Source organism: Amblyomma mixtum, chromosome 5 (assembly GCF_055824585.1).
Source record: "Amblyomma mixtum isolate Tamu chromosome 5, ASM5582458v1, whole genome shotgun sequence".
Taxonomy (NCBI): Eukaryota; Metazoa; Arthropoda; class Arachnida; order Ixodida; family Ixodidae; genus Amblyomma; species Amblyomma mixtum.
The window spans coordinates 166,219,159-166,291,247 of record NC_143016.1 but is presented as its reverse complement, the minus strand read 5'-3'; the positions used below and the strand labels follow the sequence as shown (position 1 = coordinate 166,291,247).

Sequence of the window (72,089 nt, the reverse complement as noted above, 5' to 3'; positions counted from 1 at the left end):
TGGATTCAGCCCTGAAAAGCTATAGTGATGAACACTTTGATGAAAGCTGTTGCCAGAAACCTGAATTAAGGTCTTCCCGGCTGCGGCGGCTGAATTTCGATGAAGGCGGAATTCTAGAGGCCCGTGTACTGTGCGATGTCAGTGCACGTTAAAGAACCCCAAGTGGTCGAAATTTCCGGAGCCCTTCACTACGGCGTCCCTCATAGCCTGAGTCGCTTTGGGACGTTAAACCGCAATAAACCAAACCTAAGGTCTTCTTTTAGAGTTTCTCTCTGTCTGTGAGGTGCCAAGTCGATGATCTTGCTTGTTTATATTAAGAGAAGGGAGAACAGTTTTCCCTCTTTGTTTCGACGGTCCTTTTGAGGCATAGCGTATCCGTGTGTGTATCCCTCGTGCATGTTTTTGTTTCTTTCTTAGGACTATATTGCCCCAATATCCCTGGAATTTCCAGCATATTTTGGTAGATAATTTGTGCTTAATATATTTTATACATTATATTTGCCATTCATAACGCGCTACATCTATTACTCTGAAGTGAATAGTCTTGTTGTGGTGTTTCATGGCCTTCGTGCGGTATTTGTACACCTTCTGCCTATCGTTGGCTTCCGGATTTTATGACATGATATTGAAACCAATATAAATATCAGGTAATCAGCCCCTCAGTCAAACGAAAAGTATTGAGGGCATGAATAAAACAGCGGATGAAAGCCACATTAAAACTGAGACTGACTCCTTAACGAGAAAGCGTCCATTCCAGATTTTGAAGCCACTACTTGAGAGCTGTAGTGGCTTAAAGCATTCCAGAGAAAAAAAAAACGGGAAGATGGAAGCTGTCAGCGACCACCGGTACGTAGAGTCTTGCCTTGTTTTCGGCTCATTATATCGGCACCAAGTGCTAGCGGTCCCCTCTCGTTTTGTGCTACTACGTGGCAGTATACGTACCGGTTCCATTTGTGCGCTTGAAGAAGCAGGCCACCTGAGAGCCGGGAAGCTGTGCAAAGGGTTTCGGGACGTATACGTTAGGAGAGCATGCTCGTACAGGAGCCGCTGTTCTCAGAAGAACGGCTGAACAACAAGGAAGGAAAGAAAAAAAGACGTAGACAATACAGACAAGAACACGGGTTCTCGGCTCACAGCTCCTTCAGTGGAGATTTTAGCCTGTAGTCGAACATCCGCACTGCGGCCTGTTTTGACTTGGCCTTTTTTGCACCTTCTTCCTGTGTTATAAGTGCACAGAACGTCCTTAATGCGATGCTGTCAAAGGCCGAAAAGAAGTTTACTGATGACAAAAGAACATGTGAGCGAAGATGCTTAAAGAGGCACGCACATAATTTCAACACTCTACGCCATAGGCCGAAGCTTAGTTAGGCGTAATTAGTTAACACGATTCGCCAGTTTGTTGACATCTGCCGACACTGATATTGCTATACCGCAAAGAGCTTACATTTACCTCGAAGAGAATATCAAAAAAATTTGGACTAAAAAAAAACATCCGGTATATGCAGAAACGCGGGCTGAAGTAAACGAAGCGTTCTATGGCCTTCTAGTGCTATTTACGCGTTGGGAATCGTAAATGCGAATAACCGACGCATTCAAGGAACAATTTCTCATGAGCACACCATTGTTGTCTATTTGTCCTACCACATCAGCCGTGAATGCACCGAGAGCAGACTAGACTGCTGCACTGACTCATGTATGCACCCATACGCTTATCATAAAAGTACTCCCGTGCGTATTATGAAAGAAAATAACAATTTTGTACACAAGTACGACTTTTTTGGCTATTTCTTCACTAAAGTAGAAAATGACTTTTTAATGTTATACGCTAATTGAAGAACAAGATACAAAACAAAAAAAAAACCGTGCCGTTCGCGCCTAACAATGGTTATATCTATAACTGAATGCTCTTACTCGGTTGCCTCTCATATTGTACACGGCAGTCTCCCGCAAAAAAGAAGTAAAAAACAAAAAAAAAACCGGCAGAGTAGATTGACTTACGCAGATGTCGGCCGCGGTGTACATGGGTCCCCAGATGGTGAAGTTGTCGTAGAAAAGGTCGCACACTTCCCAGCACTGCGGGGACAATGAAAGTGGTGAGAGGAACCGACGCTGTCCTGACGAACGCTCCTTGTCGGCTACCATATCACCGACGCGTACGCTGCATGTGCTTAGCCGACAAGCAACAGGCACGGCAACGACGTGCGCTCGGAACACAGCGCGCCTCCCCTCTTCGGTCTTTTGAGTCATTATAGAGCGCTATAAGTTTTCTAGAAGTATTTGTTCGGGGCAAGCAGGCACTGCTTGGCTATTAGTTGTGGTGCTTCTGGCAACGAATCGATGCCTCATGCACGCAGCTCGAACACCTGGTGAATATGCAAAGCCCATCCATGCGCTGAAAGAACTGCCAGTTTGAAGGTCCATATCCCGAGGCAAAACACATCAGAGCGGCTACGTGTCGCGTTCTTCAAGGAACTAACAATAAATTCCTCAATATACGCAACCGCCTGGTGAGATCTCCTTGTACTTTGTGCATGTTCCCACACGCATTAAAGGACTTGAGACCTACATGCAAGGCGACCTTTATAATAAAAATTAAAATATTATGACGAAGAGAGAACCCCTATTTCATCAAGTATAGACTGGATCTAGCCACCATGCTTTCTGCATCCACGAGAAGTAGAAAGTTCTTTTTGGAATGCGCGGCATGGATTTTCCGATGCAAGTGCACATTGCTTGTTTGAGGCAGTGATAGGACTTGTGATCATAATCAAGACAAAAGCTAAGATTCAAAAGGCACTATCATGCCTTAGGCTGGGCTATAAATGTGGCCGAACGAGAGCTAACAACCAAGTGCTTTCGGCCCGAAATTACCCACACGTTCTAGAGAGAGCAATTTTATGCAGGACACCGCCGTTGGTTTTACAGCGTAAAATCCTGCGTTGCACCAAAAATTGTTGTGTTGTGCAATATCACAGTTTTTCAAACCGCCTCCCTGTGAGCTGTACGTGAATTAGGTCCTGAACTAGTAGACTCACCATGTAACACTCCTTCTTACTGAAAACTGCGCAAAAAACGAAGACACAGAACGAAAAGGCACGACACGGGCGCAGACTATCAACTGAATTTTTATTCAATGAAGAGGCCTATATATGTATCCTCTACCCATAGTGAGACAGCACAAAAACACAACAACCGCGATAATCAACCCAAAACACAATCACCCACTATCCCTTCGCGTGCACCGTGATGCAACCGTCAATTACACTTCCAAAAAAATGTGCACAAACAAAATCACGACAACCTTAACGGTCACGCTGATGTCACGCCAAAGACCCATATCGCCTGCTCGCCTCAAGAAATCTGGCCAAAAAGGTTATCTCCCTGTCAAGCAAGGCCACATATGGTGATGCCACACAGGAATCTGAGTCTTTCTTGATTAGGTAAGCCTCCACCATCTCCCTGCATACCTGATCGCTATGTTTGAACAAGACGCTGGTCCTGTTCAAATGAGCGTAGCATTTTTCGCAACCCTTGCAATGCACGGCGAGATTGGAGGAAGCCGCGCCCTTCAACGACCTACGATGCTCCGCCATCCGCTCGTTCACACAACGACCCGTCTGGCCGATGTACTTTTTAACGCACGAGAGCGGCACTTCATAAACAACTCCAGTGTTACACTCTGTGAACCTAGTTTCCTTCCTGTGCGCTACCAAACAACCAGTTCCAGCACGACTGCCCTCAGACTCTAGCTTTTTACGCACAGCACTACAAATCCGCGCAAACTTATTTTTGGTCGTGAAAATCACGTCCACTCCGTACCTCGCCCCCACTTTCTTGAGCCGGTGTGAAATTCCATGGACGTACGGAATTCCCACCACACGTCTCCGTCCCTCGTCCTGCTTGTTACTGGAACCACTACTCCCCTTCTTGGCCAGGATCCTTTCGGAGATCTGAGCCAACAACTGCTCAAGAAACCCGGCTTCCTTCAGCCTCTCCACCTGTGCCAGGAAGCTAGCCTCAACTTTGTGGTTACAGGACTTCGCAAGGGACGCTTTTAAGCAGGACGTGGCTATACCAGCCTTAACTATTTTGGAATGCCCCGAGCTAAAGTTCAACAGTGGCTTCTTCGTTCTAGGGTGATATGCCCAACACACACCATTATCCAGGTGCTCGATACTGAGGTCTAGAAACTGTATGGTATCCAAGATGGGCATCTCGAAAGTGAATTTGAGGCCGCCACCAGCATCCTTGAACTTCTTTACGACGTCCGGAACCGCCCTGGGAGAGTTTGACTTCAAAATGATCAAAAAATCATCGACATAGCGGAAAACTCTTAGCGCTTGATCACCAAGATCCTCCGCCAGTTCCTGATCTATCCTGCTCAGATAAATATCGCTCAGTACAGGTGCAACCCGGGAGCCGATGCAAACGCCCGACTTCTGGACGTACACCTTACCGCCCCACCCAACAAAGGTCGATTCCAAGTAAAAAGGAAGCAGTTCTAGGAAACTCTCAGTCGAAACACCGCATTCCGCCATAAACACCAACTCGTCATTGTCTTTAACAATGCAGTCTTTCACTCTCTTCATCAGCTGAGGATGGGGCAGCGAATAAAACAAGTCTTCCACATCGATGCTGAAGGCGCAGTACTTTTTTCTGTCCAGCGCTGACAGGAACTCAACCACATTTTCAGAGTTGTTCACCAAGAAGGGGTCAAAAAGATTGAGTGATCTCAAGTGTCTCTGTAGAAAGCCCGACACAACATGCTGCCAAGTATCCCGCTCAGAAATGATTGCCCTGAAAGGGACGCCCGGCTTGTGAGTCTTTGCCGTAAAGAATAAGTCCAGAACTGTACCTTTACCATTCTTGACGGCCGTAGCCAGTCCTTCTGAGCGGGATACTTGGCAGCATGTTGTGTCGGGCTTTCTACAGAGACACTTGAGATCACTCAATATTTTGGACCCCTTCTTGGTGAACAACTCTGAAAATGTGGTTGAGTTCCTGTCAGCGCTGGACAGAAAAAAGTACTGCGCCTTCAGCATCGATGTGGAAGACTTCTTTTATTCGCTGCCCCATCCTCAGCTGATGAAGAGAGTGAAAGACTGTGTAGCGCCACCGCTTCGGCTCGCGGAAGACGACGAAGCGGTGGGCACGCGCAGGAGAACGCCGGCTCGCGCAGTAGAGAACGCTTGGGACTTCGGCCTGGCCAGACGCGGCCGCCGCTGCTCTGTCGCTACCTCTTCTAAGGCAGCCTCAAATAAACGTGGCCGTGGTCGCCTCCTGGGCGACCTCAACACTGGCCTCCACAACTGCATTGTTAAAGACAATGACGAGTTGGTGTTTATGGCGGAATGCGGTGTTTCGACTGAGAGTTTCCTAGAACTGCTTTCTTTTTACTTGGAATCGACCTTTGTTGGGTGGGGCGGTAAAGTGTACGTCCAGAAGTCGGGTGTTTGCATCGGCTCCCGGGTTGCACCTGTACTGAGCGATATTTATCTGAGCAGGATGGATCAGGAACTGGCGGAGGATCTTGGTGATCAAGCGCTAAGAGTTTTCCGCTATGTCGATGATTTTTTGATCATTTTGAAGTCAAACTCTCCCAGGGCGGTTCCGGACGTCGTAAAGAAGTTCAAGGATGCTGGTGGCGGCCTCAAATTCACTTTCGAGATGCCCAGCTCGGATACCCTACAGTTTCTAGACCTCAGTATCGAGTACCTGGATAATGGTGTGTGTTGGGAATATCACGCTAGAACGAAGAAGCCACGGTTGAACTTTAGCTCGGGGCATTCCAAAATAGTCAAGGCTGGTATAGCCCCGTCCTGCTTAAAAGCGTCCCTTGCGAAGTCCTGTAACCACAAAGTTGAGGCTAGCTTCCTGGCACAGGTGGAGAGGCTGAAGGAAGCCGGGTTTCCGGAGCAGTTGTTGGCTCAGATCTCCGAAAGGATCCTGGCCAAGAAGGCGAGTAGTGGTTCCAGTAACAAGCAGGACGAGGGACGGAGACGTGTGGTGGGAATTCCGTACGTCCATGGAATTTCACACCGGCTCAAGAAAGTGGGGGCGAGGTACGGAGTGGACGTGATTTTCACGACCAAAAATAAGTTTGCGCGGATTTGTAGTGCTGTGCGTAAAAAGCTAGAGTCTGAGGGCAGTCGTGCTGGAACTGCTTGTTTGGTAGCGCACAGGAAGGAAACTAGGTTCACAGAGTGTAACACTGGAGTTGTTTATGAAGTGCCGCTCTCGTGCGGAAAAAAGTACATCGGCCAGATGGGTCGTTGTGTGAACGAGCGGATGGCGGAGCATCGTAGGTCGTTGAAGGGCGCGGCTTCCTCCAATCTCCACGTGCATTGCAAGGGTTGCGAAAAATGCTACCCTCATTTGAACAGGACCAGCGTCTTGTTCAAACATAGCGATCAGGTATGCAGGGAGATGGTGGAGGCTCACCTAATCAAGAAAGACTCGGATTCCTGTGTGGCATCACCATCTGTGGCCTTGCGTGACTGGGAGATAACCTTTTTGGCCAGATTTCTTAAGGCGAGCAGGCGATATGGGTCTTTGGCGTGACATCAGCGTGACCGTTAAGGTTGTCGTGATTTTGTTTGTGCACAGTTTTTTGGAAGTGTAATTGACGGTTGCATCACGGTGCACGCGAAGGGATAGTGGGTGATTGTGTTTTGGGTTGATTATCGCGGTTGTTGTGTTTTTGTGCTGTCTCACTATGGGTAGAAGATACATATATAGGCCTCTTCATTGAATAAAAATTCAGTTGATAGTCTGCGCCCGTGTCGTGCCTTCTCGTTCTGTGTCTTCGTTTTTTGCGCAGTTTTCAGTATGAATTCCTACCAACTAGCCCAGTTTACCGTTCTTATTAACACTCCTTGTCTCCCTTGCATTCAATCTCTTGGGACCCGGTTTTCAGGCCAAGCTGAAAGTACAGACGTCACAAACAATCAGTCTTGACAGCAGTGTAGCAACCTTAAGGCCGCAAATCTATGCAGTATAGCTGGGCGCACGTTGTAGTTGTGCAGTCACGGAATAGTGAACATTATCGTGTATAACTCTCTACCACCATGCAGTGATGTAATCCGCATGACTAGAGCAGGCTTTCTTGAAAGCTACACGCTCAATAACTTCTAGTCTGACGGAGCCACATCACATGGAACTAATCAAATTGCACCTCATGCCGTTAGTTCAGAAATTAGCAAATAGAAAATAACGTTGCAGTGAAATGACTGAATCGAAACGTATGCGTACATCTGTTCTACTGTTATAGTTATACTGCTTTCTTTGTTGTGTCGTTCAATAAGGCGCCGCCACAACGTTGTTAGCGCTTGGTATCAGCCAGTCGGTGCAGCGGTTGATAACAATGGAATAAAATCTAGTGAAAAGACAGTGCATTAAACCGAATTTAAGTGTACCGGGCTTTCAGGGAAGTTCGTGACTAATTTTTGAAAGTCTTCTGGATAAAGGCGTGCTTTCTGTGGCATGCAATAGAAGCGGTGACCGACACTAAAAAAAAGACGAATCATGGTAACAAGGCATTCTAGCTCTTGGAATTAAGAGATTTGTAGCTGACCATTAGTAATAGCCATATTTTGTGGAATTTTTGAAAACACAATTTCTCTCGCGGCTGTAGCTGAACAAATTCTGCTCATTTCTCGCGCAGTTTCAAAAATTCTAAATTCTAAAAAATTGTACGGCTATTGCTAACGGTAAACTGCAATTCTCTACTTACAACTTGGCGCCCGTCTGTAACATTAAAGGGTGCCTATTAGAATTTAGTTAATCGCTTTGCTAGTGAACAGATTTGCCATTTTTCCGGCGAGCGTCAACACGCCGAAGAAAGCATCTACTGTAGCGAAGAATGCATCTGTTTTCCTCGAAAAACTTCCTTTTAAAGTTCAGTGGAGGGTTCTCTGGAAAACGTGGTTTGCTTTGTTAAGCGAGGTTTAACTGCACACGGGCTGTAATAGGCGCTATATCGGTGATGGCTACGGATTAATTTGGAGCACCTGGGGCTTTTCAACGTGCACTCACATCGTACAGCACACGGGCGTTATCACGTTTTGAATTCTTCAAATTGAGGCTGCCGCCGCCGAGATTCAGTCACGCGTACTTGAGCTTACAGCAGCCGAATCGCAAAGCCACTAAGCTACAGGGGCGGGTTATGTAGTTTTTAAATTATAAATTAACAGGCGTCAAAATAACGGGTAATATAGGAGGGTCATAGGAAAAGTATTTCATTTACTCAGAGCTGTGAGCGAAGCGTTAGAAACCTCCAATGCAGTCGACTGCGGTGATTGTGCCACGGATGCCTTAGTTAGTGCGGCCCACGGCCCGTAAAGTTAGCTGGCGTCTACACCGGAATGTTCACAGCCATGACTCCATTTTGTATCTTGCGGGCATCATTGACGAGGAAATCAGAATGGCTGTGGCTAGAGTTCCGTCCAGACGGAACTACTATTTGCGTTAGAGTTCCGTCTAGACGGAACTACAACTTGCGCTAAAGTTCCGTCCAGACGGAACTGCATGTAGCAATGGGGTTCCGTCCAGACGGAACTGTATCTGACACCATACAGTTCCGTCCAGCGTTATCTGCCATAAGAGCTATGTCAAGACGGAATTAAAGCTGGCGTTAATGATGTGCATGGAAACCAGTTTGCTTGCAGACTTTTGCATGTCCATTTAAAAAAGTGGCAATCCTGTTCCGCCTAATGTGTGACAGGATATCCTGTTGCATCATTTTATTTTTCAAGCAGTCAGTGAGAAATGGCAATAGATCGAGTTTTGGCTTGGGTTTGTTGGTGGGTTTGCATAATGCTTGTTGACCGTTTGTGTACGTCTTAGTCTTTTTCGCGTTACGTCATCTTGCAGCACAAATAGCGACAGGGCATCGCATCACTTCGCGAAGAGTTTCTGCACTCTGCTTCTAACAGTGTCATTTTCCCGATCCTGCATGCATGCACGGAAGTTATACCTTCGAGGATGTAACTAAACGCTGTACGCGGACAGATGTTTTGGTGCCGTATACATGCGTAGAAAGAACATCTGCATACAGCTTTGTCAACTGGTTATTCCAGAGGCAAATAAATGCTTTATGTGGGTAGAAATCCCCCATTTTGTATAGTATGGACCGTACGGACGCTATACAGTTTTAGTTTTACATACGTAGAACCTTCACGCACGTAAACGTGAGCAGTCAACGTAGCGTACGCTCGTGTCACTTCGTACAGTTTTACCTACACGTACGGGACGCAAACTATGTAGATCTGCCATAAAACCTAAAAAATGCGCTAGCATGTTGCGCCGCGCCATCTAGTACAGATAAAGAAAACTAACTTTGCTTAGTCGAGCTGCTTGGAGCGGAGCCAGGCCAAGCCACAGTGCGGGCGGTAAACACTTTCCCCCTTTCTTCTGACAAACGTTGAGCGATTTCATTCCACCGAACTGTATGTTGCATGTTATCTTCAAAGGGATTGCATTCCTTCACGTCCCGCATCATATTTAAATCATCGCTTTTCGAGAAGCGAAGGCGCGCTGGTGTCCCACTCATGTTGACGACGTCTGCGTGTGGAGCCAACACGTACACCGTTTTGCATTTCCCGCTGACTATGCCGAGGGTCTCGCGATATCCCGCGAGGTTTTGAGCTTCGCGTGGTCTCGCGAGACCGTCGGCACACTCGTTGCTATGACGACAACAAACGCTTCTCCGTCAGGCTTAGGAGCTGCTGAAACGGATTTCTATCTGGAAAACAAAAGCTAGTTCTCACCTAAAACTACATGCGAGAGCAAGAATGGACCAACTGAAGGCAAACACAGCAGTTTACAGCACGATAACACGCCGAGGGATTAGCGGCGAAGCTGTTATCGTTGTGAAGCGGGCGGGCAGGGCGCCGCCATCTTGCCAACGCCACGTACGCAAGCAACGTGAAGACCGCAACGCAAAGATCCGAATCTCACGTACGTCCGTGCGACCCACGCAGACACTTCATGTTCTGCGCATGCGCACTGGTGACCCGTAAGCTCTCTACTTACGTGAAGCTTCTACGTACGCGAAACTAAAACTGCCTATTGTATGGACGGAACTCTAGCTGCAGTAAATATTCCGTCTGGACGGAACTGCAGCAGCAGCAAATGTTCCGTCTGGACGGAACGCTAGACACTCCGAATCAGAATACGACTGACCTCACAAAAATTGCGTATGTTCTTTTTTTTTTTTGTGGTGCATGAATTACGCAACTAAGGTATTTTACTGTCACAAGGACTGAAGCCTGTTCCACATGCAAGCGGAAACGCTAGCGATTCCTGCCGCCCCGCCGTAAAAACCTGTTTGGCGTCGACGCGTCGGCTCGAGCGGGCAGAGCGACGGGGTTTCAAGAAGTTGGAAATTTTCGCTGCGACGCCCGCTCAATCATACAGTTCGCTCGCCTGTGAACCAGGCTTAACACATTCACTCGCCAGAACCTCCTATTTACATTTTTTTCTTTTAAATGAAAAAAAAAAATTACTGCGACTTGCTCCAGGTCCTTGCCGTCAAAGCTGCGTTGCATGCTTACACCACACGTGAATTGCTGAAGAGATTCACTGCCAGGTATGTTGCACAGGCTGCCCAGTCAGTATCAGAGCGAATACCTTTGAAACAGCCGTCGCGGCGGCTTAGTGGCTAATACAGCCGTGGCGAAAACATTTCGATGGAGCAGAGATGCAGAATCCCCGGTGTCCGTGTCATGCAAAGTGAGTGCAGGTTAAGGAACACCAGGCAGTCGAATTAATCCGGAGCTCTCAACTACGCCTTCTCTCACAACCCCGTGCGCAGCTATGTTACTTTTTAACCACTGGTTAAGCGAACTATGAGCCACCGCGCTCGTTGAACAAGTCAGCTACCGAATAAATGGTAACTGTGGGCTTCCACTCCTTCCCACGTCACTCACCTCTCCGAGGCAGGTGGCTCGGCACTGGGCCAGCCGGAGTCTCTCCTGGAGGGCGCCGGCGACGTGGAGCTCCCGGTTCAGCCGGTGGGCCACCACCACGCCCACTGCGACGAGCACGCCTAGCACGAACACCCTGCTTGCAAACATGGCTGTGCCCCGAGGCGAAGACCACCGGTGCGTCTCCGGGTGCGAACAGTGGCGGGGACCGCGGCCACTCGGAGTCCTTATGGGCGCTCGGTTTCCTGTGTCCCGGAGGCTGCCGATGCGAGAACTGACGCTGACGCACGCCCTCCCCATGCCGTCGCCTCTGCGCCATCGGTACCCATTTCCTTAAGCTGGGCTCTCCTGCCTGCGTCCATTTCCTTGGTTCGTCTCCATCTCCTAGTCTCCTGAGAATCAACTTAGAACAGTTTCCTGTCTTTTACACGGTTGTCAATCGCGTTTCCTCTGAGCGCCGACACTGCTGACAACAGTGGTGTGCTTAACCCACTTTTTGTTTCCTTCTCATGTAAGGGCTGAGTGCCTTCTGGTGGAGACCTTAGTAGATTTACTATATTGCGCGCTGATTACCTTAAGCCCGACGAGCTAAAAGCCGCAAGAAAAAAAAAAGCTGTCTCACTTTGCCTTGCGCTGGCAAAAGAAGTTACCGCAAATTGCAATATTATATTCGCGCCCAGTGGATAGTCCGTATGGTCCAACTTATCCGATAAATAAATTTTTTCATTAAACTGTCGCCAAAGGATATATAGCCCACAGAAGCACCAAGTGCGGTTTGCGCTGTGACAGCGCAACTGTCACTCGATCTTTTTGGGAATTCCATGTCGTATTTGGCGGCATTAAAAAATGCCTTATAATTATCAATTATAGGCAGCCCGCAAACTGCAAACTTTTAACTTATAAATATGTATAGGCCACGAACTGTATACCAGAAATTACGGTACATAGACTCATTTCCTCATTTTGGCTTCCTCTGATAAGGAAAGAATGAAAAAAAGTAAACGGAGATCAACTGGATTAATGCGGATGAAATACTATAGCATTCTTCTTTCACTGGGCCATGAATAACAATTTTATTCTATTCCAGCCCTGGATCCACAGTCTTCCACTCCCCTACCTACTCCGATTCTGATTCTATTCCAATTCTGACTACTTAACTACGCAGAATGAGTCGCATTATAAGATCGCTTCAAGTCCTCATGCGAGTTACTGGCGCAGTGGCGCTGCGGTTTAGCGCTGCGCCACTCCACTGACAGGTGGCGGTATTAAATAAATCCACCGGTGGGGCTTGTGAGACCCAGGTGGTTCTTTCCGAGCGATGTTGAAGGAAAAGTTCCAGCAAGCCTCATTTTCTAAAAGATAGTAGGCAGAATACTTGGCACGTAGGCCTGCTGTTTGGTTGTGTGTTATGTGTGTGTTCGGGGGGGAAGGGGGGGGGGGGGCGTGGTTTAACGTCCGAAATCGACTCGGGCTATGAGGAACGCCGTAGTGAAGGGCTCGGGATAATAGCGACCACCCAAGATTCTTTAACGTGCAGTGACATCGCGCAGTGCAAGGGCCTCGAGAATTTCGCCTCCATCGAAATATAATCGCTGCGGCTGGCATGAACCCGCGTCTTTCGGGTCAGCAGCCGAGCACCATAACCACTTAGCCACCGCGGTGGCGAGGACTCCTGTTATCTGGGCGATTTTCTCCTTAGTCATTTCCATTTTCGCTTACCCAATCTTCGTCAGGTGTACCCCTCCTCTTACATGCAAGTGGTGAGGGGCAGGCGGTGAAGGGGTCGGTTGACAGATTTCAGGTGGAGAGATGCAAAGCTCTCAGAACACCACCTAGCAGGTGGAAGCTTCACACGGACTCCGACGCCGCCGGACATAGTTTTCGCCTCAGCGACACTCGTAATACTGTCGCATTACAAGTGAGGGACTGCATGCTCCAGCTTAGCTGCAGAGGCTTACAGCAGTCCAAATTAATGAACGGGTGCTAAAAGTAAGAGGAAACGGGAAATGCAAATTTAAATCAAACGGCACTTTGGATAGAGGCGAGGGATGCGTTGAGTGGAGAGACAAAGCGAGGGCCGGGGAGAGCACAGAAGATGTTGGCTGATGCGAAAGAAATGAAAGCCAGGTACCAGGTGCCGTGCAAAGAAGGGAAGAAAAAGAAACGCGGTAAAATAAATGACGTGAAGCTACAGATATAAAAAAAAGAGAAGACAGGTTATGTTTCACTTCGAACCACGCAAAAAGGAAGTAATAAAAGAGGACAGAAGAAGAAAGTCAAGGAGGAAAAGAAGGACAAGAGCACTTCTGTCTAAGTGTTTATTTTTTGGCATGTGGCTACACGGAAAAGCGGCCACCACGCCCTCACACCTGGATGCCTGGGCTCTCCAGCATAGGGTCATTGGAATCACAGAGTTGTGCAGAAGGCAAAGGATCAGGATAGAGACGAAAAAAATGCTATCCGGATGAGTGACAGTGCGGCGATAATCAGGAATTGTGTTAGTCACCGTTGAAACCATTTGTTTAATTAGAGACGTGAATTGCAGAGTACTTGCAGATCTTTCGTGATAGAATACTTAGGCGAAATGCAATGGATTGTGATAGCAATATGTGACGTTGGTCAGCTAGGCAGAAAACGCGGTTCAATGACATCCTAATCGAAATCATGAAGAAATGTGCTTGAGCGAAGGCAAGATAACCTCTGATCCTTAAGGGCAACGGAGTGGATTCCAAGAGAAGGCAACCGTAGCAGGGGGCGGCAGAAGGTTACGTGGGCGGATGAGATTAAAAAGTTCGCGGAGATAGGGTGGCCGCAGGTGGCAAAGGAGAGGGTTAGTTGGAAAGACATGGGAGAGGCCTTTGTACTGCATAGGGGACTGACGATGACGACGATGATGTGACGTTGGAGCACAGTTACTAAGATAATGAGAAACGGAGTCACAAACACGTCTAGAAGGGCACTTACGGTCGAGTCGGGGCCGAGGACGATGAAAATAGGAAGTGAAATCTCAATGGGATGTTATGGAATGAACGTCAATTTGGGCTAGATGGTGCATTATTTGAGACAGAAATCGTAATAGCGCTGCAATAAGACAAACACAAGAAAGACTGACACAGGACACGCGCTATTCCTGTGTCAGTCTTTCTTGTGTTTGTCTTATTGCAGCGCTATTACCATTTCTGTCTCATATTATGGAATGAGCAACGTATTTCGGAGAATGGAAGGAAGATGAAATTTCAGGGTTCATCAAAACATTGCAGCTCAGTAAGAAGTATAAGTGTTATAAACAGTGCAGCTGTCAATGGTTTTCGTATTATGGGTCACGAACTGAAGCTATTATCCTATGCAGATGACCTCGCATTTTTCTGTTCTGATAAGACAAGCATTGATGAGGTTATCCACTTAACGGAAGATTTGGATTAAGTGTCAGGGGTTAAAATTAATCATTCTAATAGTTACAATCACTGGTTTGGTATGTTGAGAACGACACCTGCCGATTATGCCGGTATACAATGAACACGTACACCACCAAAGTACCTCGGCGTTCCTTTGAGTGCCTCTAAGCGTCAATGGTGCAGCATATCGGGAAAAGTGGGCAATGAACCGCCGGTAACACGCGCAAAGGATAAGCACAGTACACATTACTGGACAGACCGCGTGCCAACTCTTCAGCGCTATATGCTCAGACTTTTATCCCTCATGGCCTCTCGATTTTTGTCGGGGTGACTGCATGCGATCTCTTTCTCGCCACTAAAGTTTATTATGAACTGCAAATTATTCATTGCACGCTAGTGCGTGCATTCCTGAAAATTAATTTAGTTCATGCATTACCGAACATCACTGTGTCTTCTGATGTTTCTGATCGTCCCTATTGATGAGGATTCATGCATGAGGTGCATTTGTCTGTTCATTTCCATCTGGTCTGTTTTCCCCCTGAGTTCCATTTTCGATGTCGAAGAAACAGTTGTACAAGGACTTAGTCTGTATGCTCATTCCTCAGCCAGTGTATAGCGCTGTGTATCTTGGTTTACCGAGACATGACGTACTCAAGAGAGTACTTAAAATGCCCCTCCCCTCGTCATGTACAAAAACGTTTTTCTTTAAAGGGCCACTGACCAGGGTCCGGAAATTTTTGAAAAACAAGCCCACTGCGTAGATGAGGCATCGATGATAACCCCTGCAAAATACTAGAGCCATGCGCGCCCCGAAAAGCTGCGAAAATTCAAATCAAAGCCCGCTCGTTCTTTCCTTCAACAAAAACGGCCCCGCCCCACTACTCTGAACCCCTTTGACGTCATGGGGGTTACTTTCGCTAAAGACACTCCATTGGTGCATCGTTCTGACTGACGGGAGAAGGTTGGGCGTAGCCTTGGCGTCGCGTCGTCTGCACAACGCTTTCCGCAGCGCCTTTTGTTTTGGCACATGCCTAGAAACCCGCATGAAGGAACAACAACAACAAAAAAACTGCGGAGGGAGCGTACGGCGACAGCCTTGAACCCTAACCATAAAAAGTAAAAAATAGTAAAACTGAGTGAGTTGGTTCCCCCCCGCCGTGATCACGTCACGAGACGCTCTGCGTGCGCGCTCCCTTCTCAGTTTTTTTTCTTCTATGCAAGCCTCCCAAAACAAGGTTATAATTACTAGTGCAGCAGAGCCTTTCCCTCGCTCGCCCACTTGACCGCTCCGCACACACACAGCTTATCCTTCCTGCATCTTGCGTACGCCTTGACTCCAATGAATGACATGGGCTTTGGAGCGGAGAAAAGACACAGACACACAGAACACAAACACGCATGGGGAAAAGCAAACGAGCGGTTGCCAGGTCCGCACTTCACAGTGTGTTTCGAACACAACCGACTTCCGCCCCTCCGCTCGTGAAACGGTGGGGAGGCCTAAAAAAGAAATGAAAATGTGGCTCGCTAACTGGGAATTAAAAACAGATGTATGAAAGGATGCGCTCGCTAACAAGTCTAGGTGGTCGAGCCGATCGCGCCTCTCGATCGTTCAGTGTGCGGGGAAAATGCAAAAACCAAGAAAAGAATTCTATTGAAGGCGGGGCCATGACGTAGCAATGTGACGCACTTCACAGACACCACGCCTCCGGCTTACATCGGAGAACGAAGGGGTGATTTTGCCTTGCCGAGCCTACTCGACGAGGAGCGGGAGAGAAAAATATCGAGGAGGGAAAGGAAGGAGAGGAGGCTCGCTCCAAGAGCGGCAGAAAGTGTTTGCGACCCGAGGGTGGTCAGTTGCCCTTTAAGCTACACACTCAAAAATTACAAGTTCAAACACAGCTAGACATAAAAGGATATTTTAGCGTCTACGGTGAACTGTCGTAGTTGGAATGCTCCTGAAAATATTGAGCATTGTTTAATTAATTGTAAAGGTGCAGTACTTCTCTAGGACATTATGCAATGGAAATTGAAAAAAAAACACAATTTGACGCCGCATTCTTACCGCGTGAAGGGTCGTTGGTTCAAGCTTTCTAGAAGGACACGAAGCGAACGCGTTGTCCTGTGTACGAAGGAAAAGTGTGTGGGGGTGTGGACTGATGTTAGCCAATGATGACTTTCAAAACCGTTGCTGACGTCATCCAAGGGTCACGCGATAAGTGTCGCGTGAAAATGATGACTTGCAAAAATATTTTCTGACGTTGAAACGAAAACGCTTTTGCGTTTCTCCAATGCTGCAGACCACAGTGCTCTAGAATTTTTCTTTTGCTTCTGTACAGCTAAAAATATAGTTGACTCCAAAAGCCGCCAACCACGGTCGCAAGCAATACCTAGTGTATCGCGTTTCTGTGTAGTTTTGTATCACACTGAATTAAACCGGTCTGCTGGGCGCATAGACGAAAGTCGTCACCACGGACACGAGCATCCGCGCTTAGCCGTGCGTGGCATCGCCGTGTCCGGGGAAAAGGGGATCCTGGTGGTAGAGCCAATGCCGAGCGTCTGGACCCTTAAGGCCCCTCGGCGGAGGCAACACACCACTTTGGCCCCAGCTTCCTGTAGACGGCACCTCCGGCCTGACCCGACCGGGAGAAATCGGCAGTCGCCTTTTCCTGTTCTCCTCTCCATGTTTCACTGTCCTATCTCCTTTCTTGCAACTTTCCTGTATTCTCTTCCTTTCTTGGTTTTTTCCTTTTTTCCTGGCGGCGAGGCTTAACCGTGTGTGGCCAACTACCCTGAGTTGAGTCATATTAGGTTATAGTTAAGGTGTACAGCTGGCGTGGGCAGGACTTTCTTTCAAGTTCCTGTCGCGTCCCTTGTTGGACTCCATGGTGGGTGGCTGGCACCATGACCGAAGAAACTAAATTTTTTATGGCTCCCCCCTTTCCAAACCTGATCGCTCTCTCAAAAAAGGGCGAAATGAGGCAGCAGACTTCATTGCAAAGAAGAAACCGACATTCTCAAAGTTTCATGTAATTCACAGTCAAGTTGAAGAAAAACAAGCCAGAATAATATCCCCATTCATTGTGTCCAAATGCATGACAGATACCTTGGGCCCTGGCTACAAGGTTTCAAAAATGGCCAGTGGCGACTTATTGCTCGAACTGCGTGACAGCATCCAATGCTCGAAACTTCCAAACATTACATCTATAGGGGACATCTCTGTCTCCGTGACTCCCCACCGATCTGTCAACACAGTCAGAGGCGTTATCTCAGAGGCTGACTTTATCCATCTTACAGAAACTGAAATGCTTCAAGGACTTTCCGATCAAAATGTAATTGATGTCCACAGGATCAAAATCCGCAAGGATAACAGGAAATAGATACCAAACACATGGTCCTCACATTCAACACCAGCAGCTTGCCCGAAACAATCGAAGTAGGATACTTGAAAATCAACGTCAGGCACTACATACCCAATCCCCGCCGCTGTTTCAATTGTCAGAGGTTTGGCCACGGCTCACAGAGCTCCCGCGGCCGTAAAACGTGCGCAAAATGCGCCTGAAAAGACCACCCTTCAGAGGAATGTGACGCAGCCCTACGCTGCGCAAACTGCGAAGGAGACCACGCTGCGTACTCCAGGGCATGTCCGTCCTAGAAAAAAGAGAAAGAAAACATTTCATTTAAAGAAGCAAGGAGGCGTTTTGCGCTTACCAACACATTTTCCTTCACAGAAAAACCAAACTTCGCTGATGTGGTGCGCAGGAGCGTAGCACCACACAGCACTCCGGCACCTGCCGCGGCCACTTCCACCACGCCTGTGGCAGGGCCATCCACGCCCCAGGCAGAGACAGCGAAAGCTGCTCTGCCAACTCCAAGCCAGGGAGTGCCGGCCCACGGGTCCGCATCCCGCAGGACTTCCACCCGTCGGGGGAGGCCTGACACCCACACACCCGCAGCATTTCCGCAGTCGTGCAGCACCTCTTGCGAGGTGATGGACCAAACTCCCAGGCCGCCTGCTTTACAGCGGCGGAACAGCTCTCTTGAGAGGAAAAAAAGGCAGGGCCACCATAACGGCCCCAGAACATAAGTAAACCCCCAATCGTTCATACCCCGAACAGAAACATGTCTTTTCTAGTTCAGTGGAACTGCAGAGGAATATTGAGAAATTACGATGACATAAAAAATATTTTAGGGTCAATGTCACCCGTAGCCTTATGTCTCCAGGAAACCAATCTAGGTCCACAACATATGAACATCCTGAAGCATTATAAAACTTTTAGACGCGATCGTGAGCAGGCAAATAGACTCTCGGGAGGTGTCGCGATTGTCGTACAAAGCGGCGTCCCTGCTCAAGAGATCAGACTGAAAACAAAACTTGAGGCAGTAGCAGTCAGCATTGTCAGCTACAAAACAATTACAATCTGCTCTGTATATATTCCTCCACATCTCACACTAACAGTCCAGGATCTACAAGGCCTCATTGATGAACTTCCAGAACCATATCTAGCAGTCGGGGATTTTAACGCTCACTCCCCTTTTTGGTGAAGTGAGCGCTGTGACTCTAGGGGTCAAATAATCGAAGATTTTATCCTCACAAATAGTGTATGCCTTTTAAATACAGAAAAAGCCACCTACTGCTCCCCTGCCTCAGGGAAAATGACCTGTTTATATCTGTCTTTTAGTTAACCTTCTGTTTTTAACGATTTTAACTGGGACGTCATTGACAACCCGTATGGCAGCGATCACCTTCCTATATTAATCACTTTAACATCCCCACCGGAAATAATCCCCACAAGGCCACGGCGCTGGAAGCTTCGCCTCGCCGACTGGTCACTTTTTAGAGCAAAGGCAAATTTAGAAACTATACCTTTAGATAATCTCACCATCGACCAGATAAACGAAAAGTTCACTAATTGTATCATAACTGCCGCACTCACAGCTATTCCTCAGTCGTCAGGAGTAGCGCGACAAAAGCATAAAGTATGGTGGACAAAAGACTGTAAGGAGGCTAAAAAACAGCAAAATAGAGCTTGGGGTAAATTCCGTAGGTATCCAACCTATGAGAATCTCTTGAATTTTAAAAAGGCAAAAGCTAAAGCTCGGTACGTCCGTCGCAGTGCCGAGAAAGCTTCACGGCAGAATTATGTTTCATCCATCAACAGGCAGATCCCATCTAAAAAAATGTGGGAGCAGATCGAAAATTAAATGGCACCTTTTCACCATTCACAATTCCTTTTTTAACAACACCCGGCACACAAACAAGAATAGAGGAACAGGCAGACATATTAGGGGAACATTTCGCTGCAGTTTCAAGTTAATCTCACTAAACACAGTCTTTATTAAAATACAAAAACACAGCTGAAAAACAGAGGCTCCCAACAAGTGGAGGCGCAAATGAAAAATACAATAGTCTAATTACCCTCCAAGAAATCAATACAGTACTATCTGCCGGCAAAAAAACTGCTCCAGGACCCGACGAAATACATTATGCTTGCACATCTTTCCGAGCCAGCCGTGGACGCACTTTTAAGATTCTTTACATACAATTTTCATATCTGGGAAAAATAACGGAAGCCTGGAAGAAAGCTATTCTTGTACCGCTTCTTAAGCCTAGTAAACCCCCAACTTCTCCTAGCAGTTATAGACCCATAGCCCTGACCAGTTGCCTTGCCAAATCCTTCGAAAGTGTCCTAAATATAAGACTAACCTTTGTTCTTCAATCTTGTGAACTTCTTGATATCCGTCAGTGTGGATTTAAAAAGAGATGCTGCACTACAGACCACCTAGTCCGCCTTGAAAATACTGTCAGAGAAGCTTTTGTACACAAGCAACACTGTCTTAGCGTCTTTTTTGATTTAGAAATAGCATATGATACTCCCTGGAGGTTCGGGATTCTCCAGGACTTAGCTGAGCTTGGCATCCGTGGCAGAATACTGAACTCTAATAAAAACTTTCTATCTAACCGTTCACTTATTGCCCGTCTAGGCTCAACCCTTTCGAGAGATTTTATTCAGGAAAATGGAGTGCCTCAAGGGTGTATTTTAAGCACAACTCTTTTTATTGTAAAAATGAATTCTCTTAACAAAATAATACCAAGGTCCATAACATATTCAGTCTATGTTGACGATCTTCAGATGGCGTGCACATCTTCCAATATATCTGCATGTGAAAGACAAGTACAACTTACAATCAACAAACTGGCAACATGGGCAGACAAGAATCGTTTCCAGTTCTCACCACAGAAAACAGTAGCCTTACTTTTTTCACTCAAACGAGGCATGCACACAGATCCCACATTGCACCTAAACCAAACCAAACTGCCTTTAAAAAGGAACACAAATTTCTAGGCATCACGTTCGATAAAAAGCTTACTTTCCTGCCTCACATAAACGCACTAAAGAAGAAAGCGTCGCTATCACTGAACATACTAAAAGTCCTTTCACGCAAACACTGGGGTTCTGATCGGGTATGCCTTCTACAGATTTATCGCTCTGTAGTACGTTCCGTTTTAGATTATGGCTGCATAGTGTATGGTTCAGCAAGGCCGTCGTACTTGAAGAGACTGGACCCTGTGCACAATATGGGTTTGCGTCTTTCAACTGGTGCTTACAGGACATCACCCATAAAAAGCCTTTACGAAAAAACCAATGAACCACCACTTGCAGACAGACGAACAATGCTCACATGCTCATACATTTTAAAGATCTGTTCCTAGCCTAAACACATCTGTTACCCACTCGTTACAAAGTGTCCATCTCGGGCACTATTTACCAACAAACCTCTAGCAATCAGACCACTTCTTCTCTGCTTTGAAGAGAAATGCCAAGAATTAGACATAATGAACATATTACCTAATATTGCCTGCAAACCTGATCCACTCCCGCCTTGGTACTGCCTACCATCTGTGTGCGACTTCACATTAACACAATTTCGGAAAAAACATACACCAGATGAACAGATGTTACAAGAATATTTAGCACTCAACGAAAAATACGGACAATACGAAGCATTTTATACCGATGGATCAAAATCGGCGCACTACGTGGGAAGTGCTGTAGTTCAGAATAATTGGGAAAAAATAGTACGGCTACCTGAGTGTACATCCATTTTCACCGCCGAGTGTTACGCAGTCTTGGTGGCTGTAGAAAAAATAATAAATGAGAACATTCAGAACAGTATCATTTACACTGATTCTCTGCGCATACTAACCTCACTTCATAGAAATGCAGTGACACCACTAATTGGCACTAACATACACAACATAACAAGCGCCACAATACAGGGACAAGACAAAATTTTGCTGGGTTCCCAGCCACATTGGAATCACTGGCAATGAGAAAGCGGATGAATGTGCTGCGAAAGCTCGGAACAAACAAATAAAGAAAGTTAACATTCCCTACAAAGATGGCATGAAGTTAGTACAGTATAAGGTCAGAGATAAATGGCAGTCTGGATGGAATATTGAAGGTAATAATAAGCTCCACTTAGTAAAACCATTTATAGAAGAATTCAAGTCATGCTCCCACCAAGAACGTCTCATCGAAGTTATTTTATGCTGTCTCCGTATTGGACACACACATCTCACACACAACTTCCTACTTACAAAAGAAGACAAACCTGTTTGTGAAAAGTGCGGAGATGAACTAACAATAAACCACATATTATTCTCATGTACATAACTTGAATCACTAAGGAAAAAACATTTTACTACCTTTTACAAAGAACACATACCTTTTCATCCAGCATTGATTTTAGGCGAAGATGCAATTGTCAGTATACGCTGTGTTTTTAGCTTTTTAAGGGAAGCCAGCATTCTTCATCAACTCTAATCTACTCACGCTGTGCTTCGCTACATACAATTATACACCTCAGCCACTTTCTCTATCATGAGAAGCAGGCTGAGGACTTTTTCTGAGTTGTTGGGAACCTCGAAATCCTTGCCGAGCCAAGGATGTCTTCGGAGGTAACCCAACCTTTAAAAGTTTCTGCTATCAGGCATTTTTTAAAATTCTTGTCTTTCATCAGCTAGTTAACAAAAATAACTTTTAGGCCTTTTACACCACCGTTTTTATCTACTTTATTTTCAAACTCTGCTCAAGCATATTTTTTCCATACCTTGTTCTTGGCGCATGATAGCCTTAGCTGCTTATGCGCCAATAAACCCAACACAACACAACAACGCATAGATGAAAGTCGTTAAACGGACTTTGAGGACAACTGCAGCCGTTTCTTGTTCTCCGCAAGAATCGATTCTACGGCTCTCCCTGAGTACGTCGATGTTTGTTCGGCAGCGGAACATATGTGTTGCGGAGAACGTTTTCTTGTCACTCGAATGAAAGTCGTGGCGTCTATACGAAAAAGGTCTGTGTGGTCACGTGCCGATGCGAATGGCAGTAAAGCCTAGCCACTGTGATCCGGGTCCAAAAACTGCGTCGACGCATCGCCGTTTATTTGTGAATTCGGCCGCTGCTGGCGACACCCGTATTTAATTTCTTCCCCCTTTATAGATTATACAATGCTCTGTTTTCCGCAGCTATCGTCTTTGTTGTTAAGCACATTAATCTATCGATACAAACGAAGATCAGTTATTCCACAATGGCTCGTTAATTGCTTGAAGTCACCCGCCAGTTTGCGTGCGAAGACGTGTCTAAGCGCATTTAAAGTTAAAAGTGCAGGTTAGAAACTGGAATGGGCGTTGTGATTTTGGGCGTTTTGTGGGAGAGTTCCGCAGCTTTTCACCGACGGTAAGTGACGGATCGGAGTTCCCTCTCCCTGACCAGGCGCGAAGTGCTTCTTGGGACTATGACTTCCCAGGGAGGCTGTCCCGATGGAGCAGCCTATTTGCTGGGGGCGGGGGGGGGGGGGGGGGGGGGGGGCGGTATGCAGATGCAAGTGCATTATACGAAACAGCTGGGGATCGGTGCACATCTAATTTCTCGTGCATGCGCATTTCTAGGTCACAGTCGCTTTTGCGCAATAACAAATGTCTTAAAACGTACCATCAAGCTCGAGACACATTTTTCTTCCCAGCAACCATGTCCGAAATAAAACCCTACTTCTGCCACATGTCGTCCGACAAGCCGAACAACACCAATTTTGGACGAAGCTGTACTCCAGTAATTACAGGCGGAATGAGTTTTATTCCCCCATATCACACAACAAGCGCAGATGACTAGGATGACGGCAGAGGCAGCGGTCTGCCGAAGTGCGCTGAAGCTACGGTGCGGAGATGTGCAAACCGGAAATTAATCTCACCTCTGCTGCAAGTTGCGATAGGCGACGACCCCTTGACACCACACCGCTCACCACAAAGTGCTCATTTCCGCTGCGACGCCCGAAACCGCCTGTGCAGATATCGCGTGCGTAGACTGGGCATAGCTGAGCTCGTTATGTGTAGATACATTTCCCCATCTCCTCGCTGCTGACGTGAGGGCAGGGTGCTCGGACAGATACGTTCACACGCAGGGATTGCAGGACATCCTGCCAGCAGTGTTACCGTGGTCCCATTCCCCTCTGATATCTGCTATCATCCGCCGTCGCGATGGCTTAAAAGTACTGGTTTGGTTTGGTTTGGTTTATGGGGTTTAACGTCCCAAAGCGACTAAGGCTATGAGAGACGCCGTAGTGGAGGGCTCCGGAAATTTCGACCACCTGGGGTTCTTTAACGTGCACGGACATCGCACAGTACATGGGCCTCTAGAATTTCTCCTCTAAAGAAATTCTAGCCGCCGCGGCCGGGATCGAACCCGCGTCTTTTGGGTCACCAGCCGAGCACCATAGCCGCTGAGCCACCGCGGCGGCGGCTTAAAAGTACTGTCACCATGTTTCCATAGTTCACTTGTTATTACAGCTTCATCTGCAATGGAGTCGTTGTGAAAAGGTTTTGATAGAAGTATTTCTCAGTGAAAACCGTTTGCAGTGTGGTGGAAAAAGTTTTATTTAGCGCTTCAATCAAACACATCAATTGTGGACAAAAGCATTTTTGGGCGGGAAACCGTTTATGAACGCTATATTTACCTATTTTGCAAGCTTCTACTATAACAATTAATATATGCGCAGATAACCCGATGGTAGTCTTGAGTTTTTTTTTCTGTGGACGTTTTTGTTATCGTCAAAAGCGTAGCCCTTGGGTTTTCTATGGCGGTATTTACTGTTCGTTACGATCGATGGAAACAATCTAAAATAAAGATTTTCCACATATCAAAAGAATGTACCTTCAATATTTTCATAAACGTATCTAACAGTTTTCCAATTCTGAAACTTTTTTCTCTAGAATATTGCACATAAGAAAACCCGCTACAAACGCTCTTGATAGCTCTGTGAATATAATATTTTATTTTTAAAATTCACAGTTTCAAACATAACCACTTGACAATCGTAGCAGCTATAACATGAAAATCCGAACAGTCTTCATCACAGAAATGACCATAACCAAAAATCGTAAAAGAGAGGGTCTTCTCTGGTGCGTTAAAACTGTAAAGCAAATTGTAGCACGGCTGCAAAACTGCTGGCCGTTCAATAAATAGTTGAAAGGAGGGAGCTGAACGTGTTCATCGAACGGTTTGACCATTGTCGGTTAGCGTTTACTGCTGAAGAGAATTATTAGAGAGTTATAGCATATCGTTACCCTGTTTACGCTAGCATTACGATGTTACCGGACGCCAGACTTTACGATTAGCGCTGTGCACGACAGAGGACATTTTCGAAGACGTCTCTCCTGTAACAAGTTACCGTAAGGCTAAAACAAGCGCTGATGATGGAAGATAGGCCCTAGCTTTTGTTGCAAACAAAAATACGGATGCATTGCAAGCATGTGTTTGCAGTGAGATGCTACATACACTTTAACATTCTTTTTTTCCCCATATAAAGACATACACAGTACCTTTTAGCTAACAGCCGGCTCAGCGGCCTTTCAAATGAGCCCGTGAAGCTAGGAACCATGCCTACCCTGGCCAGAAGGCAATTTTACAGCGCAGAACTTCCCCCCTGTTTGCCGTACCACATCGTCGCTATTTGAATGCTTGGATGCATGGCTGTTGCTGTTGCCTTGGTGGAATGGCACATAGCCACGACGGGGGATAGGCCAGGGCTCAGCGAGGAGATCCGAAAGAAGGCAAATTGGTGAAGAAGCTAAAGATGCATGGTTTGGATGTGAACACAATGGCGCCATCTAGTGCACAGTAAGTCAAAGGGCGTCAACTCTGGGTTTTAGAAACTTTATTTTCTGCAATTACTGATGAATATGGCAAGAGAATTACCAGTACTTTTTTAAAGGAAGAAAGCTATGAAAATGTAGGAAAATGCCAAACTGGGCACAAAGCTGAAGAACTGCAGTGTTGCGCAGAGAATCTAGTAGAGTTGGTCAGAGGAAGAAAGCGCGAGTGATTTCCATGGCCACTTCCGTCCTGCCTAACTGGAGAAACCTATGCGCTGAAGCCGTAACTCCGCACACAATCCGCTGGGCACGTAACTGAAGGAGGAATTGGCGCTGGCGTCTAAAGTGAAGAAGCAGATCTAACCGCAAGTAGGTTCTGAAAGGAGAAAAGTATCTTGCCGTCTCTTTCTCTTTACATCTTTAAAATTTCTGACCAGCGCGGCCGTTCCAACCACCGCTCATCCTTTGTTGCGTTTCGTGAACCGCATCAGTCGCGTTCTCTCAGGCGCGGTCGCCTTCTTGGCAGCACCGGTCACAGACACTTGGCGTCGTGTTCCTTCATGTGTTAGTGATGCTGGTGCCGCGCCAACTACGGTGTTGTTTGTTTTTGTGTTCGTAACCTTCGAAACTGCGAAGAGTGCAAGGAGACCCACACGGATACGACGGGGACCGCTGCCTGCGCTCGTCTTCTCGGAAGCCATTTGTCATTTTGGCACAGTGAATCACGATCAACGATTTAGCCACTGCTGCTGACGACGCAGACATCGGGTTTTGACCACAAATAGTCGGCACATAGTGTGAATCGAGTTGCGACTGTATATGAACTGAATTTTATTGCTGTCGCATATATCACCATGGACAGTGAAGGCCATTGCTTGATAGTTGTTTGATTTCACGCGTTTACATATATTCTAAAGGTTTTCTTTTTTTGCAATTAATACGAATGTAAGGTACAACACGCATGCATTAAATTGCGTGCACTCACTGCGCACAGAATGGTCCTTCTGTAATGCGTGAACATTATGCAGAAATGATCGCACAGGCGTTGCGTGAATGATGCACGGAATGATGTACTGAAAATGTCAACTGCGCCGTTTGAGATAATTATCTCAAACGGCAGAGCTTAACAGCTCTGGTGCATCAACACACGTTACCTGTATTGTACGGAATGCTCTAACCTACACATGTAGAGTACTTTCAGAAAATATCTCCTTTAGACTGATATTTCTCGAAATACACTGTATGTTTACGTAGAAATATCCCCTTTAGACTGAAACCCGCCGTGGCGGCTCAGTGGTCATGGCGCTCGCCTGCTGACTCAAAGACGCGGGTTCGATCCCGGCCGCGGCGGCGGAATTTCGATAGAGGCGAAATTCTAGAGGGCCCTTTACTGTTCGATGTCAGTGCACGTTAAAGAAGCCCCGGTAATCGAAATTTCCGCAGCCCTTCCCTACGGCGTATTTCATAGCTTTGGTATGTTAAACCCTCATAAATCTTTACGCTGAAAGTAAGGGGAAGGATATAAGTGACAATAAGACCATTCAAAATATTTTCCCTGTTCTCCTCACTTTGGCCCAGCGCTGCGGCTACCATTGTTGACCAGCAGCGCTATTTGAATATACCACAACAGCAAACAATGGCTGCACGAAAACTCAAGTTAAGCACTGCAGGTGTACGCGCGCACGGCAGGCGGACAAACGATACATCCACCCTCGTCATCTAGCGGGACCGATTTTGGACCAGTACGCACTTGAGGCAGATGCCATTTGAACCCCCCCTCCCCGCCCAACCCCCCCCCCCCCCCCACCCTCCTCCGCGTGTTTGAATCGTCCGTTGTCATGGAGATAACTCGTACACCAAACACTATGAATGTAACTGAAGGAGGAATTGGCGCTACGGTCTATTATTAAGGACCTCTGGGAGGTACACGAAGTTTCACCCAACTGCGTTGGTGTCGTGGTTGCTATTTTGGCTATATACACAATAGAGCACTATATACACCAAAATATGGTTAGGTTTTACTGCTCTAAAATCGCCAGATTGTGTCAAAAACCTAAACGAAGCCTAAACGAGCCTAAACGAAGAGTGCTTATGATACGAACTAATTATGGTAGCCAAACGCTAACTTTTCAGTCTACTAAACTGTTAAACAGCTTTGAGATGCACATGGATGTCAGCAAACCTTTTACTGTTTTTAAATGTGAATGCAGACACTTCTTGGTTAATTCAGCGATTTCATACACAACTTAATGATATGTGTTTCTACTAGAGCCTCAGCAAATCGATTCAATCGTCAATACGTGTTCCGCGGTTTGCACATGGAATATGGTACCTAACGGTTTTCATTGGATACAAAATTGTTTTGGTGTTCTATTTCTCTTTTCTTTTGTTCATGATGGGGAGATGGCGCGGTGAGGAGCACGAGGAACGAAAAGGGAACGGCACGTGTTCCTTCCGCGCTATCTTTTCATCATGAACGTTATCTAACTCGCCCAACTTTCGGGTTTGCTTTTCTTGTGTATTGGTTTTGATGTTTGTAGTGCCGGTTTCGCACTTGATGTTTCCTATTGCCGGTGCCCTTTGTATGCAAACCTGGATATTTTTACATAGTCCGCGTTTTCTTACAACTTTTTATCGTTTGAGACTGATGTACAGGACGGTAAAATTTTGCCTTTTAAAGAATTGTTAAAATTTTTTCCCTGCTACTGGCCGACGTATTATGTCTGAGTTCTGTTCGCTGCTGCAAAAATTTGTACAAGGGGCCAAGGCCTCGTCAGGCTCTTAGACTTTAGCCTTGGCCTCCTCTTAGACACTGCCTGAGGAACAAATAAAGAAAAACAATGGGCTAGTTGTTGCGAAAACCTCGACGTATGAGTGAGAGTATGCGAAGTAAAAGAAAATACCTTCATTTTTAGCGAGAAATGGTGCCGAGGAACACGGCGGCGATGCTATATTTGGTACCAAGCGGTCGCGCAGTGTGTTTACGAGCGAACGCTAACTCTCCGCAACGCTAAAAGAGACCCCGTAAAGTACTAGCGATTGCTAATGGCCGCGCATGCGCAGATATCACCAGGCTGGCCCGGTAATCGGCGACGTAATCACGGTAACGATACGCTACAATTCTCTGTTATTTTTAACATGTCTGAAAAGGTTATTTTAGCGCGATTGCGTTAACGAGTTCGTGTCGCAGAAAAACTGGAGTCGGGGTTGTTGGCCGTTGGCGTTGTAACACGAGAACCTCCAGATAAAAAAAAAAAAAAAACCTTTCGAAGATAAGGGGAATCGAACCAAGGTCTTTCAGATTGGGAGGCGAGCACACGCACAACTCGCAGCGAAGGCTCTTTTTTTCCTCATTGCATGGAAGTAATGGCGAAAACAAAAATCTGAGTATGCTTATGCAACAAAACACCAGGCTGTGTAACACCAGGCCACCATACCCCTGCACGTCTCCGCCTTCCTAAACATCAAAAGTCCGGGAGGCACACACATGCATATAGATATGGAAGCCAGCTAGGCGGCTATTCCATGTCAGCATATACTCACCGCACCAAAGCGCACTGCTCACGGAACAAAGATTTCGATGACTGCGGTCATTCGGCACGGCTTTTCCAGAGGCTAAATAGTGTCAGCAATGTAAATAGATCACATGGCACAACACAATTTTTCTCTACAGGCAAAAGACGGATAATGTAGGGTGTAATTTCAACGTCCTTCTTCACTGTTCGCTGTAATATGTACCACGAGAACATAGCATCACTGCACAGAATGAAGCAATGGACAATGGTCTCTGGCGCATTGCACAGGCGGCAATTCACCGTCCATGGCACAAATATCTCCTTACCATGAAGCCATGCCTTGACATGAAGCGTTCATGTGTGCTTTTTAAAGAACATTTTTCCAGCAGAACAAATGCACATTGGCCCAACAGGTTTTAAAACACTGGTGGCAAGGAACTCAGAAAAGGTTGATGATACAACGGTACAGGAAACAAATACTCTAAGTACCTGAGGTATCTGCCTTCTGGAGAGGATATACAGGTATTCCAAAGAAAAGCGCACAGTGAGAAAATTGAAGGCGTCAGCGACTTCCTGAAGGAATCCCCATAGAGGCTCCTCGCGGTGTGCGTCCAATCGGTGCGAATAGGAAAGGGAAATGAGCTTGAAGACGCCTAATAAGCGCAGCTACTAAAAAAGGGTGGTTTGCCAATTTGGAAAGAAAAAAATGCGAAACAAGCCAATGCCCAAAAAGGAAACAAGGTCTCTTAAACCAGACTCTAGGGAAATACACAGGTTGTCGCGACTGATGGGTTTCGATTCGGAGCGCTGTACGAAGTTAGAGAATATTGTATGTATGTCCTGCACTTTCTTCCTCGCACAATCGGGAACCTGCAGCACATAGGCAAATTTTTGAAATAAAAGAAAATGTCGCAGACTTGAGCTTGAGCAGACATTGCAGTTCCCTTCCCATCCAAGCCTGGGTTTGTCGCTTTATGGACAATATCTGTGAATCGTTGTTGCACTCGTATGTTTTCCAGTAATTTTGATTTTAGTGTTGGCCGTTGTTAACTGGTGTATACACGTACATTATGGCGAACTTTTTGCCATTGGTGATGTAGGTATTCTGAATGATTGAATGAATAAACAAATAAATAAATCCCAGTAGGAACCACTGTTGCGAATTCGGTGCAGAGGAATCCCCAAGCACTAAAGGGCTCCACATTCCCAGCTTATTCCACCAGAATGACTTGGCCTCGCACCCCACCGACGCATACAAAATTCTTTATATTTATCTAAATTAACCTCACAAAACACCACTGAACTGTTTTGTGAGGTTACAAAACAGTTCAGTCAAATGTAATGCCTCAAATACACTTTTCTGCCAGAACAAAAGAGGGCGACATCATCAGCGTAGTCTAAAATCTTAATTTCACATTGTGCCTGGGAGAAACCACTGACAGTTGCGCTCTTAATAATACTGAGTCAAAAGGGTTCAAGATATTGGGCAAACAGCAAAGGCGATAATGAACCACCTTACCGAACAGATAATTTCGGTGGTATAAGTTTGATTATCTCTTGGTTAACAATTCGCCTTTTATAGGACTCCTTATAGCAGAGTCTTATGCCCCTGAACAAAACATCTCCAATATTTGCCTGCTCCAAGATCGCCAACCGAAAATCGTGATGAACTTTATCAAATGACTATTCAAGGTCAGTCTGAATAAGAGCTACTTGGCCAGTCTCATCTGATTTCGTCTTCAATACTGAATGTGCAAAATGAATATGAGTTTGGATGCTGCGGCCTCTGACACCACAGCCCTGATGCGAGCCTTTTAAGTCAGTGACAATTAGCTGCAGCCGGTCACAAAGAGCCTTTGCAAAAAGTTTGAAATCTACATTACAGAGGGAAATTGGACGATATCTCTCAGCTGTTTTCAACCTAATTGAACCAGTGCTTCTTAGAATTACTATAGCATGCCCGGGAGAGAAAGTGGAGGGCAAAAAACCAGCATCATAAGAAGGCTAAAAAAACCACCATCAAAAGAGGCACAAGGCAAGGGGAAAATGTTTCACAGAAGTCGATCTTTAATAATACCATCTTGCCTGGAAGATTTTTCAGCCGTCAGGTCAGAAATGTCAGATTTAAGTTATTCCAAAGTGATTATCCCCTTCACTACCGCACAGTGCTCATCGTCAAGTCGAAAAAAGGCTTCGAATAAGGAACTTCAATCTGAACTCCCATTTTCGTCCCCAAAACTCCCAAAATATCTTCCGATAATAGTCAAAGAAAGCATCGATAATGCCACTAGCGTCGCTGTATGTGCAACCTCCGCAGTTAATGTCCAATTTTTCTTTCGCAAGAGCAGTCTGCCTTTCATCGCTCAGGGGATGATGAGATGGTTGCTCATCCAGAAACCTACGGGATCGAGGCCTTATCAAGGCCCGGCCCCATTGTATCTTCAGGTTTTAAGCTGTTAAAGCTAGGTTTTTACTGTTGTGATATGTTCTACATAGGCCCCTCCTCTCTAGATCATGTTGCTGAGCAAAGTACGCCCCAGCTCACGAAGCTGATGTCTCTCCAAATACGCGAGTCTTGCTGACGCTTCAAGAGGCAAGTTTTTTTTTGTTGTTTAAATAAGTCCCATTTTTTAACACTGAGATGTGACCGCTTGACCATGTGTATTTCTAGCAAGTAGATACAGCACATTGGAATATTTCATTCGAGAGCAGACAGCTAATCAAATTTCACAGCTCCCGTCGAGGATGGAGTATGCGCCGATTGTACCTGCCCATCTGAAGAGACACCATGGAGTGATCACTGAAGAATATAGGCAGCACTCATTAAACAAAAACTCGGGCTCGCGTGTCTTCTGAAACTTAAATCCTGTTAAGCCGAGCTCTAGAGGAGCGTTGAAAATTAGTAAAGTTAATATTATGACCCTTTTCTTGTCGAACAGTCACAACGATGTACTCACATACGAAATCGGTAAGTGAAACAGCACTAGGTTCATAACGCTTGCATTACACTGCTCGGTCTTCATCTCTACAAACACAATTGAAATCACCAAACAGTGAAATTTTACGATACGTGAACAAATCATTAACTCATGACAGAAGAAATAGCTTTCTATAACACAGCTTCACAGGGACATAAATACAAATAATTCGACATTGAGCACCCGAAATTGCGAGATCATTCGCAGATAAGTCGCCCGTCGTCATCTATGCAATACGACACGGCAGTAATACCGAGTGTGCTGGCCAGGAATAGCATGCACCGTCCTGATAAGCCTCTCAAGTGACTACCGACAACATTGAATTCTGGCAAAAACGGCTCGAGAGTAGCTTCAGTCTCCTCATCAGAGGACAGCTTGGTTTCCTGGGTGGCTACCACAATCAGACTCCATTTCTTTAAAAGATGCCGCAACTGAAGTTGCCTTCGACGGCTACGCAAACCCCTAACGGTAGTGGCATAAAATGCTGCGACGCTCGCCATTGCTAGTGCTTGTCTTATTAAACGCCATCCCTTTGCACTGGGGTGGCACGCCTGCAATTTGGTAGCCTGAAGTGCAGACATTGCCCTTCGTTTAGAAGTAGGCCTTCCCAATGTCACCACACCGGATGCCTTGTGCTCATCGCCACCAATACACACCTCCTCATCTGCAGGACGCTTTTCAAAGGTGCGCTGTTGTCCATCGCCTCTTCCGAGACGGCCAAGGCTTCGACCCATGAAGCCGAGTGGACCACGTCGCTGGAAACCAAGTTGAAAGCCGACGGGCACCGAACACGCTAGTGGCTGACACTTCAGTCGCCACACTGCTACACTCGGGCGACGATGTTTCATCACCGGCGGAGCAAGCATGTCGCACTTCTACTGGCTGTAGCGCCTCCACTGACTCTACAAAAGGGGTGTCCTGCTGCCGTGATCCCTGGGTGACAGATGGCTCAGTACTCAGAGTCAGGACTCTGGGTCTGTAGACGGGGATCCGAGATGGTCCATACTTCTAGGCGGTCGTTTGCTACTATTTGGTGCCTAAGACTTTTGGTCCAACCATCTGTTGGGAGCTCACGACTCGGTTTATCCGACGCGTCCACAACATCCGACACATCCGTAATGTGTTCTGACACCAGTTGATACTCATGCGTCCAGTTACCCTGGCGTAAGCTGTGAGCAGGACTCTTTGCACAGGGTACAGCTGTGTGCCTAAATCGTCGGCACTGGGTGCATCGAGGCGCACGACGTACGTGGCCCTAACGGCTACAAAGAAGACAGAGCGGAGGCCTGTCTGGGGTCACAACTAAAGCTTGTAGCTCGAAAACATTGAACGTGTGAGGAATTGTACTTGTTGACACTACGTTCTTGAGCGACCGCAAGATTTCATAGTTTGCTGTTTCCATGTGCTCCGTTCAGGGCCATCGCCACTTCTCGCGCTCAGTAGTTTGTGCAGTTCCAAAAGGCTCCAAAGCTTCCACAGTCCTCTGGTGCTTCATCCAGTGCGGAAGCGAAAGCAGCTTAAGCTTCACGTTTTTGGTGTGCGCGTCAAATACGATACATGTTAAAAATAAAGAGGCACCGACCAAAAATGTGTAGTCAATATGACAGACGTTTCGGCCTCCACACAGAAGCCTTGTTCACTGCAGGCAAAAATTTCCAACATAGAGCGGCGATTAGTACGCTGCACTAATCGCCGCAGGCATCTAGCGTACGCGGGCGGCAGATTACCGATGTTAAAATTCAGCCTGTGATCTGTTGTCTGTATAAACAAGGACTCCAGATATTGGCGTGACGTCCAGTTTTTGTCACGGCCGATAACTGCGGCCCCTTCCCAAGCGATACTGTGCTTCGCGCTTTCGGCATGGTCAGCAAGTGCGTTGGAAGCCACCTTCTTGTTTCTGACGTCATTCTTGTGATCTTTTAGCCGTCTATCGAAGTTTCCGCTTTCCCCTATGTAGGAATAATCGCAGTCTGAGCAGGGGATTTTATAACTTACGCCGGGAAATATTTCCTTCTTCATCTTGTCTATTACGGCCAGCACCTCATGACGAAGCTTGCACGCAGGAACGTGGGCTATATGCACATCATATGTGCGAAAAGTGCGAGCCAATGACTCACTTACGCCTGGCACGTAAGGGTTGGCAGCTCGTGCACGGCAAGGAATGCGAGCAGGCTGACATGGCCTGGCTGTTTGGCGTATAACAGCATCCACAAAGTGGTTTGGGTCGCCACATTCGCTGAGCTCGTGGCGTACTTGGCATAGGTCAGATGCTTTATCCTGAGGCTCCGAGCATATTCTTTCCGCACGTCGGATGAGGGTAGAAACGACGGAGCGCTTGTGGCAAGTAGGGTGAACCGAGTTAAAATGAAGATAGCGGCCTCTGTGCGTGTCTTTTCTGTGCAACTTGAACGACATTCGGTCATTGCATCGCTCAATCATAACATCCAGAAAAGAAAGACGTCCAGATATCTCCTCCTCGACCGTGAACTGAATGGAACCTTCCATGCTGTTCAAATGATTCGTGAAAGCAGCCAGGGCATCTTTTTTTGTTGTGCAAAACCAGTCGTCAACGTAACGAAAAAAGACCTTCGGCTGTGGCTGGAACGAAGCCAGAGCTCGGGCTTCCAATGCTTCCATTGTAAGGTTTGCTGTTGTGACTGAGATTGACGCTCCCATGGCAGTGCCGTGAACTTGTTTGTAGACAGTACCCCGAAAGACAAAGTATGTGTTTTCGAGGCAGAACTGCAGCAGCCTCAAAAGGTCCGGTAGCTCGATAGGTGTTCTGGCACTCAGTCCGTCGTCATTCTGAAGAAGCGATCGGCACATATCCACAGCCAGATGCACGGGAACACTAGTAAACAGTGATGTGACGTCAAACGATACCATGACCTCGTCGCTGTCGATCGTGACCTCACGTACCTTTTCAATAAAATCGAAAGACTTCCGTACGGAAGTCGGACCTTTGCCGACGAGTGGCGAAAAAACCTTGTGCAAGTAGCCAGAAAGCCAGTACAAGGGAGAGCGGGTAAAATCCACTATTGGCCGAATTGGAACGTTCAGCTTGTGGATCTATGGGAGACCATATAATGCAGGTGCAGACCCATTGTGACAAAGGAGTCTGAAGTACAAGGACTTGTGCTGAGGTGGAACAAACGGAAAGACGTCAGCCAAAAGCCTTTGTAGCTCGCGTTCTACCTTAAGTGTGGGGTCCCGCTTGAGCCGCACGTACGTGCCTTCATCCTTCAGAAGCGTCGTCACTTTTTCTACGTAGTCGCAGTTGTTAAGGATGACAGTGGCGTGGCCTTTGTAAGCAGGGAGGATTACAACATCCGCGTTGCTCCGAAGGCTCTTGACTACATCACGCTCCTCAGGAAGGAGCGGGGTCGGAAGCCGACGTGGCAGCTTGACGAGTATGCTGATCGCACGGGTGCGAGCCTCCTCTCGGCGACTGCTTTCCACAAGACCTACAGCCTGTTCAACAGCACAAATGATTTTTCTTGTGTCAGGTGCCGCTATCGTGTTGAAGTTCAAACCGAGCTCCAGCACGGCGAGCTCTGCTCGGGTAGGCCTATACGAAGACAGATTGTGGACGGCGGAAGTAGGTCTGTTGGTCGCGCTACTTTTATGGCTCAGCAGCAGTCTGGTTAGCTTCTCTTGGTGCGTGCACTCACGCTGGCGGGACTGTAGACTCGCAACGAAGTTGGCGTGCAGCTGGATGCTGGCGAACTCGTTCGGGGACTGATGTTCAAGGCGGCGACGGGCAAAAAAGGCTTGATTGTGCAGGTACCTGATTGAGTCCTTGAAATCCAGGATTCTGGCTTGAAGCAACTGCCGTTCTGCTCTGGACACAACACTATGACCGAAGGAAGTATTGACCGGTCGAAGCAAGCAGAGGGATCTCGGAGTAAGGTTCCTGGCTTTGCACACAAGGTTAAACTGCAGATGAGCCTTGAACGCAGAAATCCTGGCGATTAGGGAGACGTACTGGCGCACTTGAGTGATGAAATTCTGGCCATACGACCGTCGTACCATGATGAAATCCAAGGTTTGACGAAATCTTGTCTGGTCGGGTGAATACATGTTAAAAATAAAGAGGCACCGACCAAAAAGGTATAGTCAATATGACAGACGTTTCGGCTTCCACACGGAAGCCTTGTTCACTGAAGGAAAAAAATTTCCAACATAGAACTTAAGTACGCTGCACTAATCGGCGCAGGCATTTATCGTACGCGGGCGGCAGATTACCGATGTTACGATTCAGCGTGTGATCTGTTGTCTGTATAAACAAGAACTCCAGATATTGGCGTGACGTCCAGTTTTTGTCACGGCCGATAACTGCGGCCTCTTCGCAAGCGATACTGTGCTTCGCGCTTTCGGCATGGTCAGCAAGTGCGTTGGAAGCCACCTTCTTGTTTCTGACGTCATTCTTGTGATCTTTCAGCCGTCTCTCGAAGTTTTCGCTTTTCCCTATGTAGGAATAATCGCAGTCTGACCAGCGGATTTTATAACTTACGTCGGGAAATCTTTCCTTCTTCATCTTGTCTGTTACGGCCACCACCTCATGACAAAGCTTGCACGCAGGAACGTGGGCTATATGCACATCATATGTGCGAAAAGTGCGAGCCAATGACTCACTCACGCCTGGCACGTAAGGGATGGCAGCTCGTGCACGGCAAGGAATGCGAGCGGGCAGAGATGGCCTGGCTATTTGGCTTATAACAGCATCCACAAAGGGGTTTGGGTAGCCACATTCGTTGAGCTCGTGGCGTACTTGGCACAGGTCAGAGGCTTTATCCGGAGGCTCCGAGCATATTCTTTCCGCGCGTCGGATGAGGGTAGAAACGACGGAGCGCTTGTGGCAAGTAGGGTAGACCGAGTTAAAATGCAGATACCGGCCTGTGTGCGTGTTTTTTCTGTGCACCTTTAATGACATTCGGTCATTGCATCGCTCAATAATAACATCCAGAAAAGGAAGACGTCCAGAAATCTCCTCCTCGACCGTGAACTGAATGGAATCTTCCATGCTGTTCAAATGGTTTGTGAAAGCAGCCAAAGCATCCTTTTTGATAATGCAAAAGCAGTCGTGCAAAAGCACGACTGCGCGAAGTTATGCAAAAGCAGTCGTGTGGAAGCCGAAACGTCTTTCATATTGACTACACCTTTTTGGTCGGTGCCTCTTCTTGGTCGGTGCTGCGCGGCGCGTTGGGCGCGTGGCAATATTAACATGTATTCACCCGACCAGACGAGATTTCGTCAAACCTTAGATTTCAAATACGATACACTTTAGACCATTGAAAACTTGTAATTCTGCTTTGTCAATAAGCTTCTCCTTTGAGGAACTGCTATCGGAGGTAGCTGTAGCCGGCAATCTGACCGTTGCCGTGATGGCAGAGCCTTCGAAAGAGAGCATGAGTTCGGATTAAATGTTTCGGAGATACTGTTTCCTATTCTCTCTCTAGTTCGGCTCGGTACACGGACGCTGTTCGCCTAAGTTTGCCGAGAACGGGAGATAAAAGCATTTCATGTGTAAAGAACTGAAATAGCAGCGGCATATTGATAGAGGACCCTTACTAATGGTGACTTTGGCATGTGGATGCCCATCTCAGACTTTCCAGCTTAAGATTGCTAGCACTCTTAAGCATGGCAGGGCAGGTGTTTTCTGGCAGAACATGTCTAGTCGGCCTTCGCCTAAATTTCGCTTCCTTTTGAATTTAGGACACAGATTTAGGAGCTTTGATCTGTATTTTTTTTCTGTGTCAGAAAAGGCTGAGCTTGTTTTGCTGGCCAGAAAGGCTGAGCTTGTTTTCCGGGCACACCGTGCGGAGGATGATCTCAAGTGGCAATAGATACTGAACTGGAGGCGACGACTAGAAGCAGTTTCTTTATTTACGTATTACGAGGAGAAGGCACAAACCGGCAACACGAAAGCAGAAATAAATAAGGAAAACGATAACAAAATTTCACAGGGACACTTAATTACATTATCCGTCGGCAATGCGATAGTATTTTTAGCTGTTGATGCCTTCACAGGAAACAACATCACTTCCGGTATGGTGACGCGTCAAGGTCATCAATTTCCCCAAGCCAATGCAGATGCTTCCGTCGGGTTACGTCACTTCCCTCCAGCCAATGGGCGAATTTTATGACCTCGACGAGGCATTCCGGCGCCATGGGGCTTCTGGTGCTACCGCATTAAGGGCGACACGTATAATGAGGAACAAAGATGAAACACGTTTCCAACGGTAACTACACTTGTCTTCCGACGCCACTGACGCTCGCGCAGCCCGCTGGACGATTCTAAACGACAGACATCTTTGAAAAGACGGGGAAACCGTGCGCCTGGCAGAGACTGTTGTCTTGCTTCACCTAGGGATTGTGAATTTCGGTGCATAGACTCCGCACCCACTTTTCAAATCGTGGCGGTATTTCGGGTGAAGTAAGTAACCCACAGGTTACGCCACGGATACTGGGATTTGCACTCCTGCAGTTAAGAAGACCGTTGCGCCTCGGTTCGTCACTGCGGCTGTCATAAGGACGCGGGAACTCGGCCAAACAGTCGTTCATATATGAGGACACCAGTTCTTCCAGCTCTTCCAGAAGCTTTGAACTGTGCTTTCAGCACAGTTCACAGCTTCATTGGTGTTCGTCAGTAAATGAACAACAGGGTGGGCCAAATTTCAATGAAAATGTTCGTCTTGGTCAAAAGATTTTCACGTGAAACCTAGGGTAATTTGCGGTGCACTTGAACGTAGTCAGGGTGAGGAGATAGCGAGCAGTTACCATCTTGTATCGCACATACAGAATTCCCTCTAGAAATCGCCAATTTCGCAGCTTGTGCTAGTGATAGCTAGTAGTAGCTACCAGTGTTCCGCCTGCATGATGAAACGCTGGTATTTTTAGGCAAGAAAACGTGCAACACAATATGAAATACATTGATGATGTGGAGCATATCTGGTGGGTGCCATTTGAAATTGTGCAAACGAAGTGCAGATGGAAAGAAGGGCCCCTGCGCCTGTAGTTTTGAGTGCGCACACTTACAAAAAGCGCGAACCACCTCTGAACACTCGCTTATGTGTTTGTACAAAGTTTTCGCCCCAGATGATCGTCATTCCGAATGCAGTGACGCAGAGAGAAGCAGCTTGCGGCTTCAGTGCAGTGTCTGGCGTCTTCAAAAGTCACCGGTGTTGGCTGAACGCTGCCACTGAGTCGGGCTTTTTGGAGGCATAGCCCGCGGCCATCAGACCATCCGGGCGTCGTAGACGAAGCGGCGGCCCCCGGTTTCACGGTGTTCGGCCAGCAGATCCTCCTGGGACTCGCCCACGGGACTCGAGGGGCCGCTGGGCTGGCCGTCGCCGCCTCCGAGCAGGGCCTTGGCGCCATTGCACAGCTGGGACCCACGTCGGCTGCATCTCTCGGGGCAAGCTGTGGAGGAGACAGTGATCTCTTCAGTTCGCTTTGGTGCAGAGTTACGCCAAATATTAGAAAGACGCTTAGGCTTCCCCTTAAGCGTAGACACGATAGTGTTTTTTTCTTCTTGTTTGAAGCCTAATTAGGATATATATATATCTAGTTGCATTTTTTATTATTATAACATCGGTACACACCTCCAACACACTTTACTGTCATACACACCGTGAACCAACAACCAACAATACGAGTGAAACAACTATTCGTGGCATAGTTCCACACGCTTATTTGTAGATGGCTGTCTCTCACAACCAGTCTGGATTCAATCCTCTGTGAAATAGGGTTTCCCACTGTCTCCGCTCCTGTTCGCACTATACCTGGAGCAACTTTGTATAAGTGTTATAAAGAGTAGAGCCTTCAGAGGTTTCCGTATAATGAGTATTAGCATGTGCAGATGACATCGAGTTTTTCTGCGCTAAGCCAAGCATCGATCGATGAGGTTATTCGCTCAACAGAGGACTGATTCAATGTCAGGAGCTCAGATTAATCATTCTAAGAGTTGCGGTGTCTGCTTTTGATTGTGGGGATAGACACCTGCTGAATATGCTGGTATGCAATGGACAAGTAATCCTCTCAAGTACCTTGGCATCCCTCTGAAAGCCTATAAGCATAGTACACATTACTGGAAAGACCGCGTGCCAACTATTCAACGCTATGATCAGACTTTTGTCCCTCATGGTCTCTCGATTTTTGGCAGGGCGTCTCATGTAATCTGTTCCTCGCCACTAAAATTTATTTGCTCGAACTCACCGTCGTGTGCAGGTGCAGACTTTCCGGTGCTCTCGTGTCCATTGGAGATCGCTGTTTGTCGACGCACGACCAGGACCAGGGCTACAGCGCAGACGATGAAGACGGCGAACAGGGCGGCTGCGCTGCCGACGACGATTTCGACGCTCACGCAGATCCACGCTGAAAAATTGAAGAAGTGAAAGTGCATTAGTTCGCCCGTAACGCCGGAGAGCTAAGCCTTTCACTAAGACAGTCCACCCTTGCGATAGGTTCCTAGCGGTAACAATTATGTTCTTAGAGTACAGGCAAGGCTTGCCAAGTGCAACTGCTATTTGCTGATGCAGAAAATCCGATGGTTATGATGGTGTGTGCTCCAAAGTCCAACAGCAAAAGCATGTGACAGCAGCACAACCACGAGCTCTCCACAAGCGCAAACTCAGCGGCTAGGACGTCACGTAAGACACGATGACCTCGAAAATTTGACTCTTGGTGCAAATCTCTTGGGAGACTCCTGGGAATACAAATGAATTTAAACTACTTTTTGTCTTGAGTGTGCACCAAAAGACGTCAGCTGGCTTCTTCATGTTAAAGACTAGGTGCCAGGCGCACATTAACAGTTTCTTTACGTTCAGTTACGTTTAAAGACTCGTCTATATATCCTTCGGCTATAGCTGGAAGAAGCCAAAAACTCTATCACTAAAACAATCGGACGCGACGCTGGTGTTTGGTGTACTGATTGTCATCGCCCGAATGAAGCAAACCTTTGCCAGATGAGGCAGCATGTGTATCGAAGTATTTGCAACGTTTGTCCTAATCTACTCGTGTGATATCTCGAAAATGAATATAGCTTGTTTCTCCGCTGGACATGGTAAAATGGAAACTTGGGAATGCACACAGATGGCGTCACCTACAATATAAAGGACATAGATCCGTATTGACGTCGCAAAAAACGCTGCTATGCAATATGCATTTGTCTGGTGAACATTTGGAAAATTGGCAAAAGTAGTCAAAGAGTGGGTGGTCGATAGACTGATGCAAGGAAACGCAACAGTCACAGAAGAATATGAATTACGACGGCTTAAATAACGAAATGTTGAGGCTTCTTCCTGTTACAGTAAGTTATAGCGACCGACACATCGCTTGCTACAGGGGTACTTCTAGATTAATGTAGTACATTAAGGCCGGTGGATATTTTGCTCAGAATGATAATACTAAATCATACTAAACCAATCCATTTTCTGCTCGCGACGGAAGCCGACGTTTAGCAGTAGTCACTTCATGTGCGAGCGCGAGCATTAATGACGGAGCATGTAGGTGCAACTCACGCGGAGGGGCCTTCTGAAGGCTGCCTTCGGGCTCGGCAACGAGGAGCGTGTCGAGGAGCAGGGCCTGGGTCTCCGCTTCGGGTTCTCCCGTCCACGTTGACAGGCGGCGGACGAAGATGGAGTAGGAGGTGTCCGGCCGGAGAGGGAGCGTGGCTGACTGCCGGGAGGTGTACAGGCGCCCCGTCACATCCACCGCGTTGTCCAGGACCTTCCACGTGACCTGGGAGAGCGCCAAGACCCGGCAACGCACACTTAAATGCGGCTGTGAGCAGAACTGTCAGGTGATCACGTGTCTGGTTGACAGCCCTACCCGTGATGCCCGTGGCTGTGAAAAGAGGGTAGAGAATGTGCCATGTTCTGTGTACTAGAGAGGACGAAATTCCCCAGGGTTCGTGGTTGGTGAATTTGTCGTATCAGTAAGATGTGTACCAGTAATCACCTGATTTCAATAGTCCACATTAGAGAACCAAAGTGACACTTTAATCACCGCGAATGCAGAACCACTGGCCGGCATGAACGGCTTTGGTTGCCGTTCGCGTATCCTATATTTTGCTATGTGCTATGAGTCCAAAGGACGAACACCCATTATTCCTCTGTCTAGCTTCTCTTGTTGCCTTTCCATCAGCCTCTAAAACTAATTTGAACACAGTTCTTGCGCTAATTTCTAGTATTTGTCCTACGTCGGATTTTAAGCCAAGTATGGCGTTCGAAATAGTCCCGGAGCCATTACACCGGTCCATAGTATTGACTCATATCTATGGTGGCCGCGTTCATCTTTCCTTTCGTCTTGAGACATTCTTCATGGGACTTTAGATATTCTCTTTCTTCCTCAATCCACCCCTCCGGATATTTGAGTTCCTCCCTCGAAAGCAATAGCCCTATCTGTCTTCTGCCCCTAGTGAGCACCCCGTAATGCAATGGGGATGTTTTCACATGTAACAGCGAGGAAACTACAGAGTGCCATGACACCCAGCTCGAACATGTTGATATTTGTAGCCTACGCTTCCACTCGCTGCAAAGCCTGACTTGTAAAATGATTGCTACCTTCCGGAAGCACCAACCACCTCCCCTCACTGCACCTCCTTTGGCACCACACCCAACGCCACCCTGATCCCCCGCCCCACCCTACTCCCACACACCACCACCTTGCAGGAGCGTCATCCATCAGCCATACAGCCAACTCTAAACTCCAGAAGCGCCAGACACAACCAAACCTCCTCCCTCCTCCACCCTCCACAAGGTCGTACCGGACTATAGTCGGATAAAACTTAAGAAGGCAGCGGCTTTTCCCCGTCAAAGAACCCCCCTCCAGCCAATGGCGTCAGCCGATTTTCGTGACCCTGCTAGCGTGACAATGCAGGGAGTGGTAGATAAAAGGAGATAGCCCCCCTCCCTCCACAGTTGAGTATAGGCCCCTCTCTCCATTGTGGCACCGCTCCCTGCATTGTCGCCCTAGCAGGGCCATGATAATTGTCCGACGCCATTGGCTGGGAGGGGGGTCTTTTGACGGGGGAAACCCGCTGCCTTCTTAAGTTGTATCCGACTATAGATACCGAAGCATCAGCAGATTAAAAAAGCAAATGTGAATAGAATTCAAGCACGCTTTGGGAAAGGCAGCTGCTGTCCCGAAGGATAAAAGGAGATAGCCCCCCTCCCTCCACAGTTGAGTATAGGCCCCTCTCTCCATTGTGGCACCGCTCCCTGCATTGTCGCCCTAGCAGGGCCATGATAATTGTCCGACGCCATTGGCTGGGAGGGGGGTCTTTTGACGGGGGAAACCCGCTGCCTTCTTAAGTTGTATCCGACTATAGATACCGAAGCATCAGCAGATTAAAAAAGCAAATGTGAATAGAATTCAAGCACGCTTTGGGAAAGGCAGCTGCTGTCCCGAAGGATAAAAGGAGATAGCCCCCCTCCCTCCACAGTTGAGTATAGGCCCCTCTCTCCATTGTGGCACCGCTCCCTGCATTGTCGCCCTAGCAGGGCCATGATAATTGTCCGACGCCATTGGCTGGGAGGGGGGTCTTTTGACGGGGGAAACCCGCTGCCTTCTTAAGTTGTATCCGACTATAGATACCGAAGCATCAGCGGATTAAAAAAGCAAATGTGAATAGAATTCAAGCACGCTTTGGGAAAGGCAGCTGCTGTCCCGAAGGATAAAAGGAGATAGCCCCCCTCCCTCCAGAGTTGAGTATAGGCCCCTCTCTCCATTGTGGCACCGCTCCCTGCATTGTCGCCCTAGCAGGACCATGATAATTGTCCGACGCCATTGGCTGGGAGGGGGGTCTTTTGACGGGGGAAACCCGCTGCCTTCTTCAGTTGTATCCGACTATAGATACCGAAGCATCAGCGGATTAAAAAAGCTAATGTGAATAGAATTCAAGCACGCTTTGGGAAAGGCAGCTGCTGTCCCGAAGGATAAAAGGAGATAGCCCCCCTCCCTCCACAGTTGAGTATAGGCCCCTCTCTCCATTGTGGCACCGCTCCCTGCATTGTAGCCCTAGCAGGGCCATGATAATTGTCCAACGCCATTGGCTGGGAGGGGGGTCTTTTGACGGGGAAAACCCGCTGCCTTCTCAAGTTGTATCCGACTATAGATACCGAAGCATCAGCGGATTAAAAAAGCAAATGTGAATAGAATTCAAGCACGCTTTGGGAAAGGCAGCTGCTGTCCCGAAGGATAAAAGGAGATAGCCCCCCTCCCTCCACAGTTGAGTATAGGCCCCTCTCTCCATTGTGGCACCGCTCCCTGCATTGTCGCCCTAGCAGGGCCATGATAATTGTCCGACGCCATTGGCTGGGAGGGGGGTCTTTTGACGGGGGAAACCCGCTGCCTTCTTAAGTTGTATCCGACTATAGATACCGAAGCATCAGCGGATTAAAAAAGCAAATGTGAATAGAATTCAAGAACGCTTTGGGAAAGGCAGCTGCTGTCCCGAAGGATAAAAGGAGATAGCCCCCCTCCCTCCACAGTTGAGTATAGGCCCCTCTCTCCATTGTGGCACCGCTCCCTGCATTGTCGCCCTAGCAGGGCCATGATAATTGTCCGACGCCATTGGCTGGGAGGGGGGTCTTTTGACGGGGGAAACCCGCTGCCTTCTTCAGTTGTATCCGACTATAGATACCGAAGCATCAGCGGATTAAAAAAGCTAATGTGAATAGAATTCAAGCACGCTTTGGGAAAGGCAGCTGCTGTCCCGAAGGATAAAAGGAGATAGCCCCCCTCCCTCCACAGTTGAGTATAGGCCCCTCTCTCCATTGTGGCACCGCTCCCTGCATTGTAGCCCTAGCAGGGCCATGATAATTGTCCAACGCCATTGGCTGGGAGGGGGGTCTTTTGACGGGGAAAACCCGCTGCCTTCTCAAGTTGTATCCGACTATAGATACCGAAGCATCAGCGGATTAAAAAAGCAAATGTGAATAGAATTCAAGCACGCTTTGGGAAAGGCAGCTGCTGTCCCGAAGGATAAAAGGAGATAGCCCCCCTCCCTCCACAGTTGAGTATAGGCCCCTCTCTCCATTGTGGCACCGCTCCCTGCATTGTCGCCCTAGCAGGGCCATGATAATTGTCCGACGCCATTGGCTGGGAGGGGGGTCTTTTGACGGGGGAAACCCGCTGCCTTCTTAAGTTGTATCCGACTATAGATACCGAAGCATCAGCGGATTAAAAAAGCAAATGTGAATAGAATTCAAGAACGCTTTGGGAAAGGCAGCTGCTGTCCCGAAGGATAAAAGGAGATAGCCCCCCTCCCTCCACAGTTGAGTATAGGCCCCTCTCTCCATTGTGGCACCGCTCCCTGCATTGTCGCCCTAGCAGGGCCATGATAATTGTCCGACGCCATTGGCTGGGAGGGGGGTCTTTTGACGGGGGAAACCCGCTGCCTTCTTCAGTTGTATCCGACTATAGATACCGAAGCATCAGCGGATTAAAAAAGCTAATGTGAATAGAATTCAAGCACGCTTTGGGAAAGGCAGCTGCTGTCCCGAAGGATAAAAGGAGATAGCCCCCCTCCCTCCACAGTTGAGTATAGGCCCCTCTCTCCATTGTGGCACCGCTCCCTGCATTGTAGCCCTAGCAGGGCCATGATAATTGTCCAACGCCATTGGCTGGGAGGGGGGTCTTTTGACGGGGAAAACCCGCTGCCTTCTCAAGTTGTATCCGACTATAGATACCGAAGCATCAGCGGATTAAAAAAGCAAATGTGAATAGAATTCAAGCACGCTTTGGGAAAGGCAGCTGCTGTCCCGAAGGATAAAAGGAGATAGCCCCCCTCCCTCCACAGTTGAGTATAGGCCCCTCTCTCCATTGTGGCACCGCTCCCTGCATTGTCGCCCTAGCAGGGCCATGATAATTGTCCGACGCCATTGGCTGGGAGGGGGGTCTTTTGACGGGGGAAACCCGCTGCCTTCTTAAGTTGTATCCGACTATAGATACCGATGCATCAGCGGATTAAAAAAGCAAATGTGAATAGAATTCAAGCACGCTTTGGGAAAGGCAGCTGCTGTCCCGAAGGATAAAAGGAGATAGCCCCCCTCCCTCCACAGTTGAGTATAGGCCCCTCTCTCCATTGTGGCACCGCTCCCTGCATTGTCGCCCTATCAGGGCCATGATAATTGTCCGACGCCATTGGCTGGGAGGGGGGTCTTCTGACGGGGAAAACCCGCTGCCTTCTCAAGTTGTATCCGACTATAGATACCGAAGCATCAGCGGATTAAAAAAGCAAATGTGAATAGAATTCAAGCACGCTTTGGGAAAGGCAGCTGCTGTCCCGAAGGATAAAAGGAGATAGCCCCCCTCCCTCCACAGTTGAGTATAGGCCCCTCTCTCCATTGTGGCACCGCTCCCTGCATTGTCGCCCTAGCAGGGCCATGATAATTGTCCGACGCCATTGGCTGGGAGGGGGGTCTTCTGACGGGGAAAACCCGCTGCCTTCTCAAGTTGTATCCGACTATAGATACCGAAGCATCAGCGGATTAAAAAAGCAAAGGTGAATAGAATTCAAGCACACTTTGGGAAAGGCAGCTGCTGTCCCGAAGGATAAAAGGAGATAGCCCCCCTCCCTCCACAGTTGAGTATAGGCCCCTCTCTCCATTGTGGCACCGCTCCCTGCATTGTCGCCCTAGCAGGGCCATGATAATTGTCCGACGCCATTGGCTGGGAGGGGGGTCTTCTGACGGGGAAAACCCGCTGCCTTCTCAAGTTGTATCCGACTATAGATACCGAAGCATCAGCGGATTAAAAAAGCAAATGTGAATAGAATTCAAGCACGCTTTGGGAAAGGCAGCTGCTGTCCCGAAGGATAAAAGGAGATAGCCCCCCTCCCTCCACAGTTGAGTATAGGCCCCTCTCTCCATTGTGGCACCGCTCCCTGCATTGTCGCCCTAGCAGGGCCATGATAATTGTCCGACGCCATTGGCTGGGAGGGGGGTCTTCTGACGGGGAAAACCCGCTGCCTTCTCAAGTTGTATCCGACTATAGATACCGAAGCATCAGCGGATTAAAAAAGCAAATGTGAATAGAATTCAAGCACGCTTTGGGAAAGGCAGCTGCTGTCCCGAAGGATAAAAGGAGATAGCCCCCCTCCCTCCACAGTTGAGTATAGGCCCCTTTCTCCATTGTGGCACCGCTCCCTGCATTGTCGCCCTAGCAGGGCCATGATAATTGTCCGACGCCATTGGCTGGGAGGGGGGTCTTCTGACGGGGAAAACCCGCTGCCTTCTCAAGTTGTATCCGACTATAGATACCGAAGCATCAGCGGATTAAAAAAGCAACTAACTGTGAATAGAATTCAAGCACGCTTTGGGAAAGGCAGCTGCCGTCCCGAAGGAGCACCCTCCAGACACCCCACCTCCTCTAGCCACGGTGCTGGCCGCTGACCCACCGCGACTCTCCCCCACCTCCGCTCACTGTCACCCTCCAGAAAAATTATGCCGCGTGTCTAAAGCCTCGGCCTTGGTCCATGGCCATGGCTTAGTACAAGTAGTCAGGGAAGTGAAAGCAACGAACTAATAATCGAGGTTAAATCCAACCGCTTTCGCACAATTGCTATATATCAAATGTCTGATCATCCCGTAATTTTTTCTGACGGCCTTGGGAAATGAATGGGTTTTACGGAAGATTTAATCCAGAGTTGGTTTTTCAATGCTTAGCGCCATGTGGTACGTGGAGGCAGTAGGCCACATTTAAAGCATCTGCCAAGATTTCCCAGGCTTGGGTACACCTCGAAAGCCCACACTCTCCGGGCTGTCTGGATATTATTGCGCTTGTCGAGTGGGTAATGACGGGAGGCGGTTTTATGCGGGAGCATAAGGAGCTGGTTGGGCCATTTGGCAGTGTCGCCGTGTCGGGTCACACTTTACGACACCTATGACGACGTCATCAACGACACTTGACAAGCGGTCATAACATAAAGCATGCAATTTCATGACTGGGTATGAATGAGCGAGCATAACGTCAGCAAACAGTAAGTGACTAGCGGAAGTAGGCACGTATAGAGGAATTTTTTTCGGGAGGGACTGAAGATAATTTCTTCTATATAACTGCCGGGGAGGGGGGGTACTTACAGCTAGCTGAGCACTGCACGACAACAGGGGGGTCCTCCCCTCCCCCATCCCCGATTACGTGCACGACCGGAAGTATTGCCAACAAACCGAAAGTGATGCGACAACGCATCGAGGCTATATCCTTGCGCTGTCGCAGCACAGGCTGGCCATTATCTAGGTGTTCGCTAATTTTTGCCACCTGCTCTGACACTCACCTCGCGGAAACCCTTCCACACAAATATCGGTGTACGTTAAAAGTGCTCTACAAAGCAACTGTAATGAGAGCACACCTCGAACTTGACTCTTTTGGAGTGGGACGAGTGGTGGCCGCAATCCCAGGAGACCTGCGCTTCGACCTTTCGCCCCGCCGAGTGGCGCAGTCCTAGCAAGCTGGGCGCGGCGCAGGTCTCCACCCTTTCCGCGGCGTCCGACAGCAGGGTGTCCTGGTCTGGCCGTACGGCGTCCAGCTCCAGCATGAGCCGGGTGCGCGCGCAGGGTCCACGGGGCGCCAGAGCCACGATCTCCAGCTCGGACGCCTGCTTCAGCTGGCTGCGGCTGAGGGTCGCGTTGTGGTACTGCGTCTGTGAAGAGCGAGGTGCGATGGTTGGGGCTGTCAAAAAAAAACATAACAGAGAGGCGTAGCAGGTTCCTCGAAATGGGGGGGGGGGGGGGGGGGTGAAGCTTGCAGGCATATTTGCGCACCTCCTTTAGGAATGACGTAATGCCGTTTTTCTGCGGCGAGCATGCATAAAACAATGACGGTTGATATGCATAGTTAGGAGAAATCAGAATTAGGTGCGCTAGCGGTCTGTGCCCATTGATTGGGATGTTTACTGTCCACCTGAGAAATAGGTCACGTGACCTTGTGACGTCATCACAGCCTCTCCAGTGAGTTTTGCAGTTGTTTGGCGGTCTTCCTTTTTTTCAAGGAATTAGTGACTGTCAAGAGCTATTGACGACGTGTGCACGGACGCAGCGTAAACTTTGACGGGTTCGTCACGCTAGCGTCTTACTTAGCCTCTAGAGGGATCTTATGCACATATGCTCTTTTTGACAAAGCAATATAATTTATGCCATCGTAATTTCAAATACTCAAACCTAAGCATAAACCTTGCTACTTATATTACGTGAGTAGTTATCAGAAATATCCACCATCAAGAGAGAAAGGATTACATCAGGTTTCAGCTTTGTTGATCTTCGCACACTGGCCAAACATCTTGAACATGTCCCGGCAAACAACTGAAAGAATGCGGCCACGTTCAGTGGCCGCGATCAATGGTAAAAAGATGGCCGCTGTAAGGGACAGCCGGCGGGAATGAGTGAAATAAACAGATGGGGATGAAAAGCGCCAATCTGGGGTTGTGTTTTGTAGCGGCTCGTTTCCTTTTCCCTTTTCTTTAGGTCGTCTGTCGTTGGAGTCGTCCGCGACATCCTGCGCCATCGGGAAGCCGCGAGCAGTGGTAGAAAGGGGAAACGAAGCGTTACAAAGTTACGGCTCCTGGGGCGGATATGGCGGTGACTACACGCCACCCTAGTTGCTGCTGCATCAAACCTTATAACCGAAAACGTATAAGACAGCGAAAGTCTGAGTGCACGACCATGCAAATTTGAGAGGAGGCACAGCATACCGCTGCCCGTTTGTCTTCGTCCAGTCTCACCCTCTATATGCTCTTTATTTATTCTTTTACTTTTTCTGTTATTCTGTTAACTGCACAAACCTAACACGAGGCACATGCTTCCACGTCGCCAGATCTCCGACCGCTCGGCTGGCATGCGTACCTGGGCGGCCTCTTCCCAGCGGTCCCGGTGTACCACTCCCCTCAGCAGCAGCAGGTACACCAGCGCCGTTTCGGTCGGGACGCCCCCGAGACCCAGAGGCCGGTGCCACGTCACGCGCACCGCCTGGTCTCCGTCGACCGCTTCCAGCCGCGGCGGCTCTGCGAACACGCCGGCCAGTTCCTCCTCTGCGGGCCCTTTGGCAGCTGCGATGCCTGCGAGGAGGAAGCCCGCGTTCTTCGGGGTCCGTTCGGCACGTGGACTTGCTGGGATGTGAGGAGGCTGTTTGAATGAAGCGCGCCTCTGTGGTCGTATTTTTTTTCTTGATTTCCGCAGCCAAATGCCCGGCTTCTGTACCACTCTTTCAAGGCGATGGTAGCCAAGGCAATAATTTACTTCTGTGCGGATCAAGTAGAGTTCGGTTTAAGATCTCACTTCACTTATCACTTGTTCACTATGCCAGAAGCATTATGAATTCCTGACATGAAAGAGTCACAACACGAAGAAGGAAAACGAAAATATTTGAAAGCTAATTTCATCCATGCCTGCTATTGAAACGAAAATAAATATCAGGTAATCAATCACCCAGTCAATGAAAACGTATTGCGAACATCATTAAAACAGCGGATGAAGCCACATTAAAATTGAGAGACTGACTCCTTAGCGAGAATACATTCATTCTGGCTTTTGAAGCCACTACTTGAGAGCTGTAGCATCTTTACAAAACATCCCAGAGAAAAAACGCAGTCAGCTAGGTCCGGTACGTAGAGCCCTGCCTTGTGTTCGGCTCATAATATCGGCACTAAGTACAAATGGCCCCCTCTAGTTTTGTGCGACTGCGTGGCAGTATACGTACCGGTTCCATTTGTGCGCTTGAAGGAGCAGGCCACCTGACAGCCGGAAAACTGCACAATGGGTGTTGGGACGCATTCATTAGTTGAGCACACTCTTAAAGGAGCCGCTGCGCTCAGAAGAACAGGCGAACAACAAGAAAAAAATACGTAGACAATAGAGACAAGAACACGGGCCCTCGGCTAACAGCTCCTTCAGTGGAATATAGTGAAGCAGCGCTACGGCACAGGGCCAGAGGGGAGAAAGGGACGAACACAGCGCTGATGTGTTCGTCAGACCAACTCGCCCACCAGTTCATCCTTCAGTGGAAGTTTTAGCCTTTAGTCGAACATCCGCACTGCGGGCTGCCTTGACTTGGTCTTTTCTGTTCCTTCCTCACGTGTTATAGGTGCACAGAACGTTCAATGGCCAAAAAGGAAGCTTACAGATGACAAAACAACCAAGTGAGCGATGATGCTTAAAGAGGCACGCAAACAATTTCAACGCTCTACGCCTTAGGCCTAAGCTTAGTTAGGCCTAATCAGTTTATTAGTTAACATTAATCGCCAGTTTATTGACTTCTGCCAACACTACTATTACTATACCGGAAAGTGCTTCCATTTACCTCAAAAACCCCATTTAAAAAGTTTTTGGAACTTTAAAAAAGGAAAAAATAACACCCCGCATATGTAGAAGCGCAGGCTGAAGTCAGCGAAGGGCTCTATGGCCTTCTGGTGCTATTTACGCGTTGCCAAATGTAAACGTAATGGAGCAGCATGTTCACGGAACAGTTTCTCATGTACGCTTCATTTTTCTCCATTTGTGCTAGCACAGAGCAGACTGGACTGCTCCACTGACTCATATTGGCACCCATACCCTTATCATTTGCACTCCCGTGTGTAATATGAAAGAGAAGAACAATTTCGCACACAAGTGCGAATTTTTTAGCTATTTCTTCACCAAAGTAGAAAATGACTTTTTATGCTACACTCTAATTGGAGAACAAGTTACAAAACAAAAAAAAGAGCCATGCCTGTCGCGCCTAACAATGATGATATCAATAACTGAATGCTCTTACTCCGTTCCCTCTCATATTGTACACGACGGTCTCCCGCAAAAAACAAACAAAAAAAACCCTGCAGGGCGGATTGACTTACGCAGATGTCTGCGGCGGTGCACATGGGTCCCCAGATGGTGAAGTTGTCGTAGAAGAGGCCGCACACTTCCCAGCACTGCGGGGACAATGAAAGTGGTGAGAGGAACCGACGCTGTCCTGACGAACGCTCCTTGTCGGCTACCATGTCGCCGACGTGTACGCTGCATGTGCTTAGCCGACAACGAACACGGACGACAACAACATGCGCTCGGCACACTGCGCGCCTCCTTTCTGCTGTCTTTTGAGTCATTGTAGAGTATTCTAAGGGTTCTGGAAGTGTTGTGTTTTGGGCAAGCAGGCACTGCTTAGTTATTAGCAGTGTTTCTTTTGGGTTTGCATCAATGCCGCACGCACGTCGATCGAACACCTGGTGAGTATACGGAACCCATCCATGCGCTCAAAGAAGGACCGCCAGTCTGAAGGTGCATATCCCGAGGCAGAGCACATGGGAACGGCTCCGTGTAGTGTTGTTGTTCAAGGAGCTAACAATAAATTCCTAAATGTACGCAACCGCGAGGTGAGATCTTCTTGTGGTTTATGCATGTTCCCACACGCATTGAAGGAGTTGAAACCTCCATGCAAGGTGACCTTTATAATAAAAATAAAATATTTCGCCGAAGAGAGAACTCCTATTTCATCAAGAATATACGTTAGATCTAGCAACCATGCTTTCTGCAGCCACGAGAAGCAGAAAGTCCTTTTTGGATGATATGACATGGATTTCCCGAAGCAAGTATGACTTGCGCTCATAATGAAGATAAAAACTGAGATTCAAAAGGCACTATCACGCCTCAGGCTGGGCTCTAAATATGGCCAAGCTAGGGCTAACAACAAAGTGCGTTCGGCTTGAAATTGCCTACATGTTCAAGAGATTGCAATTTGATGCAGTACACCACCATTGGTTTTTACAGCGCAGACTTCTGCTTTGCATCCAAAACTGTTGCGTTGTGCAAAATCGCTCTTTTTCAAATTGCCTCCCTCTGCTAGATAAATATTGTGAACTCTACGTGACCTAGGCCCTCATCCAGTAGACTCACCATGTAACACTCTTTGTTTCCCTGGCACTCAATCTCTTGGGACCCGGTTTTCAGGCCAAGCTGAAAGTACAAACGTCACAAACAATAAGACTTGAGAGCAGTGTAGCAACCTTAAGGCCGCAAATCTATGCAGTGTTGCTGGGCGCACGCTGTAGTCGTGCAGGCTCAGAGTAGTGAACATTATCGTGTATAACTAGCTACTTCCATGCTGTGATGTAATGCGTATAACTAGAGTAGTCTTTCTTTAAAGCTACACGCTCAATAACTTCTGGTCTGATTAGTTCCACGCGATGTGGGCTCCGTCAAACTACACCTGGTAGTGTTAGTTCAGAGATTAGGAAATAGCAAGAATGTTGTAGTGAAATGGTTCAATCGAAATGCATTCTTACATCTCTTCCGAAAAGGGCGAGAAACTTTGCGGCCACCATAACGTAACTATTCCATTATAATTATACTGCTTTCTTTGTTGTGTTGTTCAATGAGTCGCCGCCACTCCGTCGTTATCACTGCTATCAATCAGTCGGTGCAGCGGCTGATAACAATGCAATAGAATCTAGTGAAAAGACAGTGCATTAAACCGAATTAAAGTATACCGGGATTTCAGGGCAGTTTGTGACTAATCGTTAAAAGTCTTCTGGATAAAGGCGTGCTTTCTGTGGCATGCAATACAAACGGTGACCGAAGCTAAATAAAAAGCGAATCATGCTAGCAAGGCATTCTAGTTCTAAACTAAATTTTGAAAGCTTTTTAACTATTACAGATCGACACCTGGTTGGAATTAGAGGTTTGAGCTGACCATTAGTAATAGCTATATTACAGTGGCGTAGCCAGAAATGTTGTTCTGGGGGTAGTCTCATGTTGCAGCGCGGCCTCCTGATAGAATTCGTCGAGGGATCAAACGCAAGAATAATTGCATTGCCATTCTGACATTGCCATTGTGTATTAGATAACGCTACGTACTGTCTAGACAAGTGAAATGTGTATTTTTTTAAAATAAAAGAATGCATTCGTATGTAGTAAAAACCATGGCAGACATAACTGATACCTATGCTTCCATGCTTTTGCGTACTTAATAAGCAAAGAAAATATCAAACGAACTCTAGAACTATATCAGTTCGAAACCAGCAAACCAGTGCATGCCGCTCATATGAAAAACATAATGGCCATGAAATTAGCAAGTATAGAGGTCAAATATTTGTCGTTTAAGAATCTTTGTCGTTTAAGAACCTTTACATTTTGTACATATGCAACGACCAGGAAAAAAATCTCAACTACGCTGTCCTTCGTTCCAGTGTAGTGCGCAGCAGCAGCTGTCACCGGTCATGTATTGCGATTAATTGCACCGAAATTTCAGTGGCAACTAAGAGCACATGTATAAACGAGGAGTTCTGCAAAATATGCATTGGTAGTGCGAAGATAAAATGGAGTATTACAAGTGCGAAGATACAAATTGATAAAGGACAAAATAGTGTCAATGGAAACAAAGTCACTGTATGTATACACACAACCGCGCAACAAGATATGTAATGCACGTATGTCTCCATTAAATCCACGCATATAAGCAAGAGACACTCTATATAATGCGTCAAAAAAGGCAAATAAACATATTACGCAATCACAGATAGTAAACTTGACACACGGAAAGACAGACAATCCAGGCAAGAACAAAGCTATGATAGCAGAAGTCGCGATATGTACAGCCTTTGTCAGAAGTTCTGAGCCCGGGGGGTCTGCTTCTGGGCCACACTGTTTTGCTCGTGATGCGCGCTGAGCGTCCCAAATCTCCGGAAGGTAAGATTTTTCGTCCTGCTCCCTCCGATGCGTAGGACTTCCATGAGTGCTACAGGAGCGCCACAATAGTGCTTTGAAGCAAACCCCCTGGGCTTGCTTTACACTCACGTGCACAGCACACGGGCGTTTTCGCACTTTGTCTCCATCAAAATAAGGCTGCCACGGTCGAGAATCAGTCACGCATACTTGAGCTTACGGCAGTCGAATCACAAAGCCACTAAGCTACAGGGGCAGATTAAACTAGACTACAGTAAGCCATGTTAAAGTAAACCGACATTGATGACGGTCACCGATCAGAATTTGTAATAAGGGAGTAATTGCTCATTGACATCCAATCGAGCGCAGCCATACGGCTACAGAGGAAAGCTATACAGCTTCCTCAGAAACTTCTTAGTTTAAAAAAAATTCGTCCTGGTCCGGGGTTCGAACCTGGGACCACCGCTACAGCGGAGCAGTCGATCTACCAGTTGAGCTAACCGGGGCGGCAAGCTTGTGGTAGGGCAAGAGCGAATTGATCAATAACTTGAAGTGGGAACTGTGTTCGTCAAATGTTTAGGGAAAACCCCCAAGGTGGAGTAGATTTGTAATAAGGGAGTAATTACTCAATTACATCCACCCGAGCGCAGCGGCTCAGCTATACGGCTACAAAGGAAAGTTATACAGCTTGCCCTGAAAATTCGTCCTGGTCTGGGGTTCGAACCCGGGACCACCGCTACACCGGTGCAGTCGCTCTACCAATTAAGCTAACCGGATGGCAAGCTTATGGTGAGGAAGTAATTACTCCCTTATTAGAAATCTACTCCATCTTGGGGGATTCCCCTAAACATTTTACCTGACCTATCAGAATTTGTGCCCATTTCTTGAGAACACAAGAATTATTCACGTTTTGGACTGGTGGCGTTATGTATGGTTCACATTATAAGTTTACAGGCGCCAAAATAGCGGCGAATGTAAGAGCGCCATAGGAAAAATATTTCATTTACTCACAGCTGTGAGCGAAGCGTTAGAAACCGCCAGTGCAGTCGACTGCTCCGAGTGTGCCCACGGATGCCTTAGTTTGTGCGGCCGACGGCCCGCAAAGGGAGCGGGCGTCAACCCTGGAATGTTCAAAGCCGCGACTTCGCCAAGGACAATCAGTATCTGGCGCGCATTCGTACGAAGAAATCGGAAAACGACTGACATCACGAAAACTGCGTATGATATATATATTTTTTTTTTTTGCGGCGAAGGAAAATTACGCAACGAAGGTAATTTACTGTTACAAAGACTGAAGCCTCTTTCACATGCTAGCGGAAACGCTAACGATTCCTGCCGCCGCGGCGTAAAAACCTGTTTTGAGCCGTCGCAGCGGCTCGAGCGGGCAGAGCGACGAGGTTTCAACGAGTTGAAAGTTTCCGCTGCGACGCGGCGCTCAGTCGCTCGCATGTGAACCAAGCTTGACACCTTCGCTCGCCAGAACTTCATATTTACGTTTTTCCCTTTAAAAGAAAGAAAATGTTACTTATATTTGCTCCAGGCTCTAGCTGTCAAAACTGCGTTGCATCTTTATACCACACATGAATTGTTGAAGGAATTGACGGCCAGGCACGTTGCACAACTGCGCAGTCAGTATCAGAGCGAATACCTTTGAAACAGCCGTCGCGGCGGCTTAGTGGCTGATACGGCCGTGGCACAAACATTTCATTAGAGCAGAGATGCAGAGTCGCACGCTGCTGTGTGCCATGCGAAGTGAGTGTAGGTTAAGGATCACCAGGCAGTCGAATTAATCCGGAGCTCTCAACTACGGCCTCTCTCACAACCCCGTGCGCAGCTGTGGGACTTTAAGCCACTGGTTAAGCGAGCTATGAACCGCCGCGCTCTTTGAACAAATCAGCTACGGAATAAATGCTAGCTGTAGGCGTCCACTCCTTCCAAGGTCACTCACCTCCCCGAGGCAGGTGGCTCGGCACTGGGCCAGCCGGAGTCTCTCCCGGAGTTCACCGGCGACGTGGGGCTCCCGCGTCGGCCGGTGGGCCACCGCCACCACGCCGACTGCGATGAGCACGCCTAACAGGAACACCGTGCTTGCGAACACGGCTGTGCCCCGAGGCGAAGACCACCAGCGCGTCTCCGGGTGCGAACTGTGACGGGGACCGGGGACACTCGGAGTCCTTGTGGGCGCTTGGCTTCCTGCCTCGCGGAGGCTGCTGATGCGAGCACTGACGCTGGCAGACACCCTCTCCATGCCGTCGCCTCTGCGCTCTAGGTGCCCATTTCCTTGAGCTGGGCACTCCTGCCCACGTTAATTCCCCTGGTCCGTCTCCATCTCTCAGTCGCCTGAGAACCGATTGAGAACAGTTTCCTGCCTTTTACCCTGTTATCAATCGCGTTTCCTCTGAGCTCCGACACTGTTGACAATAGTGGTGCGCATAGCCTGCTTTTTATTTCCTTCTCATGTCAGTGCAGAGGACATTCTGGCTGAGCCCTCAGCACATTTACAATATTTCATGCTGATTACCCTAAGTCCGACGAACTAAAAGCAGTCAAAAAAAGGCCGCCACCGTCTGGAAGACGTTGAACTAACGAGCGGTAGCTGTTTCGTTTACTAGAACCGATATGAATGAGATTAAAGGGAACTACACCAATGGAAATGCGAATTTGTACCTTTATTTGCCCATATGATAAACACACAAACATTTCACTTGCACATATTGCAACCAACTTTCACACAGATCATTGCTTAACGTCTTCATTGGCACCTTCATTAGATTCTTCTCTTGATTGGTTAGACGAACTTTCTGCTTCCATAACAATTTCGTCGTCATATAGTTCGACCTTTATCCACGATGTTAGACCCTGACTTCATCATTGGGATGCGGGGCAGGTGGTTGTTTCTACTATGCTATTGTAGGTGCCGCTACAAGTCTCAAAGGGGGACATGCTTTCTTCTAGGGGCTGCCGCAGATGGCGCTGTGATTGATCTCAGGTTGGTAGTAGACACTAGGAAATCTCGAAACGTGAGGAGTAACTGCTAACGCTCTTAAAACATCTGTTTCGCTTTGCCCTCCGCCGGCGCAAAAGAAGGTACCGCAATTGACAGTATGCATTCCGCGCCAAGTGTAAGTCTGTACGGCCCAATTTTTCTCCGTAAAGAAATTTTTTCATTAGACTGTCGCCACAGGATATATAGTCCACAGAAGCAAGTGCAGTATACGCGCCGACAGCGCTAGTATCACAGAGTCTCTTAAAACATTAATGGTTGGGAATTAGGTGTTGTACTTGCCGGTATTAAATAAATGCCGTATAATTCTCAGCTACAGGCAGTCGAAAAACTGCAAAATTTCAACTTATAAATATGTATAGCCCGCGTATTGTACACCAGAAATTACGGTACATACATAGCCTCATTTCTTCATTTTTGGCTTCCTCTGATAGAAAAAGAATGGAAAGAAGAAAAAGGCAATATACTGGATTGATGCGGAGGGAAAATAGTAGCATTCTTCTTTCACTCGAAGTTCCGAGTCCATGTCTTTCACTCCCCAACCTACTCCAATTAGTATTTTATTCCAATTCCGATTACTTAACTACGCGGGATGAGTCGCATTATTCGATCGCGGCTAGTCCTCATACGAGTGGCTCTGCGGTTAAGCGATGCGCCACTCCACTGGCAGGTGGTGGTATTAAACAAAGCCACCGGTGGGGCTTCTGAGACCCAGGTTTTTATTTCCGAGCGATGCGGATGGAAAAGCTTTCGCCAGCTTCATTTTTGAAAACATAGTAGGCTGGCTATTGTGCACGTAGGCCTGTTATTTGGATTTGTTTTATAGGAGGTTTAACGTCCCAAAGCAACTCAGGCTATGAAGGACACCGGAGTAAAAGGCTCCTGGTAATTTTGACCACCTGGGGTTCTTCAACGTGCATTAGCATCTCACAGTACACGGGCCTCTAGCATTTTGCCTCCACCGAAATGTAATCGCTGCGGCCGGGATGAACCCGCCTCTTTCGCGTAAGCGGCCGAGCACCATAACCACTGTGCCACCGCGTTGGCGTAAGACTGCTGTTGTCTGGATAATTTTCTCCGTAGGCATTTTCATTTTTGCTTACCAGTTATTCGTTCGGCTTCTCCCTCCCCTTACCTGCAAATGGTGAGGGGAGGGGGTGAAGGGGTCGGTCGACAGATTGCAGGTGTAGAGACGCAAATCTCTCTAAACAGCACCTAGCAGGTGGAGGCTTGCCACAGACGCCACCGCCGCCGGACATAGTTTTCGCCTTCATGACAGTCGAAATACTGTCGCACTAAATGTGAGCGACTGCAAGCTCCGGCTTTTGTGCTGAGGCCAGAAGCGATGATTGTAAATGAACAGGTCCTAACGGTAAGAGGAAACGGGAAATGTAAGTTTAAATCAAACGCCAATTTGAAAAGGGGCACGGGATGCGTTGAGTGGAGGGACGAAGGGGGGGGGGGGGGGGGCGCAAAGAAGCTGTTTGGCTGATGCGAAAAAATGAAAGCCATGTGGTAGGTGCCGTGCAAAGAAAGAACAAAAAGAGAAACGTGGAGAAATAAACGGCACGAACCTACAGGTACCAAAACAGAAGATAGGTTATGTTTCACTTCGAAGCAGGCAAAAAGGAAGTAATAAAAGAGGACAGAAGAAGAAAGTCAATGAAGAAAAGAAGGAGAAGAGCAATTCTGTCCAAATGTTTAGCTCTCAGCATTGGGCTACAAGGAAAAGCGGCCATCGCGCCCGCACACCTGGATGCCTGGGCCCTTCAGCATAGGGTCATTGGAATCACAGAGTTGTGGAGAAGGCAAATGATCAGGATAGAGACGAAAAAAATGCTATCCGGATGAGTGACAATGCGACGACAATCGGGAATTGTGCTACTCATCGTTGAAACCACTCGTTTAATCAGAGACGTGAATTCTAGAGAAGTAGTTGCAGAAGTTTCGTGAAAGAATACGTACAAAAAACGCAATGGAGTTTGAAAGCAATATGTGACGTTAGCCAGTCGGGCAAGAAACGCGGTTAAATGATATCCTAGTCCAAATCGATGAGAAATGTGCTTGGGCAGGGCATGTAGGTTACTGATGGCTGTTAAGGGTAACTGACTAGATTCGAAGAGAAGGCAGCCGCAGAGGGTGCCGGTGAAACGTAAGGTGGGCGGATGAGATTAAGAAGTTCGCCGAGATATTGTGGCCGCAGCTCGCAAAGATTGGGCGTAGTCAGATTCACGATGACGATGGTGGTGTGGCGTTGGAGCGCAGTTAATATGATAACGAGAAACAGAATCGCAAACACGTCCAGACGGTCGGGACCGAAAACGATGAAAATAGGAAGGGAAACCTCCTTGGACTGTTATGAAATGAACGATAGATTTCGGAGGTGGGACGGAAGATGAAATTTCAGTGACATCAGGAACCCAGCTGTAACAGGTAAGTGCCATTGTCAGAGGAATGCCCTTGCGCAGACCATTGCTGATGGACAGCAGATGCACAAGCTGTCCAGGCACAACGGCGGGAAAACTGAGGAGAGCGGGACAGTTCGCAACGCGTTGCCTTGGCCGCTGCAAGTTCGTTACCAACAACACCCCGATGAGCCAGGACATTAAAGGGCTGAATCGTATCATAATCATCATCATCATCAGCATGACTACGCCCACTCCAGAGCAAAAGCCTCTACCATGCCTGTCCAATTAACCCTGTCCTTCGCCATTGTCGGACAACGCCCCACAAACTTCTGCTACGCTTTCCTTCTATTGGTATCCAGTCCGTTAACCTTAAGGGCCAGCGGCGGTTATCTTGCTTCGCATTACAAGCCCTGCCCATCCCCATTTCTTCTTTATTTCGACTAGGAGGTCATTAACCCGTGTTTTTTCCCTGACCCACCGTGCCCTCTCCCTGTCTCGTAATGTTACGCCTATCATTTTACTCTGCATCGCTAGCTGCGTGAGCTGAATCGCATACAGCTCTGTAATTTGGAGTAAATGATGCTTTGTGTGGCAATGCTGAGGGTGGTACACGGATATGGGAAACAGAAACGACTAAGTACGACAAACCAGTGACCACTCTCCTCCGCTGACGCTGAGGAAATAGTCTTTACGCCATCTGTAAAAATGTAGAATAAACGCTGCTTGGATAAATCAGCGGCCGCTGCAGGAGTAAAGCCCTCTTGTGAGGACCTTGGAAAAGTAGGGGGAAGGTGAACCCACTTGCATGGCATCGGGATAACAGCGGGGTGAAAAGCACCACTACCAAATGTGACATTTTCTTCACAGCAGAAAAGGCGGAATTGAGCATTGAGAGCAGCAAATTATATTTTAAAGTGATGAGTAGTCGCCGGAACTTGCAATGATTAATCATTTTGGGTACAGTCAATACAAGGACTTTTTTCTATTAACCTCCGTGTGTAAGCAGAGATTGGTGCTTAATAGCTGCGCTGGCTAATCTTTATTGCAAAACGGAAGAAGTCATGCTAGCGCTGACAACATAATGCTCAACAAAACACAGTTGCAACACCGAGTGACACAAGATACGGAAGACACCGAACAAAGCAGAAATACTAAAGCAAATAAACAATAAACATTAACAGTAGGAATCATAATTCTAATAAAGGGAAAATAAACAATAGCCAAGCATAACAACTTCCTTGCGAGATTCGCTCCCATGCCCACCGCAGAACATGTGGGATTCGAAAGATGGCATTTCAAAACATAGGGTACGACCGAATTGGCTCATCTGGCATCACGCACACACACACATGAACGCACGCACGCACACAAACACACGCACGCACGGACACACATGCATGCAAAAGCACGCGCACACACACACACACACGAGCGCACAAACACACGCGCGCATGCGCACACACATACAGACACGCACAAACTTACCACACACGCTAGCACGCGTACACATACAAGCAAACACACGCACACGCACGCACGCACGCACGCACGCACACACACACACACACACACACACACACACACACACACACACACACACACACACACATCCCCGCAGGGGGGCGTCTGCAGCATGCAGACGTTGGTGAGTCACGGGGTATCCCGAGCATCCGCAGGGACATCCCCGCAGGGGGATGATGGTGAACATGCGTCACCACGGACCCGAGCATCCGCGCTTAGCCGTGCGTGGCATCGCCGTGTCCGGAGAAAAGGGGATCCTGGTGGTTGAGCCGATGCCGAGCGTTTGGACCCTTAAGGCCCCTCGGCGGAGGCAACACACCACTTTGACCCCAGCTTCCTGTAGACGGCACCTCCGGCCTCACCCGACCGGGGGAAATCGGCAGTCGCCTTTTCCTGTCCACCCCTCTATCTTTCACTTTCCTATTTCCTTTCTTACAACTTTCCTGTATCCTCCTCTCTTCTTCGTTTTTTCCTCTTTTTCCTGGCGGCGAGGGTTAACCGTGTGTGACCAACTACCCTGAGTTCAGTCATATTAGGTTATAGTTGAGGTGTACAGCTGGCGTGGGCAGGGCTTGTTTTCCAAGTTCCTGTCCCGTCCCCTCGTTGGACTCCATAGTGGGTGGCTGGCACCGTGGCCGAAACACACACATTTTATGGCTTCCCTTATTTCAAGTAATGATCGCACTCCAAAAAGAGTGCGGACCGAAGAACTCACAGCCCAGTGCTTCCGAAAAATAAACAAACTTTCCCCAAATACCACGTCATCCACAGCGAAACTGAAAAAACTGTCAGAAAATTGTCACCATTCATAGTGTCCAAAAGTCTGACCGATGCTTTGAGCACGGGATACAAGTTGTCAAAAATGCCTAGCGGTGACCTGCTTCTAGAAATTAAAGACAGCAACCAGCACTCCAAACTGTCCAGCATAGTTTCAATTGGAGACATCCCTGTTACGATAACTGCACACCGATCCTTAAACACCGTCCGTGGAGTGATATCCGAATTTGACTTTCTCGACCTCACCGAAGAAGAAATGCTTGAGGGTCTCAAAGATCAAAATGTCACAAATGTACTTCGTATCAGAATCAGAAAAGAAAACAAAGAAATACCAACCAAACATCTCGTCCTCACTTTCAACTCTAGCACACTCCCCGAGTACATTGAAATAGGTTACCTGAAGATCAAAGTTCGACACTGTATCCCAAACCCGAGAAGGTGTTTCAACTGCCATCGATATGGCCATGGGTCACTGAGGTGCCGTGGTCGACAAACCTGCGCAAAATGCGCATCAAACGAGCATGTTTCTGAGAACTGTGAAGCCGCAGCCCTGTGCTGCGCAAACTGTGAAGGAGATCATCCCGCCGACTCAAGATCCTGCCCAAGATGGAAAACTGAAAAAGAAATAATCACTCTAAAAACAAAAGAAAGCATTTCATTCAAAGAAGCTCGTAATCGACTGTCACACAACATCAATACATTCTCCTTCAATGCAGGAACAAATTTTGCTGATGTGGTGCGCAGGGGCGGCACACCACACCGGTCTCCGGCCAATGCCCAGGGAAAGCCTGAGGCAGGGCCTTCCCCGTCCCCGGCAGGCGCAGCCAAGGCTGCCCTGCCACCTCTCAAAAAGGGCCCGCCGGCTCCTCAGTCGGCTGCCCGCAAGGCTTCCCCCAGTCGGGAGAGGCCTGTAAACCGCACACCCGCGGGATCTCCGCCGGCCTCCAGAGCCTCTAGCGAGGCGATGGACACAATGGAGAGCTCGCCTCCGCTGCAGCGGCGGCGCAGCTCTCTTGAAAGAAAAAGAAAAGATAAGAGCCCATTAATGGCACCCCCAAAACAAGTATCGTAACTTCTTAACTACACTCCCCAAAATTGTCCAACATGGCTTTCCTTATACACTGGAACTGCCGTGGAGTATTAAATAATTATTCGGACATAAAAGAACTTCTAAACACACTTTGCCCTGTGGCTCTATGCCTACAGGAGACAAACTTAGGTCCCAAACAGCAGAATATCCTAAAGAAGTGCAAAGTGTTTTGGTGCGACCGAGAGCAGGCTAACAGGCTCTCGGGAGGTGTTGCTATTGTTGTGCAGAGTGGAGTTGCAACACGTGAAATCAAGATTAAAACCAAATATGAAGCTGTTGCAGTCACCATCCTCCATTTTAAAACCATCACCATATGCTCTCTATATCTACAGCCACATCTATCAGTAACACTTCATGACTTAGAAACACTTTTACAACAGCTGCCAGAGCCATATCTGGTAGTCGGTGATTTTAATGCTCACTCTAATTTTTGGGGAAGTACACAAACAGATACAAGGGGTCGTATTTTAGAAGATTTTATTCTGTCAAATAATCTTTGCCTGCTCAATACAGGCAAACACACATACTGTTCTCCAAGCTCGGGAAAAATGAGCTGTATAGACTTGTCTTTTAGCTCACCATCTATTTTTATGGATTTTAAATGGGATGTCCTTGACAACCCCTACGGAAGCGACCATCTGCCAGTAGTAATCACCTTGTCGTCATCACCATCAATCATCCCTAGCAAACCACGTCGATGGAAACTTCACATAGCGGATTGGGAGCTGTTTCGGGAAAAAGCCTCTCTAGAAAAAATATTTGCGGATCACCTTAATGTAGATCAACTAAATGAAATGATGACATCCTGCATAATTTCTGCGGCACACCTGGCTATCCCTCAGTCCTCTGGGCTGGTTCGACACAACCACAAGGTGTGGTATGGGAGAGAATGTAGAGAAGCGAAGAAGGTGCAAAATAAAGCCTGGGGAATTTTTAGAAGATACCCCACACACGAGAACCTTATAAACTTTAAAAAGGCGAGAGCAAATGCACGTCGTATCCGTCGCAATGCCGAGAAGACCTCCTGGAAAAACTATGTATCATCCATCAATAGTTCAATTACATCAAAAAAGATGTGGGAACAGGTGCATAAATTAGACGGCAAATCCTCTCCCTTTACAGTACCATTTCTAACAGCCCCTGGAACACAAACAAGTATAAATGAACAGGCTGACATACTAGGACAACATTTCTCTGACGTTTCAAGCTCTTCACAGTACACACAGTCATTCTTAAAACACAAAAACACAACTGAAAAACAGAAACTTCCAACGACTGGCAGTACAAACGAAACATACAATACATTATTTACAATTCAGGAGATCAAAAACGTACTGTCCTCCAGTAAACAGACAGCACCTGGCCCGGATGGTGTACATTATGAAATGCTTGCCCACCTGTGCGAAGCTGCTGTAGGGGCACTTTCGCAATTTTTTAACAAAATATGGGTGTCCGGAAAGATGCCGAAGGCTTGGATGAAAGCATTTATAGTACCATTCTTAAAACCTGTAAAGCCGCCCACCTCCCCTAATAGTTATAGGCCCATAGCTCTTACAAGTTGTATCGCAAAATCATTTGAAAGTGTGCTCAACGTTAGGCTGATGTTCATTCTTGAATCACGTGAACTTCTCGACATCCACCAGTGCGGATTTAAAAAGGATGTTCGACAACTGAACATCTCGTCCGATTAGAAAACACAGTCCGAGAGGCGTTCATACACCACCAACACTGTCTGGCAGTCTCCTTTGACATGGAGAAGGCGTACGATACCACATGGAGATATGGGATTCTACGCGACTTAGCAGATCTTGGCATCCGGGGTAGGATGTTGAACTGCCTGAAGGATTTCCTGTCAGACCGATCTTTTCAGGTGCGCCTGGCTGCAAACCTTTCGAACAGCTTTGTCCAGGAGAATGGAGTACCGCAGGGCTGTATCCTAAGTACCACACTTTTTATGGTAAAAATGAATTCAATAGCGAAAATAATTCCCAACTCTATTATGTATTCCGTGTATGTCGACGACTTTCAGATTGCTTGCACGTCCTCCAGCCTGTCAACGTGTGAGAGGCAGGTACAACTCATATTAAACAGGCTAGCAATCTGGGCAGACAAAAATGGGTTCAAGTTCTCTCCACAGAAAACAGTGGCTGTTGCTTTCTCGCTTAAAAGAGGCTTGCAGATCGATCCGAACTTACACCTGAATGGAGCCACACTACCGGTGAAACAAGAACATAAATTTCTAGGAATAACATTTGATAAAAAACTTACATTTCTGCCGCACAAAAAGAAATTGAAAGTAAAGGCCTCCCGAGCAATGAATATCCTTAAAGTACTCTCAAGGAAACGCTGGGGATCTGACAGAGCTTGCCTCCTTCACATCTACCGTTCTCTAGTGCGCTCATGTCTAGATTATGGGAGTATAGTGTACGGCTCGGCAAGGCCCTCATATCTAAAAAGATTAGATCCAGTTCATAATCTAGGTATCCGCCTTTCTTGTGGAGCATACCGAACGTCTCCGGTAATAAGCCTTCATGTTGAAGCAAATGAGCCATCACTAGAAGACAGAAGGAAAGCACTCACATGTTCATACATTCTTAGAATAAGGTCGCGACCAAAACACGTGTGTTATTCAATCGTCACAACATGCCCTTCTCGAATAATATTTACAGATAAGCCCCAAGCAACCAGGCCTTTCCTAATGCGGTTTGAGGAGATCTGCCGAGAACTTGACTTATCAGAAACATTACCAAATGTTGCAGAACGCTGCGACGCATTTGGCCCTTGGTACAGTTTTCCATCGGTCTGTGATATAAGTCTTACACAGTTCAACAAGAGACAAACTCCAGCAGAACACATCATACAAGAGTTCCTTACACTAAAGAAAAAATATGATAGCTACACCGAGTTCTACACAGATGGATCGAAAACTACAGGTTATGTTGGAAGTGCAGTAGTGGAAGGGAACTGGGAAAAAATCGTAAGGCTTCCTCAGTGCGCATCGGTTTTTACAGCCGAGTGTTATGCTGTGTTTCTTGCTACGGAGAAAATAATAAGCAAGAACATCGAAAACAGCATTATCTACACAGACTCCCTCAGTATACTGAAAGCACTACAGTCCAGAAATTCAGTCATGTCATCACTAGGTACTGTCATACACAACATAACAAGGATCATAACACAAGGACATAACATAAAATTATGTTGGGTTCCAAGCCATGTTGGAATTTATGGTAACGAGAGAGCGGACGTATGCGCCTCTGAAGCCCACAACAAGGAAATACAGAAATTAAGCATGCCACATAATGATTGTATGAAGCTAGTTCAGAGCAGACTGAGGAACAAATGGCAGAGCACATGGAATAGTCAGATAAATAACAAGCTACACTTAATAAAACCAATATTAGGACAATGGAAATCATGCACACATCAGGAACGCTTTTTTGAAGTTATTTTATGTCGTTTACGTATTGGACACACACACCTTACCCACAACTTTCTACTAACCAAACAAGAGAAATCTGTTTGCGAAGAATGCGGAGACGAACTTACTGTTAACCATATTTTAATCTCTTGTGTTCAACTAGAAAAACTAAGAAGAAAGTACTTCAGTCAATTTTATAAAGAATGCATTCCTTTCCATCCAACACTGCTCTTACATGATAATGCCATTGTTAACATACGTTCTATTTTTAACTTTTTAAAAGAAGCAGGCTTACTCGAAAAACTGTAAACACTGAACCACTGGCTCGCTTTATTGCATGATACACCTCAGCCGCTTTCTCATTCCTGAGAAGAAGGCTGAGGCTTTTATTTGATTGGTTGGGATCCTCGACATCCTTGGCCAGCCAAGGATGGCCGCTGAGGTTGCCTGATCTTTTTTAAAGCTTTTACTATTAGCCATTCTCAAATCCCGTTTTGTCTGTTATTACTAGGTAGTTAACATTTTTAGCCCCTTTACACCACATTTTTATTAAATCACACAGAAAACATTCCCTATTACCTTGTGTTTGGCGCATGATGGCCTTAGATGCCTATGTGCCACTAAACCCAACACAACACAACAACACACACACACACACACACACACACACACACACACACACACACACACACACACACGCGCGCGCGCGCGCGCGCGCGCACAGACACATATACATGCAAACGCGCATGCACACGCACACAGGCGCGCGCGCGCACACACACACACTCGCACACACACGCACGCACGCGCACACGCATACAGACACGCAAAAACATACCACATACGCAAGCACGCGTACACATATACGCAAACACACATACACATACGCACGTACACGCACACACACGCGCGCGCGCGCACTCATGCACTCCTTTGGAAACATTGCAAACAACTCTTTTGCAAATAATTGACAGACAGGCAGATTAGAAAGTTTGCGGTAATAAAGTGCCCGCAGCTTGCACAAGAGAGGGCAAATTGGAGATGAATGGGATATATATCTCTCTCATCCAATGAAGCAATAAATTAAAATATAGAAATAATGCCACATTCGCTATGCGTCCACTGGCATAATTTTGAGTGAGCGAATTACAATGGGTGTCTGACTCATTATTCACTGCAATCCAATCTCCATAAAGTCAGCAATAAAATTCGAATAAGGATGGGTGGCAGACCGGGATACGCGATCCTCTGAACACCGCCTGTTTAAGGAGGTGTTCAGACGCTTGGATTAAGAACAGTTAGGGGAGAAGGGGTAATGGAGAATACCTTAGTGACTTGCGATATTGCCTTGCTATGATTTTCAAAGCATGATCAATGACTTAGGCAAGAGGGGCTAAACGGTGGGTCTAAAAATTGAAACGCAGAAAACGAAAACAATTTTCAACAAACTCGTAAGGGAACAAAAGTTTACAATAGGTAGTATGGCTCTCGAAATGGTTAAGGAATACGTCTACTTAGGATCCGGATCCGGATCCTAAGATTCCGATCACGAGCGTGAAATAACTGGAAGGACAAGAATGGGGTGGAGCGCATTTGGCAGGTTCTCTCAGGTCATGAATGGCAGTTTACCAATATCCCTCAAGAGAAAAGTTTACAACAGCTGTATCCTACCGGTACTCACCTATGGGGCAGAAACGTGGAGGCTAACAAAGAGGGTTCTGCTTAAGTTAAGCAGTGAGGTATGGAAAGAAAAATGGTAGGTGTAATGTTAAGAGACAGGAAGAGGGCATAGTGGGAACAAAAGTGGGTTAATCACATCCTAATCGAAATCAAGAGGAAAAATGGGCTTGGGCAGGGCATGTAATGCGAAGGAAAGATAACTAACTGCTGGTCCTTTTAAGGGCAACGGAGTGGTTTCCAAGAGAAGACAAGCGTAGCGGGGAAGGCAGAAAGTTGCGTGGGCGGATGAGATTAAGAAGTACGCGGGGATAGGGTGGCGGCAGCTGGCACAGGACTACGTTATTTGGAGAGGTATCGGATAAACCTTTATTCTGCAGTGGACATAGTCAGGCTTGTGATGATTGTGACAATTAATTGTAAACTAAGCAATTCTACGCAGCCGACATCGAAGAACTGATTATTTACTTTATAATCTTGGGCTACGATAAAGTGCGCATCTCCCAACGAGGAAAGGAAAACAAAACACCAATAATAGCACAGCGGTAAAATGGCGACGAGCAATTGCAGGTCTCGTCTTTGGAAAGTTTGATGCAAGAAAAATATGTGATGTGCGAAAATCTCTCTAAACCATGAACATGTTGAACCGTGCGCAAATGATATAACGAGCAACTCTTCTAGCGCATCGGAAGTCAAGGGACGGAGACAGAGGCAGACAAAGCGCGACTACAACACAAAAAATTGTGGTTACGCGGATCCTTACCGCTGAGATCTCTGACGACAGTTCGCTTGTCTTTTTTGCCGCGTATGCGAAGTCTTTACGTTTTCGTGCGAATGACAATGATTTCTTCGGTTCAATGCTTTAAGATGCGTTCCTTCTTTTTTTTTTTTTTCACCCTATATGTGTTGTGAAGTTCAGAAGCCGGCAGCCGTCAAGTAAGACTTTGCATCGCACGACGCCGCCGGCTGTCTGTTGTCCCTACCTAAGCGACGGCACCGCCATCTATGAACTGACCATGCGGCGAAGTACGCGGGCTGAAATTTCATTTTTTTCTTGTGAGGCCCATAGCGACCCTCGTATCGCCAAACCCAAGGTACGCGTTCTTCGCTGCATCCACTTCAATACACTCCTGAGCCCTGCTCGTTCTCTCCGGTTCTGTCTCCGGCCCTTCCCCGCATTCCCCGAACTTTGCGCTCACCTGGAGCGTTCCGTTTTCTCCTGCGGCAGTTTCTACCCGCTTGATTCCGTATCGTTCTTCCGGGACGCGTAGATAATGAGCTGGTAGACGAGCCCGCTATTGTAACGCTGCCCAAGAATTTCATCCGAGTACTAACTTGCGGTGCTATAAACTTCGTTCTCTCGCAGGCGCAAGTTTAGGCAGTATGCGGGCGTGTAGAGGCGACACGCGTAATAAGATCAGTGACATGTACCGCAATACCTGCAGTGCGCCTTAACCAATCGACTGATCCGCTTATTACCTTTCGTGAAGACTACTCGAGATGGCCTATGTCAAAGTATACGGTAAAACATGTTTGCGGCGCGAGAGCAATGATGATTTACTGCCCGTTCTGTCCGCGTTTAATGCGTCGCTGTGAGCGAAACACGTGAAACGGTCAGGAGGCCGCTCCTTTGGCGCGGCCGTGGGTCGGAAATGTTTGATCCGGAAGGATGGGCAACACTGGGCAAGAACGTATAAGCGCTACGGAAGCTGCACCGGTTGGAAGCACCGAGTTCGGAACATATCGAGGTTGCGCTGCTGTTGTGGAAAACGTCGAACTGTAATCTCCACAATAAGCTCGTTCAGCTGTGTAGTTTTCAATCTCGATTTCGTTAAAATGTACACAAAGTAAATTTTTTTTCGGAAACAGCATATGGAGTACGCGAAATCTGCTCTCTAAGGTCGTCCATGCTTGATTTAGCCGGTTTTGTCCGTAGAAAGAAAGAACAGTTAGACGATTTTGATCAGAACAGACACAGAGGAAACAGGACAGACACACACACTTTCAACAAACCCAGATGCACTATCCAAGCAGTACACGTAGCTATAGGAACCAAGCCCTGAAAGAGCGTGCGGCACTCCAATATTAAGGCGAAAGCCTTTAATGCCTCATCGTTGTCGACAGAAGGTTGTCAGAAGAGGTGTCACGCTTTTTCTAGTCAGAAAAGGAAAAAATTTTATCCACGATGGGATTCCAACCACCATCCTTCCGTTCCGCAGCCTAGCGTGCTAATGGCTACGCTACTTCCTGCCAACGCATGCGTAGTTCTCCTTGTCTGGGACGCTGGAGAGTGTTTGCAGAAATGCGTCGAATCAGACGGATGTCTCCTAAACGCCCTCCAGTGTCTCCAGCATTTATTATTCACAAACAATTGTGTACTTAATTAACATCTTAACCACTCATCAGTGACACAAGCAGCAACACCGCGCTTAAGGCCTCACCGCACTTTAGGTCAACAAAGTGCCCCCTGAATTTTTTAAAGCGAATGCATATCTTGTCTCATGTGGGGCGTGTACAGAATCTGTCAACAGATGAGCATGTCAGAAGGGCGTATCAGGGCCTATCGGCACGAAAATGACCACTGGAAAAGAAATTCGCCGCCAGTGCGGTTCGAATCCCAGCTCTCTCTGTGCCAGCCGGGCAGGCAACGCGTACGCCGCGAAGGGTCGTTGGTTCAAGCTTTTTAAAGAGATCCGGTTGGGTTGTGTACGACTGTAATGTGTGCTGGGGTGAGTACTGATATGTTAGTCAGTGATGACCTTCAAAAAACTTGGTGACATCATTCAAATGTCACGTGATGAGTGTCACGCGACAACGATGACTTGCAAAAAACTTTGCTGACGTTCAAACGCAAATGCTTTCGCGTTTCACCAATGCTGCATACTGCAGAGCTCTACAATTGTCCCCTTTTTTTGCTACTGTTCATCCAAAAATATTGTTGACTGCGAACCTCCCAACCACGGTCACAAGCGATACCTAGTATACCGCGTTTCTGTGTAGTTTTGTAGCACACTGAATTAAGCAGCTTTGCTGTGCGCGTAGATGAAACTCGTCAAACGGCCCTTGAGGACAAGTCGAGAGTGTGACGGAATCCCGTCTGGCCGGGTGGATACATTTCAAAAAGCAGAGACGCCGAGCACTAAAATAAAATTGAAATTGACGTTTCGGCGCCCAGAACGGGGGCCTTGTTCACAATCTGTGTGAAGATTGTGAACAAGGCCCCCGTTCTGGGCGCGGAAACGTCCACTTCAATTTTCATTTACTGGTCGGCGTCTCTGCTTTTTGAAACTTTAAGGACTATTGCACCGTTTCTTGCAGTGGGTAAAAATCGATTCTACGGCTCCCCTTCAGAATGTCGGTGTTTGTCCGGCAGCGGAAGACATTTGTTGCGGAGAACGTTTTCCTGTCTCTGAAATGAAAGCCGTGGCGTCTACACGGAAAAGGTCTCTGTGGTCACGTGCCGAAGCGAATGGCAGTAAAGCCTTGCCATTGTGATCCGGGTTCAAAAACTGTGTGGATGCATCGCCGTTTATTTGCGAAATCGGCGGCTGCTGGCGACAAGCGTAATTAATTTCGTCCCCCTTTATAGCTTATA

At 47.5% G+C, this 72,089-nt stretch overlaps 2 protein-coding genes across 2 annotated transcripts; both read right to left on the bottom strand.

Annotated features, from left to right (window-relative positions):
• Nucleotides 1–35,034: 35,034 nt before the first annotated feature.
• Nucleotides 35,035–35,997, bottom strand: LOC149344511 (uncharacterized). The gene has a single exon (XM_089547254.1). It carries the CDS (start codon nt 35,995–35,997, stop codon nt 35,035–35,037), a length of 963 nt encoding a protein of 320 aa, XP_089403380.1.
• A 3,205-nt stretch (nt 35,998–39,202) lies between these two features.
• On the bottom strand, nt 39,203–56,844 carry LOC149344510 (uncharacterized). Its single transcript, XM_089547253.1, has 9 exons — nt 56,545–56,844; nt 52,830–52,889; nt 51,794–51,868; nt 50,662–50,710; nt 49,809–50,020; nt 48,320–48,610; nt 41,487–41,706; nt 40,183–40,341; nt 39,203–39,387 (listed from the first exon to the last, which is right to left on the bottom strand). The coding sequence occupies exons 1-9, from the start codon at nt 56,842–56,844 to the stop codon at nt 39,203–39,205; spliced, it is 1,551 nt and encodes a 516-aa protein (XP_089403379.1).
• Nucleotides 56,845–72,089: the final 15,245 nt, after the last annotated feature.

Coding starts and splice junctions, on each gene's coding strand:
- LOC149344511 (XM_089547254.1), bottom strand. CDS start 35,997: ATGGTACGACGGTCGTATGGCCAGAATTTCATCACTCAAGTGCGCCAG.
- LOC149344510 (XM_089547253.1), bottom strand. CDS start 56,844: ATGGAGAGGGTGTCTGCCAGCGTCAGTGCTCGCATCAGCAGCCTCCGC. Junction 52,890..56,544: donor GAGCCACCTGCCTCGGGGAG/GTGAGTGACCTT, acceptor TTGTACTTTCAG/CTTGGCCTGAAAACCGGGTC. Junction 39,388..40,182: donor GTCTGCACCTGCACACGACG/GTGAGTTCGAGC, acceptor TCTCCTCCACAG/CTTGCCCCGAGAGATGCAGC.